Raw genomic sequence first — 60948 nt, forward strand, 5'->3', positions numbered from 1 at the left:
TATAAACGCAACATGTAAAGTGTTGGTCCCATGTTTCATGAACTGAAATAAAATATCCCCGAAATTGTCCATAGGCACAATAAGCTTATTTCTTTCAAATTTTGTGTACAAATTTGTTGAAAAATAATTTCTTCCTTGCCAAAATAATCCATCCACGTGACAGCTGTGGCATATCAGGAAGCTGAATAAACAACATGATAATTACACAGGTGCACTTTGTGCTGGGGACAATAAAATGTTTTGTCACACAACACAATGCCACAGATGTCTCAAGTTTTGAGGGAGCATGCAATTGTCATGCTGACTGCAGGAATGTCCACCAGCGCTGTTGCCAGAGAATTGAATGTTCATCTCTCTACCATAAGCTGCCTCCAATGTCGTTATAGAGAATTTGGCAGTATGTCCAACTGGCCTCACAACCGCAGACCACATGGATGGCGTCATGTGGGCGAGCGATTTGCTGATGTCAATGTTGTGAACAGAGTGCCCCATGGTGGCGGTGGGTTTATGGTATGGGCAGGCATAAGCTACCGACAACAAACACAATTAAATTGTATTGATGGCAATTTGAATGCACAGAAATACCGTGCGAGATCCTGAGATCCATTGTGAGGCCCATTTTCTTTCAAGTTTCTTTCAATATGTGACCAACAGATGCTTATCTGTATTCTCAGTCATGTGAAATCCATAGATTAGGGCTGAGGGTTGGTCTCTCAACATCCCTCAGCTCTCCCTTTTCTGCACTAACACTGACCAAAAGGGGACACCATCTTCCAGCTGATTGCAAAACTCGAGTCGCATTTCATTATTTCTGCCTCATGTACAAACTTCTGTTGTTACTCCTATGAACAGAGAAAGTGAAATATTCCTTGATATTAAAAAAGACCCAAGCCGCTAATAATAATAATAACAACAATAACAATACACTTTCCTACTCATTCCTGCTGCAGTGTTTGTTGTAGAGCCGAGTGGAAATAGGAAGAACACCCATGTTATGCCTTATAAAAGTGTTGACAGTGCTGAGAAGGAACTTCAGCATGAACACACTCATAAAAACAGCATCTCTTTGCTGTATTCGTTGACACTCTCTAGCCATGGTTATTTATACCTGATACGTTAATGCAGACACGGTCATCTAAGCCATCTGATTGGCCAGCAGTAGGCTTAGTGCACTTGATTTCCTCTCTGGGACCGCCGGGAAGCTTCAGACACATGAGGGGAACACTGCTCGCCACTCATGCAGTTTACTCTTTTATCCATTATATGGTTAATTTGATCCCAGCCAATCACAGTTTAGCTGTTCACGCATCTCACTCCTTGAAGTTTAGTTATAAAAAATCTTTGGTGAGATCGCTTACAGAGTGAGGGTGAACATCTGAAGAGTGGCTCCCAACTTTTCTACAACTGTTTTGTGTGCGTTCAGATACTAGTGAGTATTGTTTGAGGTTATATCGTAATTCTATTGAAAGCCCGAGTGTTAATTGCCATTAGTGGTGTTCATTTCACCTTTATCTTTTGAGTAATGGTAGATTGCTAGATTGCTTTGATGTTTGTATAGGCCTACTATTTGCTCACATTGTTTGCATCATGAATATTAGTTAATGGTTATTACTTAGTTATGACCTTATGTGGTTACATGCAAATGCAGCGGCATTGCTTTGTTAGTGCTACAATTAAGTGTGATATGCTACATCATGCTAGTGTGCATGCCTTTGCCTCATGGCAGTGTGGTTGTGCTTGCAGGCGCGCGCGCTATTTAGCTAATTGAAGCCTGTATGTACCAGCCTGCTTGTACCAGCCTGCTTGTTTAGCCCTGTTAATGGTACTGTTTGTGTCCACAGTGGTTATGGACATTATTATTATTTCTGTATAATCACTCATTGCAGAAGCATAGCCAGTAATTAGTTGGTGGGTGGGCCTGCAGAAATTTGGGTGGGCCAAAAAAGCTGAGAGAAAATGTTGCATTTTCAAAGCTAATTTCCTGCAATTCTACCATGAAGCAGGCAGGAATCCTTACCTTGTTTCATTACATCACTACCACTTCTGACACCAACGTAATGAAACAGGCAGGGAGAGCGGCTCGAACCCACAACCTTCTAGCCAAAAGCCCAGCGCACCATTTACTGTGCCACTAAACCATGCTTATGTGGCAGAGTCAATATCTGCGTTTATAAACCAGGGTCGCTGCATTATGTAAGTCTATTTGTAATATTGGCCTTACTGTATGTATTAGAGGTCGACCGATTATGATTTTTCAATGACGATACCGATTATTGGAGGACCAAAAAAAAGCCGATCCTGATTAATCGCCGATTTTTATATATATATGTTTCTAAAAATGACAATTACAACAATACTGAATGAACAATGAACACTTTTATTTTAACTTAATTTAGTACATAAATAAAATCAATTTAGTCTCAAATAAATAATGAAACATTTTTTGGGTTTGGTTTAAATAATGCAAAAACACAGTGTTGGATGAGAGAGTAAAAGTGCAAAATGTGCCATGGAAAAAAGCTAATGTTTGAGTTCCTTGCTCAGAACATGAGAACATATGAAAGCTGATGGTTCCTTTTAACATGAGTCTTCAATATTCCCAGTAGAGGTCGACCGATTAATCGGAATGGCCGATTAATTAGGGCCAATTTGAAGTTTTAGTAACAATCGGAAATCGGTATTTTCGGACACCGATTTGGTCGATTTTAAAAATATTTTTTACCACTTTATTTAACTAGGCAAGTCGGTTAAGAACACATTCTTATTTTCAATGACGGCCTAGGAACGGTGGGTTAACTGCGTTGTTCAGGGGCAGAACGATAGATTTTCATATTGTCAGCTCGGGGGATCCAATCTTGCAACCTTACAGTTAACTAGTCCAACACTCTAACCACCTGCCTCTCATTGCACTCCACGAGGAGCCTGCCTGTTACGCGAATGCAGTAAGAAGCCAAGGTAAGTTGCTAGTTAGCATTAAACTTATCTTATAAAAAAACAATCAATCAATCATAATCACTATCTTTTTAAACCTGCATATTTAGTTAATATTGCCTGCTAACATTAATTTATTTTAACTAGGTAAATTGTGTCACTTCTCTTGCAACAGAGTCAGGGTATATGCAGCAGTTTGGGACGCCTGGCTCGTTGCGAACTGTGTGAAGACTTTCTTCCTAACAAAGACAGCCAACTTCGCCAAACGGGGGATGATTTAACAAAAGCGCATTTGCGAAAAAAGCACAATCGTTGAACGACTGTACCTAACCATAAACATCAATGCCTTTCTTAAAATCAATACACGGAAGTATATATTTTTAAACCTGCATATTTAGCTAAAAGAAATCCAGGTTAGCAGGCAATATTAACCAGGTGAAATTGTATCACTTCTCGTGCGTTCATTGCACGAAGAGTCAGGGTATATGCAACAGTTTTGGCCGCTTGGCTCGTTGCGAACTAATTTGCCAGAATTTTACGTAATTATAACATAACATTGAAGGTTGTACAATGTAACAGCAGTATTTAGACTTAGGGATGCCACCCGTTAGATAAAATACCGATGTAACGGCGTTCTTCGTTTGTAGAAAGAGAGTCGGACCGAAATGCAGCGTGGTGGTTACTCATGTTCTTTAATGAAGAAAAAGTGACGATACATGAAATAACTTAATAAATACAAAAACAACAAACGGAACGTGAAACCTAATTACAGCCTATCTGGTGAAACTACACAGAGACAGGAACAATCACCCACGAAATACAAAGCGAACTCAGGCTACCTAAATACGGTTACCAATCAGAGGCAACGAGAAGCACCTGACTGCTGATTGAGAACCGCCTCAGGCAGCCAAGCCTACACTCGACACACCCCTAATCAACCACAATCCCAATGCCTACAAAAAAAAACAATACGACAACACAATAACCCCTGTCACACCCTGGCCTGAACAAATAATTAAAGAAAACACAAAATACTAAGACCAAGGCGTGACAACCGAACGGTTCCATATTTCACTGAAATTATAGTTTCCGGATTCAACCATATTAATAACCAGGTTCGTATTTCTGTGTGTTATTATGTTATAATTAAGCCTATGATTTGATATTTGAGCAGTCTGACTGAGTGATGGGTAGGCAGCAGCAGGCTCATAAGCATTCATTCAAACAGCACTTTCATGCGTTTTGCCAGCAGCTCTTCGCAATGCTTCAAGCATTGAGCTTTTTATGACTTCAAGCCTATCAACTCCCGAGATTATGCTGGTGTAACCGATGTGAAATGGCTAGCTAGTTAGCGGGGTGCGCGCTAATAGCGTTTCAAACGTCACTCGCTCTGAGACTTGGAGTAGTTGTTCCCCTTGCTCTGCAAGGGCCACAGATTTTGTGGAGCGATGGGTAACGATGCTTTGAGGGTGGCTGTTGTCATGTGTTCCTGGTTCGAGCCCAGGTAGGGGCGAGGAGAGGGACGGAAGCTATACTGTTGCACTGGCAATACTAAAGTGCCTATAAGAACATCCAATAGTCAAAGGTATATGAAATACAAATGGTATAGAGGGAAATAGTCCTATAAATACTACATTAACTACAACCTAAAACCTCTTACCTTGGAATATTGAAGTCGCATGATAAAAGGAACCACCAACTTTCATATGTTCTCATGTTCTGAGCAAGGAACTTAAACGTTAGCTTTCTTACATGGCACATATTACTTTCTTCTCCAATACTTTGTTTTTGCATTATTTAAACCAAATTGAACATGTTTCATTATTTATTTGAGGCTAAATTTATTTTATTGATGTTAAATTGTTAAATTGATGTTTTATTGATGTTAAGTTAAAATAAGTGTTAATTCAGTATTGTTGTAATTGTCATTATTACAAAAATAATTAAATTGTCTGATTAATCGGCATCGGGTTTTTTGGTCCTCCAATAATCGGTATCAGTATCAGCGTTGAAAAATCATAATCGGTCGACCTCTACTTTTAATGGCTTTCCATGAACCAGTTTGCCAGTCCCCGCCCATTGGGCACAGACGTCATTTCAACGTTTAGTTTTGATCAAATCTAATTGTATTTGTCACATGCGCCGAATACAGAAGGTGTAGACCTTACCATGAAATTCTTACTTAGAAGCCCTTAACCAACAATGCAGTTCAAGAAATAGAGTTAAGAAAATATTTACTAAATAAACTAAAGTTTTAAAAAATACAATAAAAAGTAACACAATAAAATAACAATAACATATACAGCGGGTACCAGTACCGAGTCAATGTGCGGGGGTACAGGTTAGTCGAGGTAATTTGTACATGTAGGTAGGGGTGAAGTGACTATGCTTAGATAATAAACAGCGTGTAAAGAGAAAGGGTGGGGTCATCAATGGCCATTTGATTAATTGTTCAACAGAAAATGTTTGGGTCCTTCCTCTGACACCGCCTAGTATATAGGTTCTGGATGGCAGGAAGCTTGGCCCCAGTGATGTATTGGACCATATGCACTATCTTCTGTAGCGCCTTATGGTCAGATGCTAAACAGTTGCCATACCAGGCGGTGATGCAACCGGTCAGGATGCTCTCGATGGTGCAGCTGTAGAGCTTTTTTAGGATCTGGGGACCCATGCCAAATCTTTTCAGTCTCCTGAGGGGGAAAAGGTGTTGTCGTTCCCGCTTCACAACTTTTCTTGGAGTGTTTGGACCATGATAGTTTGTTGGGGATGTGGACACCAAGGAACTTAAAACTCTGGACCCACTCCACTACAGCCCCGTCGATGTTAATGGGGGCCTGTTCGGCCCTCCTTTTCCTGTAGTCCACGATCAGCTCCTTTGTCTTGCTCACATATATTTGGTTGAGTTGTCAACTAATGTGAATTAAACGTGAAATCAACAAAAAATGCCGTCATTGGATTTAGGTTAAAAAAAATCAATAACTCCCTTACGTTGATGATCTTTTGCAAATCCATGATGATTCAACGTCATCACATTGCTTTTTTGCATGATGTGGAAACAATGTTGATTCAACCAGTTTTTGCCCTGTGGGCGCCTCCATGTGTAAAACCCAGTAGCGCTCCTGCAATCTGCATTGGGATTACTGAAAGCACCGCATTAGCGAAAATAACCTGCCCAGCTCCCTGTCAGTCACTAACCCGGAGGATCAGTTGTCAAGGTATAGTAAAGCTATTGTAGCTATAGTATAGTCTACCTGTTTGTGACCTATTTAACTGATATTTTATGTCTATATCTTACTGGGATAGACCTAGTTGGAACCTTGTTTAATTTTTCTTTGGGATATTTAGTTGTTTAATATCTCGGGAAACATGTTATAGGCTATTGGTAGCTCTTGTTAGGTGTCGTATAGCCTAGCCTATACTCTCTCCTATGGCGATATGTCATCTGGTGTGAATGCATTTCATTTTGGTGAGTGATTTTCTGCGTAGTTTTACCTGGAGAGGCACATGTTCCCCACTCGGGATATTATCCTATCAGTATTTTGTGAATAAACATTTAGTGCTGTGGTATTTTATTACATTTTATTTGCTCAGTGTTGTTAGGAAATGTGTTGGAACAAATCATCCACTAAGGTGATTTTGATGCGGGTGATTAGGTAGATTACCTTCTGGCAGCTGGTCAAAGACGCCACGGAGCATGACAGTTTTCAGGCTTCAAATGCGAAGGCAGAGGGGTTACCTTGCTAAGGGGGCCCAGTGTGCGCAGTGTCATTGGCCCCGTTCATGAGATTGTCCCATGATGGGAGTCGGGGGCCTCGGCACCGCGACCCCAAGCTGAATGTGCCAAATGTGCGTAACGTTTTCTTACAGTTGGTGGAATTCGCCTCTCTCTCTCTTTTCTATCCTCTCTCTCTTCCATCCCCTCAATCTCTTAACCCCCTCCTTCCCTCTCTGTCTGTCTCATATCACACTCTCCTCTGTCACTGTGTAGCCTTCTCTCTCTTCTCTCTACTCCTTATCTCCTGTCCTCGTAGCGCCATGTCGAACGAGGAGCGGACTTTCATTGCCATCAAGCCAGATGGAGTTCAGAGGAGGCTTGTTGGCGAAATCATCAAGCGATTTGAGCTAAAGGGCTTCAAAATGGTGGGGATGAAATTTGTCCAGGTACGTCATTCTACTTACTAGAATCTGTTATTTTATATGTAGGCTGTAGTCCTATGCACTTTCAGCGCATTACCAGACAAAATGGTATAGCCAATAAGTAGGACTGAATGGCAGGCCTGTATAACAGTATGTAAACAGGCTATCTGACATCTTTTTTAAATAAGCACACAAATCGTCTAAGCAATAACTGCCAATACACATTGTTTGGGCATACAATACACATTGTTTGGGCATACAGTGCAGTAGGACCTCATCTAGTCCTTGAGGTAGTTCCTAGTGAGCAGATTAGCTTCCTGGCTTTTCTTAACCACATGTATGTTTAGCATAGGTCTCCTGATCCTGTCTTCATTGGTCTGTGGCCAAAGAGCAGGCCATGTTGGAACAGCAGTGGTAGAATAGCAGAAGTAATGCAACCCTACGAAACCCTTGTTTTGTTGCAACATGACTGTTACAGGATCCTTTACTCCACAGGAGGTTGGTGGCGCCTTAATTGGGGAGGACGGGCTCATGTTAATGGCTGGAGCGGAATAGTATCAAACACATGGTTTCCAGGGGTTCGATAGCATTCCATTAGCTCCGTTCCAGCCATTTATAATGAACCGTCCTCACCTCAGCAGCCTCCACTGCTTTACTTCTGCTATTCTACCACTGCTGTTCCAACATGGCCCGCTGTATTTTTGCTGTGATCTGCCTCTTGGGCGTCTATGGTTCTGGTGGATTATTGATGGTTCTGACTACCTGTTGTGTTATGTCGTGTCTGACTAACCCAGGCCCCGGAGTCTCTGCTGAGGGAGCACTACGCTGACCTGGAGGACAGACCCTTCTTCCCAGGCCTCGTCAGCTACATGACCTCAGGACCAGTGGTTGCCATGGTAGGAGAGACTTTCCTCGTTGTGTTCATTGACGAGTGTTGCAATTGGTCTAGTTTCCCCTGCAAGAACATAGAAAAGCCTGCACACTGTAACGCTTCTAATACCATTTCACCGTGCATGCGGTCACTACCTGTACCACTGTCAGATTATAGCTTTGAGCCGCCAGGCTTGAACATATTCACATTAGTACTCGTATTTTGACATGTATTTGACCGCTGTGCATCGAAATGGAAGATCATAAAGTGTACTTGGATAGTACAGTGTTATCCATCTGTGTGTGGGTGCCAGGTGTGGGAAGGGTTCAACGTGGTGAAGACAGGCAGAGTGATGCTGGGAGAGACCAACCCTGCAGACTCCAAACCCGGCACCATCCGAGGGGACTACTGCATCCAAGTGGGCAGGTGAAAATTCATCGCGCCACACCACTGCACATGATACAACAAGAAAAGAATGCCGCGTTTAATCACACACACACACACAACAGATAACACACAAAAGCATTTACTAAGTAAACGTGTTGATATTTTAAAACCTCTGCTTTTTTGATCATTGACATCACTTGGACAAGTCCAGTACTTGCTAAACTCTATCCAGAGACACTAATTAACCCATCGTTAAGTCTCCATCTTTCTTCCCTTGTTGTTTTTAGGAACATCATCCATGGCAGTGACTCAATAGAGAGTGCCAACACAGAGATCAACCTGTGGTTCAGACCTGAGGAGCTTTGCAGCTACACTAGCTGCTCTACCAGCTGGCTCTACTGATCTAGGATCAGTTTACCATCCACAAACCCTAACCATTAGGACTAGGAGGGGGAATGTAAAACTGGCCTTAGATCAGAGACAACTTCATCCTACTCTAGCTGGCGACTGAGGACCATTTACTATGGTAAATGTGTTCGACTGCTTGTTTTGTTCAACTGAGCTTTCCAATAAAAAACTCACAACCATCTTTTTTTCTTGTTGCTAGGGGTTGACAAAATCTGATAACCTTACTGAAATTACCAGGTTTTCCAGAAATCCTGGATGGAGGATTCTGGATTTCTTGCTCATTCCTTCGTGATTCAGGGAAACTTCCAACCTACCTCACATCATGAAAACCCTTTTCTTTCAACAGCCACCCAGTGAACTGCTCTTGATCATCTGACATGGCCTACAGTAGGTTGATAGGGTTCATTGGTGCATCACCGTCCTGTGGGCCTCAGTCCTGCTGGCCACATTGACAGTTCAAACATTAGCAGGCCTGGCCAGGTCACTGCCAATATTAAGAGGGATTAGCCGGCGCATTAAACCTAGGTTGGGATTAACTGTGGATCTGCTGCCTTGCTCAGGTGAGTAAACGGTCAACCTAATGGTGGACAAGCATTTTGGGACCTGGGATGACACAAAGGAGGTATCACACACATACTGTATGCTTAGAATGGTACCTGTGTCACTGGGGAAGATTTGACCCAAGATGTCTATCAGACGTGCATGTGGTGTGGAGCACTGGAAGCACCTGAGGCTGGCAGATCTCTAGTCAGTTTCATTGCAGGACTCTGGAGACGCACTGGGTCCACTGCATGGGGAAGTGACATTGGAGTTACAATCGTTAGCAGCTGCACACAAGCCTAAGATCACCAATGCCAAGCGTGGGCTGGAGTGGTGTAAAGCTCACCGCCTCTGGAGCAGTGGAAACGCGTTCTCTGGCGTGATTAATCCCGCTTCACCATCTGGCAGTCTAACACATGAATCTGGGTTTGGCAGGCGCCAGGAGAATGCTACCTGCCCCAATGCATAGTGCCAACTGTAAAGTTTGGTGGAGGAGGAATAATGTTGTGTGGCTGTTTTTCATGGTCCGGACGAGGCCCCTTAGTTCCAGTGAAGGGAAATCTTAACTACAAAGATTGGAAAAAATCTGCATCAACAAATATAGTAATTTATAAGTATCATTTTATTCAGTGTAAAAAGTTAGTTCTTACAAAAATCACTAACAGATAGACCTTTTCACAGCCATGCGGAAACCGTTTGCAATGGTTGTAAACAAATAAACAAATAAACACAACCAATATTGTCCCCAAACATTTGATATATTTACAAATTCAAGGAATTGTCTATCAAACTTTGATCACAGCACAAAATTACCATAATGATGAAAGGAAACCTCATTTTTATAGACACTATCAAAAAATGTACAAACCCTACACTGCAACTTAATATGTATTACAAGGGCCAGTGTTAATAATTTCAACAATCTTAACCATTGTTATTTGTATCCAAAATAAATCAAAAACGCAACTTAAGCCCCTCCATTCATAATTACAATTGAGAATTATTTCCCCAATAAAATAACTAATAATCACGTTATCAAATATATGTAGCACCATGATATAATGGCTGAATATAGAGGGTTTGTCGCATACAAAAAGAGACCCGTGTTAGTATTCAATGAACAGACACCACATTCTAGATTGACTCCCTAGCCCCTACCACCACGAGAAACCATGTGAGTCTGAAAAGATTTGGATAGGTGTAAGCAATATGGCTCAAATTCCACCAAGCTTACCAAAAGGGCAAAATGGAGGTATTAGCATGTTTCTCATACCTATCAAATCTGTAGGAGATACTTTGGGTTAGGTGCTAGAGGTGAATTTAGTGGGCGGTAGCAAGACCAAAGACCATAACAGCAACAACAACAAAAAGCTCAGTACAGGACCACAGAAAGACCTCACTATTCTGCATGCACTCTAACTTGATTGATCAGTGCACCCACTCCCAAATCAGCCCCTCAGATCTACACACTTCCTGAATTGCCCCTTGTACATCTGAACAGACCGGATAGATGTGAGCTTATAATGTCATATTGCTTATACGCAACCTGTTCTTTCAGATATCTAAGAAGGATTCAGAAGTGACTAGATGGAGAGGCAAGGTGTTGACTTTGGATTGGGCTTCTAGGTGATATTGGGATATTCTTACATACATTTCTAAGAATAAAGAAAGAGGCATAGTATCACTGAAAAAGTAGAAACCTTCAAAATGCAGAAAAGGTTTGCGGTGTTTGATTGTGCGTTAGGAATCATTTGGGTTATTTGGAAAGTAGCAGCAAAGTTAGTCTATAAACAGCAGTGTCATTTTCCTTACGGTGATAATGTAATTTGGTCAGTAAATTGGTTAAGATGACCATCATCCTTTAATGCTATCTTCGTTCTCATCTAGTTAGTCAAAGTCTGCGCCAGATCGAATTTCATAAAGTGAATCACAAACAAAAAAGCAAATCCTGAACTCCAAACCTTTTACACATAAGGGTATAACGAGACAACATTTTATTGCTCTGCTGGACATTGTATATAACCTTAATTAATATGATGAAAAATTCAATCATAAATCAACAGAGAGAGGAAATGCATATTGGCAGAAACTATGAAACTATACATCCCTTGGAAAAAGAACACCACATGGAAACAACGAGGGTAACACATACCTATCTACACAAAGCACGGCGTCAAACTGAAAGCTGATCCAAGGGATCTTAATTGTTACTGTTAGAACATTAGGACATGAATGGTTTATATAAAATACCTTACCAACCAACTGAACAGTAAATCACTGAACACAAGAAACCATATCAAAAACGGGAGAAATCAACATTCAGACATGGACAAGAAGAAACAATTTGTGAGCAAGTTATTCCATTAAGACTTTTCTCTAAGTAACTTTACGCAATGTCGTTCTGTTTGATTTTAACCGTAATGTGCTTTGCTTGACCCTTGAAGACAAGAAAAAGCAAACATTTCCTGAGAAGTTAATCGTCAACCTTACTGGTAGAGAGAGATTATAGCTAATTTCACAACTGCGACGATCACTGAGCTAGACCCATTTTTCTGTACTAGTTTATTTCGACACGGAGTGTACAAAGCATTACGGACACCTGCTCTTTCTATGACAGACTGACCAGGTGAACACTATGATCCCTTATTGATGTCACTTGTTAAATCCACTTCAAATCAATGTAGATGAAGGGGAGCAGACAGGTTAAAGAAGGATTTTTAAGCCTTGAGACATGGATTGGGTACGTGTGCCATTCAGAGGGTGAATGGGCAAGACAAAATAGTGCCTTTGAACGGGGTATGGTAGTAGGTACCAGGCACATTGGTTTGTGGGGGTGGGGTGGGGGGCAAAAACTCAGTATTAGGACGGTGTCCTTAAGGTTTTGTACACTCAGTGTATACAGCGTGTGGTTCTAACAAACCTAACTATTCTATTCTGATTATAGACCATAGCTCACAGTTGTCACAGTTATGCAATAGAATTTAGGTAAACTGATGTAAGTATAATATATTTTATGTATCTTAATATCACTTTAGGGTGTTATAGTTCATGGATGTGACATAGCAAGATAATACAGAAAACATTATTGCATATTATTCCATTTCGAGGACTACCTCAAATGTGCTATGTTAGAAATATCGGTGTTTGCGGTCTAGTCTTAAAGTCAAACATATGAGGATATAATTATTTTATTTGCATATGGTATATCAAGTTGCCCAAACCTGCATTTCAAATTTGAGACCCCATTAGGAATTCACAATGAGCCCCAACCCTGTCTCTATTTGACTGCCAAGCTCACCAGGAGGTAGTACAAAGATAGAAATGAAGTCTAGATACAGATGCGTCACCACTCAGTACCAGCTACAACACACAAGCAGATTCAGGAATTCAGGAGGATCTCCTCCAACCAATCAGGAATATTATAAAAAATGTATGACCTCTAATTGGTGAATAAAGAAGCCAATGGGAAAGGTTCTCCTGCTATAGCCTACTCCAATCTGATCCCATTGGTTTTATGTACGCACAGACTATCAACAAAGCCGTGTTTAATAAAAGACATTAACACAAACAACAAAAGGTGTTATCCAGTGGCTCGGTTGAATACTTAACCAGTACGCATCAATATGGCTCTGAAATAAAGAACTACCCATACACAAGAGGAAAAACACCACTGAAATAAAATGACCGGTTTTGCATATCTCGGAAGTCATCCATGAAATGTAGCCTACATTGTTTTTCTGCCTGCTTTACAACATCATTTTAGGATTCAACTTTTCTTGATTACTAAAATCATTTCTGTCTTTTAGGGCCAGACTTACTAAGTTTACACTTGTTTTCTTCGAGGAAAATAGGTTATGACAATATGGTAGAGTAAAATAAAGAGTATATCATGGTTTAGCTTTGTTTCTGGAGTTGTATCCTGTACTTGAAAAAAACAGATGCAAACGTTAGCTAAGTCCGGTCCTTCTATTCTAAAGCTGCTGACATGGTAAAGGGTGGTTCCAACAACCCAAAGAGACTGGTTGTTTGTTCCTGTAGTGCAATCTGTGACAGTGTTTATCTAGTGTATCCCAATAGACACATTAGCACTACCTAGTACGCATAGCCAATACTAAGTAGTACGCAAGTTACCCTATTAAGACACAAACACCATCTAGGTTTGAGAGTGTCAGTCCTATCACACCAGCAAGGTTTCGGATTTATACAACATCTATTCAAAACCCACTCTCGTCAAATCACAATTCTTAATATCTATATAGTTCTATATTGAACAGTCACATCTATGAATATGTATCCTCATAATATCTACACCACTCCCGACGGTATCCCCCCCCCCCCAAAAGAGAGGTTGACAACAAATCAGCGTTGAAGTCAAAATAACAACAACCCTCCAATTTAAAGGGCAAAAAACTAACAAAAAAACCTGAAACTTTACAAATATCAACTGAAAACTTCAAGTACTATTAACAAATAAAAAGCAAGTCCACCTGGCAAAATGTTTGACAAATAATAAGAATCATCCTGCTTTATACAACTTGTTCCCTCCCTCTCAAGACCGAGTGAAATTAAATCCAGCCATGTGCGGCTTAGCCTTCTTACCTGAAAGAAATAAACCAAGGCCTGGCTCAGAAATATCTGTCACAGTTAGTCCAGGTGACTGTGTGTTTGGGCCCCAAGTTTTGAGTCAGAGATCCTGCCTAGCAGGGTGGGGGAGAGAGACTACCCAAATGAGAGGCTTCTGTTTCTGGGCATCCAGAGCTCCAATGCCCCCTAGATAGATGCATTTATGGAGGAAGAGAGAGAGAGCCACAGTCGTATCCAATCATCCAGGGAATTGGGATTTTAAATCAGATTGTCCAGGTATCATAAGAGGCCTCTTCTGGGCCAGTGGCTTTGGGAAGTGTCTAGTTACCCGTTAGCCTTGTTCATATGGTATGTCTGTCTCAGTGAATGAGTGACTATCTATCAGAGCGCCAGGGTTTGAGGCTGTAGCTGCTCAGAAGGGTACTCGCCCCTGGGTGGTTTTGGGGAGCCCCAAGTAGCTTAATTTGTGGGTGAAGGTTGGGGTTTCAGGGCATGAAGTCACTCAGTATTTTGTACCCCAGTAGCATTCTCTCCTGATTGGGGTGAAAGAAACTGGCATCTCTGGATATTTTTTTTTTTTTTTGAGCACTCCATGCTCCCTGCCCTGTTGTTCTCGTCTTGGTTTAAAGATGTCTTATCCTAGTTGGGGGGGGGGGGGGGTGTAAGAGGTTCCCCCTGGCCTCCCAGGCCTAGCCCGAGGCCCCTAGCCCGAGGCCCCTGTCCCCCGGATCATCAGGGCTCCTGTTTGATGTAGTAGCTGCCCGAGCCGTTGCTCTCCTGATCTGAGATGCCCTGGGAGAAGGTGAACTCATCTACCTCAGCCGGCTCCTCCTTCAGACGCAACAGAGACTCTGGAGAGCAGGAAAGAGAGGGGGAGAGCGTGTTAGCTAAATTGAGGGTTTGATGAATCTCAAAATCATAGGCAAAACTCTTTCCAGCATACCCAGACAAGGCATTCATTTTTCAACTCCAAGAGAACAAAAAAGCAAAACAATTTTTATTCACAAAACCCTTTGCAACACAGGAACAGCCGACTTAATACCTAGCCTTCCATTTGAGCCTGCAGTTCCAGTAATACGAACAGACATACACAGTAAATCATATTACCACTTTTGCTCACCTAATACGCATCATGAGGTGGGAGGAGAAAATTACATTTTTCACATTAACACTTCCACTTCAATAACATGACACAGAAATAGCTCAAATAGATTTTTCATTCCTGCAGTTGCATCTGACACACAGCGATCACACATGAAGGTCAGGACCTAGAGTGGATGAGGACTGGCCCCTGTTTACCGCCCTCTGTCTGTGTGGAGGTCTCAGTTGTTATTCATTGTTAGTGTGTTACCTGGTTTGTGGGTGTGGTGGTGGTGGTGGTGGATGCGGGGCCGGGGGACCATAGTGGGGCCCTGGCTGGAGTAAGGGGGCGGACTCTGCTCTTCCTCCTCCCCTGATAGGCTCCTCCTCCTGCCTGCCTGACTGAAGGGCCGTCGACCAACCGGAATCTTCCGCTCTAGACACCAAGTCAGACTCAGGTAAGCTACCAGGGGTGTTTTCAGGATGCTAGCGCTCCCAACAGTATAGATTTGAATGTTTGGTTGCACAGTGTTGCTTTATATGTATTTTGACAAATCTAGTAAATGCATTAATTTATTCATCATAGATAATATTGTGTGTATTAGGCAAAGGCCTAGACAACTCCATGCTTTAATGAGATTACATAACATGTACATATTCCAAGTCCTTTCATATAATATTTCAAAACACGAATCACCAGGCCCCAATGAATTATTTTGTTGCAAAACCTTTCAAAACGGTTCCAAGAATGATCTCTGTTCCATTATGAAACGTTCTAGAACCTTACATAATCTGAATACACCCCAGGTAAGCTACCAGGTAAGCCAGACTCAAGTAAATCAGCTAGAGTTGGTGGTGTGTGTGACCGTGTCTGCACATATCCCCGCTAAACCACTCCCTGAGGTGTAAAACAAGCTGTGTTTGGACCGTCACACCCGGTATTACAAGCACGTTCCCCACATCTTTGGCTCTTCCCCCGAGTGCCACAGTTTCCTTTCATGTGACTCATGCCAACCAATCAGAACCCAAGGAACAGACAAGAAAGAAAAAGACTAACCAATAAGAGAAAGGGTAGATAGATTGACCCCACCAGAGTGTGGACCAACGGGAGGAGGAAAAGAGGAAAGAAGTGATAACTCACTTTTCTTTTGGCCTTTGTACTGTTGGGCTTTCTTCTTCTGCTTAGGTACAGCAGGTGGGATTTCTCTGGCCACTGAAATTACATAAATTAGCAGTAAATAAACAGTTGTCTATTGTTTTACTGACACAAAGGTACATTTCTGCCTGTTAGTTTGGGACTAGGGTGTAAAACCGGTAACCGGTATCCCGAGATTTCCCAACCAAGCTCCTTCAGGTTTCCTGAGAAAGAAAATGAAAGGTACCGTGGACCAATAATATACTAATTCTATGTCTCACTAACGCAAAAATATTAAACACGTACTTCCAAATAGCTGCATGAAACAGACATACCTACTCTCTGGCTTCATTTATAAATCAAACCAGTCATCACAACCCTAGCAACCTACCATATTCACTCAACATAAAGTCCCCAATAAAAAAAAACACGTGTCTTTTAGAAATGTAATTGCTGACTATCATGTGTTGGTTACATGCGACCTCTCATTACAGTCGAAAATCTCCAGCTTACATTCACAAATCTCCAAACTAGCTGTGTGGCACTGGCAGAGGTTCAACATGTGCTAGTCTACTCACTGTTAACAAAACAGCAGCTACACTGGGTCTGAAATAGACATTTACAACATTGTTCCATGATGTTAAACTTAAAAAGCGGGAGCACATCGGGCTTCCGAGTCAAATTTGCCGGAAATTGATCAACCACTCCGCTACGTATAGTGTTGAATCTCCTATACTTGCTCATTTGTTTGTTCAGCGGCGAATCATATTTATTCCCCGTGACAAAGTCACCACAATAAGTCAGTTAGCCTTGAGTAAAAACAGCCACAACCCTCCCAAATTCCCCCTGATAGCCAAGTGGAAGGGGAGAGAAAAGGACAAACAAGCTGACATATTTCAGCCAAAGGTAACCGTATAATATTTCAACAGTCGGCCAGCAGTGCTTCATCAACGAAATAGGGCGGTGACAGAGAACTTCTGAGTTATTAAATGGCAACAAATACAGTACATCAAGACACCATTATATTCATGTGTATATATTTCTCCATTTCCAGTGTATTATCAGGTCAGATTTTTTCGCTGGTATTACATGTTCTTTTAAGCTAGAGATGTGTTTTTTTTTTTTTGCAAGAGCTGCGTCTCGATCCACCGCATCCGCCTACGGTGGCCTTCCGCATCTGCGGTGAAAGGCGGCCGAGCTACAGCTGTGTTTGTCAGATCATGAGACATCCGGGAAAAAAAATTGGTGTGGAGAGGGGAGATTCTCGTGAATGCGATGGTGTTCTCCATTTTGCTCTACGATGGGACTCGTCTGAAGGTAACCGGTACTTTTGGAAGTATGGAGTTTTGTGCCTACCCCCAGAAAAAGGGGTTAAATGTGTCAACAAAAAAAAACTCAAATATTTCCTGAGCTTTATGTCTCCTAGATATAGGACAGACACTTCAAAACCTTATGATCTATTTTTGGACTGTCTTTTTTGCCATTTATGAATGCGTTTCTGTGGGATTTGGTACTAAAGACCCCCATCCCCATAGACTCTAGAGAATAAATAGCATTTCTGGTTTGAACAGGAACACCGGGATGCCCCAGTTGTGTTTGCAATTTTCCTGGGAAGGAAAATACTAAACCCAATTTGGGACTCCAATGGAATGTATCCAATCCATCAACGAGAACCTAAGGGTAGAGGTTGGTTTATGTCTGAGCATGTTAGTGTGTTATATTTGGGTAGAACTATAGTGCTTGATCTCACTCTGTGCGGCGGGGGGCTGTAGCTGGTAGCCGGTCAGCTGACACCAGCCCACGGGGTAGAGGTCAGGTGATTGGCAGTCCACCCATTGGTCGTACTCATCCTCCCAGCCGTCAAAGTGGATGCGCAACAGGCGGTGGACGATCCGAGTCACTGTGGCAACACACACCAGCCTGGGATCCATCAGGTCCACGGCCTCCAGCTTCATGCCCTGGCGGAACCCGTGGTTTGGAACATCCTGGGCAGGGGCAACAAGATAGCGGAGGCAAGGAGGAGAGATATTCTTAGGTTAAATGCTCAATCCAGTGTTTTTTCCATTACAATTTTGAAGCACTTTCTTACAAACAAAGATGTACAGTGGGTATCGTAAGTACCCCCCTTGGATTCCTTCACATTTTATTGTGTTACAAAGACCTGGGAATTTATGCCTTTCCTATGGACTTCTCAGTATTTGGTATTCAGACTTACTTTATTCAGTCACGTAACATGCTCTGCGGGTGTGGCTACCTTGCACGCTCTGAATAAACGTCATACAACCGCTGAAAACCCTCTCACTTGCTGGCCAACAGATTTCCTCCTGGAGTTTTCATTCAAATAGGGTTTTCAGTACATTTATCTTAAGACATCCCTTTAAATACGTGTACCTTTTGTCGACAGACTAGAATATACAGAGAAAACAGGTTCAGAATATTAGGGATCAATGAAAGAAAGCCATCTAAATATATGCATATTCATCTACATTTCATTTTTAAGGTTATTTTAGATGATTTAAAGTTTAGGAAAGTATTTATGATTCTGGTTTGGAGAGACTTTACACACGAAAGAAGAAAAAAAATGAGGTTTGATTCATACAGAAAATTGAAGCATTGAGTTCTTCAACTCGTGGTAATGTTGGAATATTAGTCTACGTCACATGATAATAGGGATTATAATAGGGAGAATAGTGTACAATGTTAGGCTATACCCTCCTCGTTTAATGCCTCCTCATTTATTGCCTGCACTAACCATGGAACTGTGTGATGACACAGCCAAGTATTATGCCACACTGTTACGGCTTGGCCTGTGCTCCGATTTAATTAGCCTACATGTCTTTTTTTCTTATATTATCAACTGTTACTAATGATCCTCAGCAATAAAAATAAAAATCACACAGCCGTGACGATGTTTACAGAGGAAGCAAATGAAAGTAAACAAAACAATCTAATTAAATGAAATGATAACGTAGACTATACCAACTGAAGGGAACCCACAGTAAATTGGCAGTTGAATATATGTGGTTATTAGGCCTACTAATAGTGACTAATATTTAACATGATAGAAACAGGAAACAGAGAAAGTCGGGTAGCCTGTCATTAAGACATTCGAGAGTGCACATCCCTGGATGCCAGTTAAAAGGCTGTACAATTTAAATTCTACATAATGGCACAGTATTTCATCAATTTTACAGCGGAAAGATATGTTGATATGCTTCAGTTTGCTGCCATATGACTGGTTTCACGTGTCTCCAGCGATCATAAGGTCAAATATTTTATCCAAACTGATTACTCATTTAACCTAGCTCTTATCAATAGTTCTTATCAAGTTGTACATTACAGTGCATAGAGAACGGTATTACTTCTTTCGGAGGAAAATGAAGTAGATGTTTTTTCTCACTTGGAACCGGCAGGTTCGCTACACCTTATTCATGGTTTCCGTGTGCATAAAGGTGGTGGAAATATTGGGAAATTAAGTCAAGGTCAGAATACGGCGTATCTGTGGACACCTCCGCCACACCTTCCATTTATCTGATCTCCACCCCAAACGAATAGCGGGTGAATAGCACGCTATCCTCATGCTAAAGTTCAAGGTCAGAATACGTGGAGAGAGAAAAGTGCATGAAGGGATTTACATTCCATTTATGCTTGCTTAACTCAGGTGGAAATCCCCCCTATGAGATTTCCACACCTGGATAGTTTAATACTTGCTTATTATTCTTTTACAAATTCTTCCAAGCTCTGTCAAGGTGTTGGGACACATGACTAGACAGTGATTTTAAGTCTCGCCATAGATTCTCAAGCAGATTTAAGTCACAACTGTAACTTGGCTCCTCCTCAGGAACATTCACTGTCTTCATGGTAAGCAACTCCAGTGTAGATTTGGACTTGTGTTTTAGGTTATTGTCCTGCTGAAATGGGAATTCCTCATCCAGTGTCTGGTGTAAAGCAGACTGAAGCAGGTCTCCTCTAGGATTTTAGCTGTGCTTAGCTACATCCTGTTTCTTTTTATCCTGAAACAGTCTTTGCTGATATCAAGCATACCCATACCATGATGCAGCCACCACCATTTCAGCCAAAAAGTTGGAAGTTTTTTGTTGTTGTTGCAATATTGCTTTTTCATACTTCTTGTCTTTTTGGTCATTATTGTGGCGTCTAATTCATTTGTGAAAATGTGTAGAATGTTCTTTTCACTTTGACATTATGGAGTATTTTGTGAAGATCAATGACAGATAATCACAAATGACATAATTCAATCCCACTTTGTAATGCAACAAAATGTGGGGGAAAAAATCCAAGGGGGGTGTGAATACTTATAATACCCAATGTATGCAACCGAAAGCTATCAACATATTTTATTTTATTTGTATATTTCATGTGATCATAGAAGAACAAAACGCATGTTGGCATCGCTTTGTCATTACACAGAACTACAGGACCGGGCGAAACAACAAAACAACAAATCCACGATGTCAGGAATCAGTCCTACCTTGTTAAAGAGCTTCACAGGAGCGGCTATTGAACTCGTTTCTCTGAGGTAGTCAAACCATTTAAATGGCAGTTTAGTGTACCCTGTGGGGCAAAGTCAGTGGTAAGGCTGGGTTAACATATAACCCCCGACCAGAGAGAAGGAAAGGAAGAGGAAGGAAAACTACCTTAGTATCTCTTTGTCCCAATAGTTTTTATCTAAATGAGACTATCCTTAACTAAATAAACAATGGTTGAATGATTTTTTTAAAAATCGGAGTGAAGTAATGTTGTAGTCTGTGAAAGGAAAAGGGGCTATAGAAATGTACCTCTAGGGGGCGTGAGTTCAATGTTGTTTATTCCACAGAAGCCAGCAGGGAAGATGGAGGGAGAAGTGGAGTGGTAGCAAAACCAGTCTGAGCCATCAGCTGCCTCCGACCCGTCGATGGCAATCATGAGGTACCCGTCTGCCAACACCTGAAACACAATTAAACATCAAGATAAGATGTATACAATGGAACACCTGAGACACAATTACACATCAAGACAAGATGTATACAACGGAACACCTGAAACAGACAGCAAACATCCAGACGTATACAACTCAATACCGGAAACAGGTTACAGGGGACTGAAAACAACATGGAATCCCCAATCCAGGGGTACCAACAGTGGAGAAGTATGATTGGGCTAAATGCCCCTTGAATTTGCCCTTTATGAAAGTTTTCCATTGGTAACAATCCAAACTGTTGCCATAACTTTCTTACAGTGGCTACACATATAGCTGATGGGTGAGACAGTTACCCTTCTTACAGTGGCTACATATATAGCTGATGGGTGAGACAGTTACCCTTCTTACAGTGGCTACATATATAGCTGATGGGTGAGACAGTTACCCTTCTTACAGTGGCTACATATATAGCTGAGGGGTGAGACAGTTACCCTTCTTACAGTTGCTACATATATAGCTGATGGGTGAGACAGTTACCTTTCTTACAGTGGCTACATATATAGCTGATGGGTGAGACAGTTACCCTTCTTACAGTGGCTACATATATAGCTGATGGGTGAGACAGTTACCTTTCTTACAGTGGCTACATATATAGCTGAGGGGTGAGACAGTTACCTTTCTTACAGTGGCTACACATATAGCTGATGGGTGAGACAGTTACCCTTCTTACAGTGGCTACATATATAGCTGATGGGTGAGACAGTTACCCTTCTTATAGTGGCTACATATATAGCTGATGGGTGAGACAGTTACCCTTCTTACAGTTGCTACATATATAGCTGATGGGTGAGACAGTTACCCTTCTTACAGTGGCTACATATATAGCTGATGGGTGAGACAGTTACCCTTCTTACAGTGGCTACATATATAGCTGATGGGTGAGACAGTTACCCTTCTTACAGTGGCTACATATATAGCTGAGGGGTGAGACAGTTACCTTTCTTATAGTGGCTACACATATAGCTGAGGGGTGAGACAGTTACCTTTCTTACAGTGGCTACACATATAGCTGAGGTGTGAGACAGTTACCTTTCTTACAGTGGCTACATATATAGCTGAGGGGTGAGACAGTTACCCTTCTTACAGTTGCTACATATATAGCTGATGGGTGAGACAGTTACCCTTCTTACAGTGGCTACATATATAGCTGATGGGTGAGACAGTTACCCTTCTTACAGTGGCTACATATATAGCTGATGGGTGAGACAGTTACCCTTCTTACAGTGGCTACATATATAGCTGAGGGGTGAGACAGTTACCTTTCTTATAGTGGCTACACATATAGCTGAGGGGTGAGACAGTTACCTTTCTTACAGTGGCTACACATATAGCTGAGGTGTGAGACAGTTACCTTTCTTACAGTGGCTACATATATAGCTGATGGGTGAGACAGTTACCTTTCTTACAGTGGCTACACATATAGCTGAGGGGTGAGACAGTTACCTTTCTTATAGTGGCTACATATATAGCTGAGGGGTGAGACAGTTACCTTTCTTACAGTGGCTACATATATAGCTGAGGGGTGAGACAGTTACCTTTCTTACAGTGGCTACACATATAGCTGAGAGGTTTAGAGGGTCAATGGCCTCTAGTTTCATCCCGTCCTTGAACCATTCACCACTCTGGTCCACATCCTTCACCTGAGGAGACATCACAGACACATTCTTCATTCCGGATCCATACATAGGAAAATATCAATAGAAACCACAGAGGCACAAAGACTAGGGCCACTGTAACTCCACTTGGTGTATTACATTACCTTGGCAAACAGCGGGGCGGGGGCGTCCACCTGACCATCGATTTTCTTTGACACATCTGAAAACAATCATTGCCGTCAGAGCCAGAAAACAAGCACATTGGAGTAACCAACTAACTAACTAGGCCTAACTCACTAACAACTTAACTACCCAAACCAACTAACTTGACTGACCGGATCGTTTGAAGCGGTGTCCGATGCTCCGTGACCATCCGATGGCGTGTATGAGCGGGGAGTACATGTGACACCAGAAGTCGTCGGAGCTCTCCTCGTAGACAAGCCTCAGCCTTCCCCCGATCACCTGCTCCACCAGAGCCACCCGAGTTCGGCACAGGTGCGTCTTATCCACCACCTCCACTCGCATCAGCTTCTTAAAAGGGAACTGCATGTTCTCATGGACCTGGTTAGAGAGGGGGGAATGAAAGGTGTTTGGGAATCTTGTTATGACATGCATTACCTGAATTAGGACCACAGAATATTGCCCATCTACGGAAGAGCGGCTTCTATGGAGGAACTTTGAACGGAGTAGGTATAACACTGGACCAGAGCTAGCTAACAAGCTTGTGTGTGCAGTGCGGCACCAGAACTAAAAACACGTATTGCCTTTTTGTAGCTAATAAATCCAATGTGGAATGTGATAACTATACTATCCTTAACTAGCATGGAAAAAGTGCATCTGTTCTTCTCTAATAAACATCTCTGTCCCCTTATCTGGTGAATCACACTTGGTATGTCAGTAGGCCTTGCCTAAGCCCTCTTTTTTTTTTTTTTTGTGGGACTGGAAATACAGTGCCTTCGGAAATTATTCATTGTTCTAAAAATTCCATTGTTCTAAAATTGACTAAATAAAAATCCTCAGCAATCTACACACAATAACCCATAATGACAACGTGAAAACAGGTTTAGACATTTTTGCTAAATTTATAAAAAATGTAAAAAAGTATTCAGACGCTTTACTTATGAGATTCGAAATTGAGCCCAGGTGCATCCTGTTTCCATTGACCATCCTTGAGATGTTTCTACAAATTGATTGATTGGACATGATTTGGAAAGGCACACACCTGGCTATATAAGGTCCCACAGTTGACAGTGCACGTCAGAGCAAAAACAAAGCCATGAGGTGGAAAGAATTGTTTGTAGAGCTCCGAGACAGGATTGTGTCGAGGCACAGGTCTGGGGAAGGGTACCAAAAGAATTCTGCAGCATTAAAGGTCCCCAAGAACACAGTGGCCTCCATCAGTCTTAAATGAAAGAAGTTTGGAACCACCAAGACTCTTCCTCGAGCTGGCTGCCCAGCCAAACTGAGCAATCGGGGGAGGAGGGCCTTGGTCAGGGAGGTGACCAAGAACTTGATGGTCACTCTGACAGAGCTCTAGAGTTTCTCTGTGGAGAAAGGACAACCATCTCTGCTGCACTCCACCAATCAGGCCTTTATGGTCGTGACCAGACGGAAGCCACTCCTCAGTAAAAGGCACATGACAGCCCGCTTAGAGTTTGCCAAAAGGCACATAGACTTACAGGGGGCGAAGGTTCACCTTCCAACAGGACCACGGCACTAAGCACACAGCCAAGGCAACGCAGAAGTTTCTGAATGTCCTTGAGTGGCTCAGCCAGGGTCTGGAATTGAACCCGATCGAACATTTCTGGAGACCTGAAAATAGCTGTGCAGCAACGCTCCCCATCCAACCTGACAGAGCATGAGAGCATCTGCAGAGAACGGAAGAAACCCCCCAAATACAGGTGTGCCAAGCTCGTAGTGTCATACTCAAGAAGACTCGAGGCTGTAATCGCTGCCAATGTGCTTCAACAAAGTACCGAGTAAAGGGTCTGAATACTTACGTAAATGTGATATTTCATTATTTAATTTCTTATATTAGCAATTATATTATATAATTTCTTATATTAGCAAAACAATTTCTGAAACCTTTTTTTGCTTTGACATTATGGGGTATTGTGTGTAGATTGATGAGGGGAAAAAACAACAATCAATTTTAGAATAAGGTTGTAACCTAACAAAATGTGTAAAAAGTCAAGGGGTCTTCCCGAAAGCACTATATGTAAAAGAAGAATATTATAAACCGGTTTCGTGCTTTTAAAAAATAACGGTTTTGTACCGGAGCAGTAGAGGTCACTTTCATTCCCTGTTCCGTTTCTGTTCCTTGAAAAATGTACATTATTTTCCAGTTTTTGGTTCTGTTCCCTGAACCGGTTTCAACCCCTGGTTTAGAGTGGGAGCTTTTAGACCTCTATTTTTTTTATTTAACCTTTATTTAATCAGGTAGGTCAGTTAAGAACAACTTCTCATTTACAACTGCGACCTGGCCAAGATAAAGCAAAGCAGTGCAACAAAAAAACAACAGAGTTACACATGGGATAAACAAAAGTACAGTCAATAACACAATAGAAAAATCTACATACAGTGTGTGCAAATGGAGTAAAGAGGTAAGGCAATAAATACACCATAGTAGCGAAGTAATTACAATTTAGCAAATTAACACTGGAGTGATATATGTGCAGATGATGATGATGTGCAAGTAGAAATACTGGTGTGCTTAGGCTATCATCCTTGCCTCTGCAGCTCGTAATTATGAGATCTTACCTTAGCAGCAAAGTCTGGTGGCAGTGTCTTGGCTCCAGTGAGTCGCTTCACAAGAAAAGCTTTCCAGTTAGAGTACTTATTCTGTATCGCTGAGAGAGAACACAAAAACATATCCAGTCCATCAGTCCATCCACCTGGGTTTTCATCTTCTGTTAGTGAATGTGTGACTATTTGATCAAAGACAAGTTCAAAGCGTATTACTATGATCCTTATTAGAGTGATGTTTACATTTGGGAGGTACGAGGGGTTTCCCACTGGAGGCGCACCACCCCACGGGGTGGATCTCTGGAACGCAGAGGTTACACCAGAAGTCCCTGATGGTGTCGTTGTCAAAACCCTCGTACCGCAGCAGAGCCTTGAACCCTTGGGAAGAGAACAAAACAGAGAGAGACAACAGATAAAACAGAACGTTTCACGTGACATCGTGACAACCTCATTACCGTGCATTCTTCTAAGAGGAATACCTTATACAAGTATAGTCTGATCATAGTGACCAAAAGCCGCGTAATACTTCTATTGTACCCCAGGTACAATTTGTATAAAATCCTCCATGTGTTTAGATGTATTCTTACCTGCAAGTTTGACGATCCCTGCTATCCAGTAGACTTTAGTAGAGAGGTTAGTATCGGAGTTGAGCACCTCCACCCTCACTCCTTCAGCTAGGTCTCCCCAGCACATACCCATAGGGACCTAAGTCACAGAGAAATATTTCAATTTAACACGACTTCATATTATTTCCCACAAGGGACAATTGTTTTGATCAAAACAAGTGTCGATTTACAGATGTATAACCTTAGCATCTGTAATAGACAATTTGAATGTCTGGCTATTGTTTAAACGTACGTGCTTGAAGCAGCTGACTGGTGCTCCAACCAGGTTATTGCTACAGATGTATCTGCCCCAGTCAAAGCATTCAACAGGAACTACTGTAGGGGAGAAGGAACAAGGTCAACATCACATGTTCACTATACTGGGTCAAGAAAATACAGAGAATGTGTATTCTTTTGACTGAAATAACTTTCCATTCAAGGTCATTCTTCTCCATTACAACAATATGAGAGACTGTATGTTTGGTGTACTGTGGGACTCACCTGCTTTTGATTTAGCCAGGTTTTGTTGTTGTTGACTTGCTTGGTACTGGGCGTAAGCTGCCAACTTCGCCATGAGAGGCTGTTTCTGTAACACCTTGGCCTTTTTCGTAGGTGGTTTACCCTTCGAGTAAAAAGCACATAACAATTACAATAAAGAATGAAAATAGGTAAATATGTTCACAAATTTTACTGATGCTTTCTTGCATTTCCAAAGGAAATATAAGAAAATATTCTCATTCTACCATTTGGCTGAAACAAAATGCAGAGCATAGTTGGGCATATCATGGCTACCTGGAGTCTAGCCATTATACTGGCTTTTTTAGAGTTGGAGGAGTAACTTCTAGAGCAGGAGACGCTGCAGAAGCGTTTGGTTTTGGAGTAGAAGGCGTCTCGCACTCCAACCATCCCACACATCTCACAGGTGGCTGGGGAACAGAGGCAACACATAAACATTCCCAGGAAACTCAGAATACAGCAGGAAATTCCAATGAATTCAAAGTAATGTATTATTTTATCAGTTCTCAGTTGCAGGCCGGGATCCATGCCAATACACACTCTATAGTCTAACCTCAATTACAGGCAGCCATTTAATTCACAATCTCTTCCACAAGCCCCATCCACCAATCCCCAACCGGCTTTGTGCGATCACCCCAGAGTGACACTGACTGACCCATAGATATTCCTGACCAATTTCGATCTATATCTTCAGATTCTATATCAATATTTGTCCGTACTGACCCATGCCAGCCTTGCCGTCGGGATAGGTGTAAACCTGTCCATTGTTCTTGATGATGGGCAGGCTGGCAGGGATGGAGGGCACCTCATCCTCACTGTCTTCCGAGCTGGAGCTACTGGTGCTCTCCTCACTGCAGCTGTCGTACCCGTCAAACATACCGAACGAGTCCTGACGCTTACGCTCTGAACGCGGGGTGCGCTCAGCCTGGAAGGAGCAGAGAGAGGGAGTGAATGACACCAACTGTACAGTGAGAGGGTGTGTGAGTGAGTCTATAATGTTGTGCTAGATTTTTGTGGGGAGCTAGACTAAGAGATCTATCCTTCATTATCATGACTTTGGTTTTTCTTTCAAAAAGTAAGTAATTATAACTTTCGTAACCACATGTTTTATTGTGGCATAGTCATAATAGAATATTGTCTTGAAAACTGGTATACTTGGAAACTGGGTATGGTAAACAATGTGATTCAACAGTCGCACTGATATGTGACAGATACAGATAGTTACATGGCTATGCATATGTACATGGCTACCGGCATCAATGAGATGAGAAACAACATCCAATAGAGCTAACGTTAATAGTATGAGATAACATTTTACTGAACAATGACTGAGTCTTAGCAACATAGTTAGCATACATAATAGCAATTACCTTCCTATACAACTACAAAGCCGTCTCAGAGTTTGCATTAATTTAACACTTCCTCTTCTGCATATGACAGTAACGTTCCTGTAAAATTATTTCCCCATGATCTGTTTCGCACTACGTTACTGGCTAGCTATTTATAATGTTCTAGTTAGTACACTTAGCTGGCTAAGTAACTAACCGACTTGTGTAGAATGAATGTGAGAGCTGAGGCCTTAGCATATCTGTTAATCCAGTTCTACCATATCGTTAGTTAGCTAGCCAGACCTAGCTAGCTAACGTTGGCTAGTTACAAGACCGCTTGCAATACATTATTTCAATAAACGAGTAGACCTTTATCGTGTAAAAAAACGAATAAAGCATCCATATATTCACTTTCCAAATCAGGGCTATTGGATATCATCTAGCATGTTTGGTGATTCAATCAGCTGTTCTTACTACAATCTGATAACAACGAAGGGGGAGCGCTAGCTAGCTAACGTAGCTAGCTACACAACAAGTCGGAAGCGGACGGACCATATCGGAGAAATTAACTCACCAAATTCCTTGTGTTCTCCATCAGCCCTTCATAAAGCTAGCTATGGTATTTTATTATTGTCTAAATTGGCTATAATAGTAAAACCCCCCAAAAAAGGGGAGGTTTATTAGCTTCAGAAAGCTAAACTCGGAGCCTGAAAATATCAGGATATCAACAAAAACACAATGTATCGAAAGCGCACGCGCGAGTTTAACCCACTTTGCTGTGATTGGTCAGAGTTGAACGAGAGTTGTAGAAAACAAAACAGACCATCCCTATTGTCATGTAAATGATTTACCCTCCTTCCAGTTAAATTACCACAATCTTTGATCGTAAAAGTAAAAGGATCAAAGTAAACTGGCAAAAGGTTCAGATTCAAGATTCAATTTAAAATGACTTTGTAGTTTACTTTGAAATAAAATCAGAAAACCCTTAACCCTTAATTCTTTCTCACAACATAAACATCTGAAGCACAATATTACAGAGGCGTACATTTGCATTTCCATACAGATAGAAAATAAGTGAAAACCAAACAACACAATCCAAACATTAGCCACAATTACCTACAGTGCCTTCAGAAAGTATTCACACCCCTAGACTTTTTCTACATTTTTGTTGTGTTACAGCCTGAATTTAAAATGGATTACATTTAGATGTTGTGTCACTGGCCTACATACAAATTAATACAAAATGAAAAGCTGAAATGTCGTATTCAACCCCATTGTTATGTCAAGCCTAAATAAGTTAATGAGTAAAAAGTTCCTTAACAAGTCACATAAGTTGAATGGACTCACTCGGTGTGCAATAATAGTGGTTAACATGACTTTTGAACGACTGCGTCCTCTCTGTACCCCACAAAATACAATTATCTGTAAGGTCCCTCTGTCGAGCAGTGAATTTCAAACACAGATTCAACCACAAGGACCAGGGAGGTTTTCCAATACCTCGCAAAGAAGGGCACCTATTGATAAAACCTGGTTAATAAAATACCTGTATTTATGGTCAAGATGTTTGAAAAGAGTATTTTGATTTTAAATTATATTGTAAATTGGAATGGTAGAGTTGTCTTTCATGGAGTTAGCAGAATTGTATGGGAAGGTCTGCTCAATCCAATATTAAAACCAATTGATTACAGCATTACCCCCAAAATGGAGGAGGCAGGTGGCAGCGGGAGGAGGTACAGAAGGGAACTGGTCTGTCTGCCCAATATAAAGGATCAAAAATGGCAGAGGAATAAAAATATTCTTAAAAAGTATACCAGTTTCATTTGAGGACCAGGATGTTGACAGCTGTGCCATACCGATTGCAAAATAGATTTTTTATGTACCAATTCCATGGTACAGGGTGTATGAGTTGATATATAAAACGACGCAAGATTCAAGAATTTCAGCAAAAATGATTATATAGAATTCTTGCCACCAACAAAAAGTTGAATATTTGGGGCATTCAATCATCGAAGCTCTGCAGATAATGTTGTGAGGATGCAGAATCAATAGACCATTTATTTTGGTATTGCCCTCAGGTAGCCTGTTTCTGGTCTCAGGTTCAGGAATGGCTAAAAATGCAGAACATTGATCTAAAATTGACCCTAGAAATAGTACTGTTGGGAGATCTGGAGAGACCGGGTCAGTCAATTACTAATATACTAATACTCTTAGTGAAAGTATTTATCTTCAACTTGCAATCTGTGGATTCTATTCGATTAGATAGATTGAAATTGTATATTAAACATCACAGCATAGTTGAAAGACGTTTATGGTGCGTAGAAATCCAAAGAGGGTGGCCAGCAGAGATCGGTGGGATGGGCTAAGGGTTGGGATGTGGAATTGGAGACAACAGGGAGAGGAGTTGCTGGGTGGAGATAGAATGACTGTCAAAGATAAAAGTATCAAAAAAATTCAATAAAGTCAAAATAAAACATGACAAAAAGTATATTTGAATGAAATTGAGGGGCAGCGTTTTTACAGCTCATGCCGGTTTGCCTGAGGCTGATGCCGTGCATGTGTTTGTACACATGCATATACACACACTCTCATTCAAATGCACACGTGTGCACATACATGGACACACACACAGGTAAATAGTGCCATACATGCACTCCAACATATTCAGTTGGCCTTGCTGTTGTGACTTTTGTTGTCCTTCATGTCTTTTGTTTTTTTGGTTGTTGGTGCATTGGGTGATGGGGGCTTGGGGGGGGATGGGCGGTCTTGGGGGTGGGGTGGGGCGGGGCGGGGCGGGGAATGGAATGATTTCATTTTGGAGGGCTGGTGGCCTGGCGGTTGGGAGCTTGGCCCGGTGGCTGATAGGTCACTGGTTCGGGTCCCTGATTTTGATCTTGTGGGAGATCTGTCGACGTGCCCTTTGAGCAGGGCGTTGACCCTGGTTGCTTCTGTGTGTCGCTCTGGACGGGAGTCCGTTAGATGAGTGAATGTGATGTAGAATGTTGAGCGGCTTCACTGCAAGTAGATTGTATGATTTAATATTCCATCAAATAAAACAATAATACATTAAAGTAAGTGTGTGTGAGCGGCAGCTGGGGCACCGAGATGCTGTAGAGGTTGGTGGTTCGGTTGAGCGTGTGAAACCTCTGGCCTGGGACCTGGTGGTCTGGGGAGAGGAGGGACTTCAACATCAGCCCGCTGCAGCTCCAGAGGCCTTAAAGAACCTGAAGACAATGGGAGCAGAGATGATGTTGTGGCCAGTTCTGACACCCACTCTCCATTAGGAGGGCCTGTACTTTAATCAAGACATGTGCCCGCCAAAAGGAGTTGGTCAGACAGTGAAAGAGAGAAAACACCTGGGGACAACTGTGTTTAATATTAATGTCAAGTTCAATAAAGCATAAATGTGGAAAATGCATTGAAACCGAAAAATGAAATTAAGTGATTTCACACATTCAGGTAGAACATAATACATTCATCCATTTCAAAACATTTAGTACATTTCTTAGCTACTGAATGTGACCCTTCTCAGTGTAAACCCACCTGATAAGCTGATGAAGGACAGGCTTCCGTCACATCATCCTAACGGTACACAGACACAATTTTAAGTCATATATAGTTCAGTGTTTCTGTTAGGAAAATGTGGCGCCGGCAGCATTTTAATTTACCAGACATTTGGAAAATGTACCGGACCCATAGGCATTGTGTGTGTAACCTGATTAGTGCATCTACCCATGGTGCTCAGAATGACAGAAATCACATTTAGTTTATGGTAATTCATCTTAACAGAACATGCAAGTTGAGGATTCAACGATGTGCGGTCCTCCTTACCGAATCCTGATGCGCACTTTGAAGATGTTACGATAACTGTCCACATGGACTTTTCCTCAGCCAACAAGACGAGCAACAAAGAGCAAAATACCTTTCAATCTACTATCCCCCATAGTCCAAAAGTTGACCTATTCTAATATCGTATTCCAAACAGACTCTGGGACAGTTGTGGGACAATAAATCCCAAATTCATTCAACCAGTAAGCCTAGGTTACATTTAAAAAAAAGTTAAAAAGCAATGTCTGATGCAACTGATCAGAACTTTTAGCTTAAAAATGTTGATAAACTATACTGAACCAAAATATATACGCAACATGTAAAGCGTGTGCCATGTTTCATGAGCTGAAATAAAAGATCCCAGAAATGTTTTATACACACAAAAACCTTGTTTCTCTAAAATTTTGGGAACAAATTTGTTTATATCCCTGTTAGCGAGCATTTTTCCTTTGCCAAGACAATCCATTCACCTGACAGGTGTGGCATATCAAGAAGCTGATTAAACGGCATGAACATTACACAGGTATACCTTGTGCTGGGGACAATAAAAGGCCCTTTTAAAAGTGTAGTTTTGTCACACAACACAATTGCCACAGATGTTTCAAGTTGAAGGCGTGTGCAATTGGCATGCTGACTGCAGGCATCTTCACCTGCGGGATCGTCTGAGACCAGCCACCTGGACAGCTGATGAAACTGTGGGTTTGCACAATCGAAGAAGTTCTGTACAAACTGTCAGAAACCGTCTCAGGGAAGCTCATCTGCGTGCTCGTTGTCCTCACCAGGGTCTTGACCCGAGTGCAGTTCCTGTGTCGTAACCTACTTCAGTGGGCAAACTCCCACCTTCGATGGCCACTGGCACGCTGGAGAAGTGTGCTCTTCACAGATGAGTCCCAGGTTCAACTGTACCGGGCAGATGGCAGATAACGTGTACGGCGTCGTCGTGTGGGTGAGCGGTTTGCTGATGTCAACGCTGTGAACAGAGTGTCCCATGGGGACGGTGGGGTTACGGTATGGACAACGAACACAATTGTATTTTTTCAATGGCAATTTGAATGCACAGAGATACCGTGACGAGATTCTGAGGCCCATTGTCGTGCCATTCATCCGCCACTATCACCTCATGTTTCAGCAGGATAATGCACGACCCCATGTTGAAGGATCTGTACACAATTCCTGGAAGAGGAAAATATCCCAATTATTGGCCTGCAATCTCACCAGACATGTCACCCACTGAGCATGTTTGGGATGTTCTGGATCGACGTGTAAGACAGCGTGTTCCCGCCAAAATCCAGCAACTTCGCACAGCCATTGAAGAGGAGTGGGACAACATTCCACAGGCCGCAATCAACAGCCTGATCAACACTATGCAAAGGAGATGTGTCGCGCTGCATGAGGCAAATGGTGGTCGCAAATGGTGGTCGCACCAGATAGTGACTGGTTTTCCTTATATGAACTGTAACTCATAAAAATAGTAGAAATAGTTGCATGTTGTGTTTATATTCTTGTTCAGTGAAATATTTCATGACATTATAAGGGCAGCAACGAGAACAATAATTCAATTAGCAGGAAAATACCACTTTCAAAAGCACACCCGTTCATGTGAGCGGTTTAATGTGACGGATATTATGTGACCAAGATGAAAATATCCTTTCAGAAATTAGAAAGAGGGGAGACCTAATATTCAATAACTAGCATGGGTTGCTAATATGACTAGGATTGTGAGTTTGGCTACTGGAAAATGAAAGAAAGTTGATATAAAATAATTGCCTCCACGGATATGGTCTGATTTTGGCGCAGATTGAGATGGCTGCCGTTTTACGATCCTGTAACCAATTGTGCTATTGTGTTTTTTGTTATTATGTTTTTTCGCGTTATCTGCAACTTATTTAGTACATAGTGTGAATATCATTAATGTGATGACGATTATTATAAATCAATTAACTATGTTTAATTAATACGATGGTTAAATTAATCATGTAACAATGAACTCATGAGCAATTTTGGGGCACCACAGAAAAAGTTTGTTTAATGAGTTACCGTTTCCCAAAATAAACTCAAGAATATCAGAACATATCGTTATCGTATTAGTCATCCATTAATTATTATTACCTCATATCAGTCTCATTCTGAACGTCGTAATATTGTATAAATCTGCACAAACCTAATTTTATTTATAGTTTTTTTCAACAAACAAAATATATAATTCAAAAGCCGTCTATTACCAGCTAACAGAAACCCTGATATAGTTACATCCTTTGCAGTTGTATCTCTAAATCGCTCTAATTTATTTTCCCTCTCTTCTGCCTTGTGCTCTTACCAACATCCTCTGTGGTGATCCGGGGTCGTCCCTGTCGCCCCTACCGTTCCAATTATCCTGGCTAGGCACAGCATGGCCAAGACTCTCCACCTCCTCTCCTAGATCCACAATCTGACAGGGAGAGAACGAGAGACCAGTCACACACAAAGGGGGAGATCACGGTAAGAGACAAATGACAAGGCATCTTCCAGAGAGAGAGAGATAGGCGAGACATACAGTGCCATTTCCCACCCCAGTCCAGGTTAGTACTGATCTTGCCCTCTGCGTTGTCGTAGAGCTGTACAGTACACTGAGCCAGAGTGGGTGTAGCTGCACAGTTTGGCCAGCAGGGGTCTCCACTAAGCAACATATGTCAGGCGGTCAAAGTCATCCAGGACTTCTTCTCTCCACACCTGCCTGCTGGGTTGACTCCAGCTAAGCTGCACTCGATGACCTGGAATGGTAGGCTGAGGAAGTCACTCCTAAAAGGGGCATGAGAGAAGAAAAGACAAACCATTAGCCAAATAGCTAACAGCTATTATGAGTAACAGCTTTCATCTATTATTTATTACGTTTGCAATACAACGAGGAGTGCTGGAATGTATTATCCAGCTCTTTCTTGGAAACAAAATGATTTATTTCAGAGCCCTAACCTCATAACCCTGACCTCATACTTTGTAGACTGTCCCTGGGTTGTTCAATATTGTCTCCAAAGTCGACATAGTGGAGGTCCACCAAGCCAGAGCCCATCACCCCCAGGAGCCTCGCCCTGTTCCAGGTGCTATAGTCCGGGTACGGAGCAGCCGCAATGTCCCCCACCGTGAAGATCTCCACTCGCTGCTCCTGGAGCCGTCACACATAGGGCTCAACACTAAAGTTCAACACTATAGAAACATTGTGTTTCTCTGTGAGGAGAATAAAATAATAGAGTCAGCTCTAGACACCATTCTATTTCAGTGGTTCATTGTAGATGGAATCTAGAAAGTCATGTTCATGAGGGCACACAACCGAAAACATTTAGCAAAATAAAACATTTAGCAACACACAACATGTAGCAACAGAAAATATTTAGCAACAAAAAAAACTAAAATGAGCACATTTATAGGAAGATACCAAATAGTTCCTCCCTGTTTCAATCCATTTGTCTGTTTGGTGTCTATAGAACACAAGCAAGGTATGACTGACCTGCCGGGTTCCTTTGCTGTAGAAGCGGCTCATCTCGGCAATAAGTTTGTCCAGCCACAGAATCTGGATCCAGAAGTGGTGGGGGTTCTCTGAAGTTGACACATGCACTTCCAGGTGCTCATCTGGCTGGAAGCTCAGGTCTGGACTGGGAACTGGACAGGACAAGAGAAAGGGAGATATATTTGAGCGAAAATATCAACATGCACACCATTGCATTGTGGTGCAGAGAAAAGGAAAACTCATTCCGTAGTCAATGATTTTTGACAAAATGTTTAGTATCAATGACAGCGCACCTGTATTAATCTCAGTATTGTACAGCCAATTTCAAATGGGTACAACTTTTCAAAAAGCCACATTTTCAGAACTTCTAAACCTACTTTAGAATTTGAAAACCTCTGATAGGGAGCCAGGTGAGATGATTTCATCCTCCTCCATCTCCTCCTCTCGTGCCTCCCTATCCAGCTGTAACTCCTCTCCTGCTGCCATTAGCCTGGAACAGCCCCTCTTCCTTCACCCTGAAAGATCATGGCGCCTCCTCCGGCTTCAGCTCCTGTGTAGGTTTTTTATTTCAGTTACCTCTGAACTTTGTAGTAACAGAGTAGGCTCCACACACCCAGATGCTCTTATACATACAGTGGGTTCCTACAATATTGACACCATTGGTGAATTATAACAATAATGACTGTATACAATCTAATACTAAGCTACAGTATATTGTAAGCAAAAAAAGGGGAAATTATATGATTTTATACTAGTACAATTGCTCAGAAAAAGAGATTGTTTTAAGTATTTTTTTTATAGGGGTGATTTATGATTGACACACCTAAAGATTCTTATAAATAAAGCAGTCAAAAATGTCGATTTGGTTCCATATACTTAGTATGTAATGACTCCAAATTTACGGATAATCCTGAATGAATCGTGAATAATGATAAATGAGAAAGTTATAGAGGGTTGAGAGAGCAAATCAGCAAGATTATGTTATAATACTTTTATTGCATCAAATGGTTGTTTCATGCAACAGAACAGAGTATTCTGTTAACTATTGTGTGTGTGTTCTACTGAGGATGGGCCTCTGGAAGGTAACACTGACAGAGGAGATTTACGATGTCTTTTGGGTGATTAAACCTAAAGAGCATTACAGAGCATGAGTTAATGTTTCTGTTCGATATGGTACCAGGGAGAGATGGTTCCAGTTTGGAGTCAGAGGGACAGATACTGGTACAATGAAAACTGTTGACACAGCAGATACAGTCTGCTATGTATTATAGGTATCGTTCATCCAGATCTAAACCTTGTGACCCGTTCTATATATCTGTTGTTGGTCATGTAGGTTGAAAGGGGTGCATCTTGGCTATAAAAGACCCTTCTACTTTTGTCTCGGGGCTCTCAATGATTCATCTGAGCGTGAATTGTCGACCAACCATGACCAGTCATTATTATCGTAGAGCACTCAATTGATTCACTTTATATGTGTGCATTGTATTGACCTGCTCCCTTGTTAATAAGTGATTAAATATTTAGTTTAAGTATAACTCTGACTTGTGCAATAAGTTTGTCTCTCCTCATTTGATAGTAAAGAAATTAACCACCACAGGGTCAATGATCATACCCCCAAGACATGCTAACCTCTCCTGTTATTGGTAATGGTGAGAGGTTAGCATGTCTTGGGGGTATGATCTTTTCAAAATGTCTCTAAACCCACGTGTGTTCTGACTCTGGCCCAACCAATCGGTTTCTGGGACCAATCAGATGGTCTAGAATGTATTTCCGTTCTAGAAATCGTAGGGGAGGTACTCAGAACAAGACTCATTAGACTCAGAACCAGACTCATCGTAGGGGAGGTACTCAGAACCAGACTCATTAGACTCAGAGCCAGGCTCATCGTAGGGGAGGTACTCAGAACCAGACTCATCGTAGGGGAGGTACTCAGAACCAGACTCATCGTAGGGGAGGTACTCAGAACCAGACTCATTAGACTCAGATCCAGACTCATCGTAGGGGAGGTACTCAGAACCAGACTCGTTAGAAGAAACTAACGTCCGTGGCTTAGCGTTTGGCCGGAGCAAGGAGTTTGGGTAGCCAGGCATTTCTATTGGGCACAAAATAATCTTAAAAACAGCCAAGAAACTTCTAAAACACATCTAAACTTTGGACTACTTTATTTATACGAATATTTGGGGTTGTCAATAATTTTGAGTTTAGTTTGAGTTTATTTATTTTATTTTTACAGGGACAGTGCACATTAATCAACGTTTCAGTAAAAGTGCTGGTTTTAGCCAGCCGGCTAATTTTCAACCGCAGTCCCTGGGCAGGTTATTAAAAACAATTACAATACAGACAATCGTTGAGCAGGAGCACATGCAGAGCAACATAGGGCAAGCAAGACATAGCATACAGAGTGCCACTCACTGACCATAGATTGCTTTGTATGTTTCTATTTTTGTTTGGTCAGGGTGTGATTTGGGTGGGCATTCTATGTTTGTATGTCTAGGTTTTTGTATTTCTATGTTTCGGCCGGGTATGGTTCTCAATCAGGGACAGCTGTCTTTCGTTGTCTCTGATTGGGAATCATACTTAGGCAGCCTGTTTTCCCACTATGGTTTGTGGGTAGTTGTTTTGTGTTGAGAGTTTGTATCACCTGTCAGAACTGTTTCGGTTATTCCTTTTGTTATTTTGTATTTAGTGTTCAGTTTCAAATAAATAATATGAACACGTAGCACTCTGCACCTTGGTCCTCACCTTCTTCCTATGAATGCCGTTACAGAACTACCCACCACCAAAAGAACCAAGCAGCATGGAGAAGAGGACTGGACATGGGAACAGGCGGAGGCAGCAGGAGAAGGGAACTGGAGATACGAGGGAACACGGCTGGCAAGGAAGCCCGAGAGGCAGCCCCAATAATTGTTTTGGGGGGGGGGCACACGGGGAGTGTGGCATAGTCAGGTTGGAGACCTGAGCCCACTCCCTGTGCTTACCGTGGCGATCATGGGACTGGTCAGGCCCCGGGCTATGGGGGGAAATTGGAGGTGAGCAAAGGAAGCGAAGCCGAGACTGTGAAGGAGATGATGGGGAGATTGGAGGAGAGAATCGCCCTTCACTCCGGAGCGGCCAGAGTCGCCCTTCACTCCGGAGCGGCCAGAGTCGCCCTTCACTCCGGAGCGGCCAGAGTCGCCCTTCACTCCGGAGCGGCCAGAGTCGCAGCCCCACAGTCCAGAGGCGCCCCTCAGTCGGCGGTGAGGGTCCCAGCTCTAGAGGCATCACCTAAGTGGGCTGAGCCAAAGGTGGAGCGGGGTCCACGTCTCTCACTGGAGCCTCCACCGCTGAGTAATGCCCACCCAGACCCTCACCTATAGGTTCAGAGTCCGCACCTTTGGGGGGGGGGGGGGGGGGGGGGTACTGTCACGCCCTGACTGTAGATTGCTTTGTATGTTTCTATTTTTGTTTGGTCAGGGTGTGATTTGGGTCTTGACCTGACTGCTCTTCACGGATTAATCCCAGTTTCAACTGTACCGGGCAGAAGTCAGACTGTTATGGCGTTGAGTGGGCGAGCTGTTTGCTGATGTCAACGTTGTGAACAGAGTGCCCCATGATGGTTATGGTATGGGCAGGCATAAGCTACGGAAAACAAACACAATTGCATTTTATAGATGACACTTTGAATGCAGAGATACCGTGGCGAGATCCTTAGGCCCACTGTCGTGCCATTCATCCGCCACAATGTTTCAGCATGATAATGCAAGCCCCCATTCCTGGAATGTGAAAATGTCCCAGTTGTCACCCATTGATAATGTTAGGGATGCTCTGGATCGACAGGTAGGTCAGCGTGTTCCAGTTCCCACCAATATCCGGCAACTTCGCACAGCCATTGAAGAGGAGTGGGACAACATTCCAGAAACAACAGCCTGATCAACTCTGAGAAGATGTTGCGTGGCATGAGGCAAATGGTGGTCACACCAGATACCGACTGGTTTTCCAATCCATGCCTTTTTTAATGCATCTGTGACCAACAGATGCATATGTATTCCCAGTCATGTGAAATCCATAGATAAAGGCCTATTGAATGCATTTCAATTTACTGATTTCCTTATGATCTGTAACTCCGTAAGATCTTTGAAATTGTTGCATATTGCGTCGATATTTTTGTTTAGTGTACATTCCATAACAAGTGAAATCAAAGGGAGTCTGGTTAAAACTCAAATCATATTTTAATTGATGTACTAGGTGAAAGTACAGTATCAGTATGTAAACAGTTACAATACATTTCATTGTTTAATGCAATGTCCTTCCAAGTTGCTCACTGCCATAACCTTTTTACATAAATCTAATAAAATAGCTTAATGCCTTGTTCATTGATGGCTAGTAATTGAGTTCTGTTTATGTAACAGTATCAGTGTAATAAAAGTGAATTACTCTACCAAAGCATTTTGCTATACTTTTACATAATGCTATCACAATACACACTCATTACAAAACAAAGGATTGTCAGTATTATCAATAAAAATGACATACAACCCATTGCTGAAATAACATTTATTCAAACTGCATTCATTTTGTTGGTTATAAAGTGAAACCATAATTCTTTGACACTGAAGCAGAAAATGAAACAAAACCATAACCAATTAAAACTATATAAAATGTGAAGCAAACATGTCTGAATTCAATTTCCCTCCACCCAGACCAAGCCTCTATAATAAATCTGTCCTGCAGCGTGTGCCGTCCTTCGGTCTGACATGCGTGTTTGGAAACATGCGAGTGCAAGACCAAGTCAAGCTTCAGCGGTTGATTAAGATGGCGGGAAGGATGATTTGTATGGATCAAGAATCAGCCACCAACCTATACACAACTAAAACGTGAAAGCATTTTACAGCACAGTACACATCCCCTTCACTCAAAACTCAGTCGCAGCAGCAGCCGGACAAGGGGAAAGAGACTTCTTCAAAAGAAAATCAAAACAGATAGATATGGGGACTCTTACTCCAACAGTCATTAGGCTGTATAAGTGTCCGTTGGTCCCTCGAGTCTTCAGCATATTGCACTTTCATTTTAAATGTGTAGCTATAGCACTTTGAATGAATTATATTGTGTCATTTCTCGGTTTTCATGTACAGTCTTCAGCACATGACCAAATTAATTTCCCCGATGGGATAATAAAGTGGATCTAAATGCAGTTTTCCCTGCATAGTCTACAGTAGGGCACAAATGAAAGATAAATATGGTTATTTTAAAACAAAATGACTTTCATATTACTATTTTTTCACCCATTAGCAACTTCATTCATTTTTGCAGATGACCAGATATTCAGGTAGGGCCTGGTGACCATTGAAGATGACATAGGTGTCCACACCCCCTTTCACACTGTCATAAAGAGTGATGGGGTCTCCACTGGGCATCACCGGTGGCACAATAAGATCTGGTGAGCCATGTGTGGACTTCCCTGTCAGCACTTGCGCCTCAACGAAGTACAGGTATGCCTCGTCTGCCAAGCCTTTCCACTGCTTCTTTGCCCCATCCACGCTGCCACTGAAGTAGATCCCCTCTCCATAGACTGGCACTACGGATGAAAGTAACACAATAATGAAATTAAAGATGCACTATCCAGAAATCGCTCCATTTCCTGGTTGCTCAAATTTGAATAGTTGGCCTAATTTCAGTTTGTGACAAAACAAGCAAGTATAGTGTAGAGAATCATTGTAACATCTAAACACACTGAAATATATTCTCCACAACCAAAAATATTGTATTTTCAGCTGTTCAAAGCTGGTATTCAAAACCTAAACTTAAGAACAGGAAGCACAGAAATAGAACAGATCTACACTTCTTAGACTTGCTTTCAATGAGTGACAGATCTATAAAACACATTTTTATGTGAATTTGGTTGGGTCTAGAATATTCAAAAGGTGGAAACTTTGTGGGAATTACCATGTTAAATGGAGATGTTTTTTTTACATTGGATATAAACTCAGCAAAAAAGAAACATCCTCACACTGTCAACTGCTTTTGTCTTCAGCATATTTAACGAGTAAATATTTGTATGAACATAAAAATCAACAGACATACTGAACAAGTACCACAGACACGTGACTGACAGAAATTGAATAATGTGTCCCTGAACAAAGGGTGTGTGGCCACAAGCTGCCACAAGCTGCATTAAGTACTGTGGTGCATCTCCTCCTCATGGACTGCACCAGTTGTCAGTTCTTGCTGTGAGATGTTACCCCACTCTTCCACCAAGGCACCTGCAAGTTCCCGGACATTTCTGGGGGGGAATGGCCCTATCCCTCACCCTCCAATCCAACATGTCCCAGACGTGCTCAATGGGATTGAGATCCGGGCTCTTCGCTGGCCATGGCAGAACACTGACATTCCTGTCTTGCAGGAAATCACGCATAGAACGAGCAGCATGGCTGGTGGCATTGTCATGCTGGAGGGTCATGTCAGGATGAGCCTGCAGGAAGGGTACCACATGAGGGAGGAAGAGGTCTTCCCTGTAACGCACAGCATTGAGTTTGCCTGGAATGACAACAAGCTCAGTCCGATGATGCTGTGACACACCGCCCCAGAACCTGACGGACACTCCACCTCCAAATCGATCCCGCTCCAGAGTACAGGCCTCTGTGTAACACTCATTCCTTCAACGATAAACGAGAATCCGACCATCACCCCTGGTAAGATAAAACCGTGACTCGTCGTCAAAGAGCACTTTTGCCAGTCTTGTCTGGTCCAGCGACGGTGGGTTTGTGCCCATAGGCAACATTGTTGCCGGTGATGTCTGGTGAGGACCTGCCTTACAACAGGCCTACAATCCCTAAGTCCAGCCTCTCTCAGCCTATTGCAGACAATCTGAGCACTGATGGAGGGATAGTGCGTTCCTGGTGTAACTCGGGCAGTTGTTGCCATCCTGTACCTGTCCTGCAGGTGTGATGTTCGGATGTACCGATCCTGTGCAGGTGTTACACGTGGGCTGCCACTGCGAGGACGATCAGCTGTCTGCCCTGTAGCGCTGTCTTAGGCATCTCATAGAACGGACAATGCAATTTATTGCCTTGGCCACATCTGCAGTCCTCATGCCTCCTTGAAGCATGCCTAAGGCACTTTCACACAGATGAGCAGGGACCCTGGGCATCTTTCTTTTGGTGTTTTTCAGTCAGTAAAAAGGGCCCCTTTAGTGTCCTCCGTTTTCAGAACTGTGACCTTAATTGCCTACCGTCTATAAGCTGTTAGTGTCTTAACAACCGTTCCACAGGTGCATGTTCATTAATTGTTTATGGTTCATTGAACAAGCATGGGAAACAGTGTTTAAACCCTTTACAATGAAGATCTGTGAAGTTTAGATTTTTACGAATTATCTTTGAAAGACAGGGTCCTGGAAAATGTCAGTTTCTTTTTTTGTTGAGTTTATTTACCATATGGAGACAGAAACAAACATTTGACCTTATCGTAAGTAGACAATTGCAAATGATTAAATCCTTCCAATAGAAAAAAAACTAAAAACAATTGAGTTACAAATTGAACTTTAATTCATTGAGTTTACTCTTCACATGGGATGATTTCCCTGAACAAAATAAATAAATATTGAATGATCCCCAATGCTCAATTACATCTCCCAAAAATGTTTTCAACATACATCTGTAAAATGATAGGCTAGAAACTAAAGCTTTGGTTGTCTTCCTCTCAGGCTTCAATGTCTTCTCCTTGGACCTCCTCAATGTCCACCTTTTGAACATCAGATTCTGTGGCCGCAACTTCACTGTCACTTTCCAACCTTGTTGAGGATGGCTCGTTGTCAGGCTCAAAAAGCCTCAAATTTGCCCGGATAGCCACCAATTTTTCAACCCTTGTATTGGTCAACCTGTTGCATGCTTTGGTGTGTGTTCCAAAACAAGAACCAGTTGCGCTCTGAGGCGACTGATGTTGGTGGGTTTTGGAGGATGATGGAGGCAAAAGGGGAAAGAGCCTCAGATCCACAAAGGTCCTTCCACCAGGTGGCTGATGAGATCCGTTGGCACAACTAGCATATTGCATCTCCATCCCAAAGTCCTTGCTTGGAAGTGTACTTCACCAGACTGCCAAGAAACTTGCCCTCATCCAGGCCAAGGTGGCGAGACACAGTAGTGATGACACCATAGGCCTTGTTGATCTCTGCACCAGACAGGATGCTCTTGCCAGGATACTTGGAGTCCAACATGTATGCTGCGGCATCTATGGGCATCAGGCTCAAGTCTTCACACTTTTTGATGTATTTCAGAACAGCAGTTTCCTCTGCTTGGAGCAACAGTGAAGTGGGCAGGGCAGTACGGATTTATCTTACATCTGCAAGCAGAGTCTGAACATCAGACAGGATGGCATTGTCTCCCTCAAGCCGTGCAATGGCTTGTACTGCTATAGGTTTCAGGAGTTTCAGGCTGCTTACCACTCTCTCCCAAAATACATCATCCAGGAGGATCCTCTTGATGGGGCTGTCCATATCGGCAGACTGTGATATGGCCATTTCTTGGAAAGACTCCTTCCCCTCCAGGAGACTGTCAAACATGATTACAACACCACCCCAACGTGTGTTGCTGGGCAGCATCAATGTGGTTGGCTCTCTTGTAGAGTGTATCCATTGTTTTCAGTGTCATGATATCCTTGAGGAGCAGATTCAATGCATGAGCAGCAAAGTCAATGGGTGTGATGGGAGGGTAGGACACCACTTTAGACCAAGCAGTCTTCATGTTCGCAGCATTGTCTGTCAACAGTTCAAATGCCTTCTGTGGTCCAAGGTCATTGATGACTGCCTTCAGCTCATCTGCAATGTAGAGACCGGTACATCTTGCCCCTTGTGTCTGTGCTCTTGTAGAATACTGGTTGAGGGGTGGAAATGTAGTTAATTATTCCTTGACCACGAACATTCGACCACCCATCAGAGATGACTGCAATACAGTCTGCTTTCTCTATGATTTGCTTGACCTTCACTTGAACTCTGCAAACAGTAAATTAGTAGATTAAGCATCTGGTTGGAGGGGTGTATGCTGGGCAAAGAAAATTCAGAAATATCTTCCAATACACATTGCCTGTGAGCAGAGGTGAACCAGTTGCATACACAGCTTAAGCAAGACATTCATCAGCATTTCTTTGACTACATTCCTCCATTGAGTCAAAAAACCTTCTGATTCCAGGAGGACCATGAGCTGTTGCTATCGATAAGGTGTCATTCATCATTTTCACCTCAAATAGAAGTATAGGGACTTTTGTCAGAGGTTGCTTGCTGTGAGCACTGAGGGAACTTTATGCACTTGGCCAGATGATTCTGCATCTTTGTTGCATTCTTCATATATGATTTGACACAGTATTTGCAAATGTACACAGCTTCTCCTTCTACATTTACTGCAGTGAAAGGTCTCCACACATCAGATGGTGCCCGTGCAATTTTCCTGTAGAGATAAGCAGGGGCAAAAATGAGTACAAAAAAAACATACAATTCCATGTACAGATAAATTGTTAAGCAGTTAGATTAAACTCCTCTTTTGTAAGATATACGTTTTAAAATGATGCATGTATGGAAACAGGTGAATTCACACTCCTCAGCAGGCTCAAATAAGCTAAAACCCACATGGTAGCAAATACCAACTAGCAGAAATTGTTAACAAGTTAGAAATGATTTAAACACACTTTGTTGTAGGCTACTATTTACTAGTTAACAAAAAATCATATGTAATATAAAATATATTCACCCCACCCAGTATTTTAATCAAGACTTACCAGAAAGCATGTAGTCCTTGGCTCAGACAGTGTAGAAGTGTGGGCTCAATAGCATCTCATTAGTGTGCAAGATCTTGAGAATCTGCACATGTGATGGAAGAATGCACTGTGCATGCAGAGGGTAAGCAAAATTCCCCAAAATCCCAGGCTTAAGTTCCCATGAAAAATGTCATGAAAAATTCCGGAAAGTTTCCGACCCTTTGCAACCCTAGTTGGGTCACCCAGAAGGTTACATATTGCAGTAATATATTAAATTAATTGCTTCACAACAATTATTTCAGAGATATTCTTCAAACACAGTGCTGGTTCCATAAAAATAGAACACAAAGAATGTCATTAGAATGAATAGAATTTGTTTTTATTCAAGGGTTGCACCTCTGTCAATCGGTTGCCTCATGCAATTGTTATCAAAGTTCTACAGACGCCTCAGCCATAGTTGCGCCCAAAAGTCGAGTCGTGACCAGTCATTCTGAACAGGGGCTAGTGACTGTTTGGTCTAAATTACACTGTAGCTGCCAGGTAATACGATGACATTGCTAAAGTAGGCAAATTAGTCAGAAACAACTTTGCCATCATTATGATGTCGTCAAATTTACTTTAGACAGCAATGTTGCCTTTAGTGGGCAAAGTTCATCAGCTCCAATTGAGAATGCATTAAGCAGAATATGCAGTTGGGCAGTTGCAATATTGTGACGCAATGTACATCTCATGAATAGGTGGCTTCTCTCTTACCTTCAGGTGGTGCAAACTCCCTCTGGAAGCCCACTCTGGTGAGCAGATGACAATATTGCGCTGGCAGGCGCTGGTACATTCGCTGAGAGGTAGACACGTCCAACTGCTTCTTTTTAAGCTCAAAGACCTGCTTCAGGGCACGGTTCTCCACTTTCTCAACCTGTAACACATTTGCCATAACCATATGTGATTGGTTATCAAGCAGTTAATATCACAGATTGCACCTTTAATGTTAAATCTGTTGTTTCTTGTGTGGACACTCACCCTGACAATATTAAGCCCGGAAAAATACCGCTGTCTTTGTCTATAGTCAGAACTGCTCTCGTCGACAGGCTTCCTTGCAGAACTAGTGGAAGTGTTCAGGCCCATGTCAGTCTCCTCTTCTTTTGCGAAATCCTCTTGGACTTTGCAGCACATGGCTTCCACCTCGAATACAGCAGCTGTGACATCTCTAAAAGCACCATGGATGTTCACGCCGGCACAACAATCTTTGAAGAACATCTCAATGGAAACTTTGAACTTGGTCTGAAAGGTCAGCAGCTTTCCAAACTCATGTTCACCAAAGTGCTGGATGAAATTGTTGCGAATGGTGAAGAAATTCTTGGAGACAGGGTAGAAAACAGAACACAACCAGGACCTGGCCTCTCTCAATGTCTCATCAAAGGCACTGCTGAGCTCGATATATGGTTGTGTGCTTTCCCTTGGATCTCTGGAGTCAAAATGGCCAGTTGTGGGCTCAAATACTTGCAGAAGAGACACAAAAAGTTATAAACTCATCCAAAATACTGCATGCATAGTGCAAAAACCGTTGTATCAAGAGTTCTGTTAACACACAAATGATAATAACATACCACTTCTACTTCTTTTGACTGGGATCTCACCTTGAGCGGAGGCACTGTTGAAGGAGCTAGAATATTGTGTTGCGCCTTGAAGAGATTTCAGTTTGTCTTCAAAAGCCTGTGGAAAAGAGCAGAAATATGTGATGACTGGTAACTAGGCTATATCAACTCTGGTGTCCATAAGAAGACAGCAAAGAAATTAAGTATTTTGGTTTAGAAATGTATCATATTCACAGCTCTTCAGTTCAAAAACGGCTAAGGCATTTAATTTCAAAAGAGTGAAATCGTCAAAGAGCTGTGGGACGATTACCAGGCCACGAAGGATTAGTATAAAAATGACTGATAATACTTTGATCGTAATAATAATAATTCTTTTACCCTATATGTCTCAGTGTCCTCTGGATATATAACATAATGGATATCCATGCTCGTGCCATTGTTTTGCTTGGCAAATGTCACTGCTGTGTCCATCATAATCTGGGCAACCTCTTGCTTGTTGAAGCCCAACACACCAGTACCAATGGCTGGGAAGGAGATTGATGACAGCTGTTTTTTTTGGGCCATGCCCAGACACTTTGAGATTATGTCACCAAGAATCTGTCATGACAAGAATACAGAAAGCTTACAAATTACTTGTCCAGTTTCTAATTCTATATGTTGTACTTATGGACTAGAGACATAGTAAAATATAGTTAGATCTTTGAAAAACTACCCTTAACATATTGCTAGGAACAGTAAGGTAGGATAACAATTGTTTGATATCAACAGTACATTTTAGTGTAGTTGAATACCTTAAAGCCTTATTTGTATTTACCTTTTGAGACACAATACTTCGGTATTGATTTTTGGAAGGACATATCGTGTGATACACATAAGTGCATAACAGGTTGTGTCCTTTGGTCTCTATAACGTCGCCATTACTTTTGGAGTTGCCGTTTCTAGATATCTCCTTCTGGATGCCTTTTCCAGCCTCTTGACAAATTGCTTTGGATATTGCCCCGGATGACAAATTAAGCTCGCCAGAAATTGTGTTCACAATGGCGCCCGTCTGTCAATAGAAGATGAGCAAGCTAGAATATCAGTTCATCACAGTTAAGCTTTTCATAGGTTTGAAAATATACACTACCGTTCAAAAGTTTAGGGTCACTTAGAAATGTCCTTGTTTTTGAAAGAGAAGCTCATTTTTTTGTCCATTAAAATATCAAAATTGATCAGAAATACAGTGTAGACATTAACAATGTCGTAAATGACTGGAAATGGCAGATTTTTAATTTAATATCTACATAGGCGTACAGAGGTCCATTATCAACAAACATCACTCCTGTGTTCCAATGGCACGTTGTGTTAGCTAATCCAAGTTCATCATTTAAAAAAGGCTAATTGATCATTAGAAAACACTTTTGCAATTATGTTAGCACAGCTGAAAACTGTTCTGATTAAATAAGCAATAAAACGGGCCTTCTTTAGTTGACTAGTTGAGTATCTGGAGCATCAGCATTTGTGGGTTAGATTACAGGCTCAAAATTGCCAGAAACAAAGACCTTCCTTCTGAAACTCGTCAGTCTATTCTTGTTCTAAGAAATGAAGGCTATTCCATGCGAGAAGTTGTCAAGAAACTGAAGATCTTGTACAACGCTGTGTACTTCTCCCTTCACAGTACAGTGCAAACTGTCTCTAACCAGAATAGAAAGAGGAGTGCGAGGCCCCGGTGCACAACTGAGCAAGAGGACAAGTAAATTAGTGTCCAGTTTGAAAAACAGATGCCTCACAAGTCCTCAACTGGCAGCTTCATTAAATAGTACCCTCAAAACACCAGTCTCAACGTCAACAGTGAAGAGGCGACTCCGGGATGCTGGCCTTCTAGGTAGAGTTGCAAAGAAAAAGCCATATCTCAGACTGGCCAATGAAAAGATTAAGATGAGCAAAAGGTCACTGGACAGAGGAACTGCCGAGATCTTCACGAGATCTTCAGTTTCTTGGCAATTTCTGGCAGGGAATAGATATATCTGCCGTTTCCAGCTACAATAGTCATTCACACCATTAACAATGTCTACACTGTATTTCTGATCAATTTTATGTTATTTTTGTTTTCTTTCAAAAACAAGGAAACGTCTTACTGATCATAAAACTTTAAAAAATGGTAGTGTATGTTCCAAATGCTGAAAAGGAGCCAAATATCCACACACATTCCTCCATCAAATCATGTCTACTATTCAATTCTGATTACTTATAATTATTTTACCTGCTGCTTCTGAATGTGTCCTTTCTTGAGATTCAGAGTGACATTGTTGATTTTCATTGAAGTTAAGCCTTTTCCGTGACTCACAATTTCACTGTATGAAACTTTAGGTGGCAGCCACTGAGCCGCCGCTGTTTGACTGTGTGAAACCGATGACCCCAGTACTTCATGGCATGCTCTCTCCATTTCCCTGACCGATGGGTCATCGTGATTGACCAGGCGAACCTCTAAAGGAGCTCCGTTGTAATTGTGATCATGGTAGTATTTCAGGGTTTTAACAATGACGTCTGCACAGAGTGGCAGGGGAAAGTTGAACAGGCCAGAACTTATGGCAGGAATGGCGACAGACTTCAGATGATTTTTTATCGTTATATCCAGAACGTTTTTAATTGCCGCTCTGAGTTTTGGTGTGGCATTATCAACATCATATTTTTTGCAGTTGTATGGTAGGCTTGGACCAACGGCATGAATGATCTTCTTGTATGGAAGGTTTCCAGGTTGGGCAACGATGGCATCTCCCGTTAACAACTTTCCGTTGGCCTTTGTGTACCGGTCACTCTCTCGCTGGATATCTGGGCCACCGGCATCGCTAAGCGCCTTGGCGAGACCTCCCCCATGACTGAGGTGTTCATTGGCCGCGTTGACCACAGCCTCTACGCCACGGTGAGTGGTAAGGTCGTCCCTCCATACAGACACCCTGAGGCCCTTGGACAGCAGGGTAGAAAACCTCATCTCAGGCTTCATGGACTGTCCTGCACCTGCACTGGCAACATCCACACCATGGAGCACGGCAGTGCATCCAAACTTGCTTTGCAGGGCGTAAGTCAGAGCTGGTGCACATTGGCCCAGGATGCTCACTATCTCCTCCTCCAGAGGGAAATTATCTGAATTGGCCATGGCTCACACAATACAGGGTATCCAATGTTGTTCTGAGGACTGAGGAAAACATTTGAGCGTAAGAGGTCATATGCAATCAAGGCATACATTACACAAGTCAAATGAGCATCTTATGAACATGACAACCTTTCATTCAGGTTGTTTTTTTTGTAATAGTCTACATTATGTAATTCCGATTAGATTTTTTTAATGCACATGGCCTAGCTTACATTACCAACAAACTATCAAGGTGCATGTTGTTCTAATAACTAAATATGATTGTATCACCTATTCATTTGATCATTATGAAAACAACACTTTATTCACATCAGAGGAACTCTATAGGCTGGGACATCAGATCAAGCTGTTTTGCTGGGACATCAGATCAAGCTGTTTTGCTGGGACATCAGATCAAGCTGTTTTGCTGGGACAGCAGATCAAGCTGTTTTGCTGGGACAACACTGACCTTGAGGACTAGGCTATAATCAAAACTGAAAGTAAACTTACTTGACTGATCTGGATAAATAAGTACATTTTAAAAAATGAAGACAATAGTCAATAATATCTCACAAGCTCAACAATGAATTTAATATTACATTCGAGCATAAATATAGCAGGGTGTAAATTAGGGTTGAATGGCAGGAACCCGATTACCGAGATTTACCGCACAAAACCACTCTATTTTCCCAGGATAAATAATTGCAAGAAAATGGTAAATGATTTCTATGAACAGCATGGCATGAAATGGAACTGTTAAATGATATGCGATGTTTTAACATGGCTTCTCTACTGCCTCTGCATGATTAAATCAATGCTCAAGGTGGGGACATGGTAACGGTTTTTGTTTGTGACAGGTAGGCCTACATTTGCTGCAGCATAGCCTATGCTACAGTGATATAAAGACTGAATGCGCGTCTAATTTACCCATCTGAATCTGGCTTTCGGGGGGGGGGGGGGGGGGGGGGGTAAAGATGTGCATTTACTTATTGCAGTTGCAGAGTAAAAAAAAAAACAGCCTAGCGGTTGAATATCGTTGCTTTAAAAATCAGTGCGCGCGTGAGCACTCTTTCTATCAACTCCATTCAAATTGCATCAAAAATAGATCATGTTTAAGGTATATCCATGTCCTAGCCTACCTCTTTCAGGTAATGCATTCAATGTAGTGTCGGCCATATATTTAGCTAATTAATGATGGGTTATAGTTACTAAGCTTCTAACTTTAAACCTCAGTCTCTTGCGCAAAATGCAAGTACATGAGCTCTGCTGGCCTCAACAACAACAAGAACACTCCTTAGCTCTTGGAGATCTATGCAGGAAAAGCATTTGTTATACCAATACACTATTGGAAGACTATGTTTGCTGAATGTTAGATACAGCAGCCGATAGAACTCACGGGTGGATTGAAAGAAGAGCGAACGCGTGATTTATTCAGATCTGTAACCATTAAAGCGTCGCCTTCTGCATCTAATTCTAGTCCTATATTATTCAAGGATGTCATTAGAAAGACGAAGATAAAGACAACTAAACCCGTTTCATTTCTGTTGAAAGCGAATAAGGAATGAAGCAACAGTGAGAGAAAGAGTCAGCCTACTAATTATACAAAAAGGCCACATTATATTTTAAAATCAAATTTGCTAGCCTATACTTGCAACTTTGTAGGCTGCAACAGAATGGTGGTTTGAACTGTGTGTGTAATTCCAATACAATAACACTGTTCACACTCAAATTAGCCTACTGGAGCTAGTTTCACTTAATTACTCGAGACAGCATATACAGTGCATTCGGAAATAAAGTATTTAGACCACTTGACTATTTTCACATTTGTATGTTACAGCCGTATTCTAAAATGGATTAAAGGAATAAGACCTCCCCCCAATCTACACACAATCCCCCATAATGACAAAACCTCTTTTTGCTTTTAGAAATGTTTGCAAAAAAACATTTGGGGTGTTCCTCCCATTCTTCTCTACAGATCCTCACAAGCTGTGTCAGGTTGGATGGGGTGTGTCGCTGCGCAGCTAATCGCAGGTTTATCTAGAGATGTTAGATCAGGTTCAAGTCTGGGCTCTGGCTGGGCCACTCAAGGACATTCAGAGACTTGTCCTGAAGCCACTTCTGTGTTGTCTTGGCTTTGTGCTTAGGGTCATTGTCCTGTTGGAAGGTGAACCTTTGCCCCAGTCTGAGGTCCTGAGTGCTCTGGAGCAGGTTTTCAGCAAGGATCTCTGTACTTCGCTCCATTCAATCTTTCTCTTGATCCTGAGTAGTCTCCCAGTCCCTGCCGCTGAAAAAAAAAATACCCACAGCATGATGCTGCCACAACCATACTTCACCGTAAGGATGGTGCCAGGTTTCCTCCAGATGTGATACTTGGCATTTCATCAGACCAGAGAATATTGTTTCCTCATGGTCTGAGAGTCTTTACGTGCCTTTTGGCAAACACCAAGCAGGCTGTCATGTGCATTTTACTGAGGAGTGGCTTCCGTCTAGCCATTCTACCATAAAGGGCTGATTGGTGGAGTGCTGCAGAGATGATTGTTCCACCTGCACAGAGGAACTCTGAAGCTCTGTCAGTGACCATCGGGTTCTTGGTCACCTCCCTGACCAAGGCCATTCTCCCCCATTTGCGCAGTTTAGCCAGGCAGCCAGCCTAGGAAGTGTCTTGGTGGTTCCAAACTTCTTCCATTTAAGAATGATGGAGGCCACTGTGTTCTTGGGGACCTTCAATACTGAAGAAATGTTTTGTTACCCTTCCCCAGATCTGTGCCTCGACACAATCCTGTCTTGGAGCTCTACGGAGAATTCCTTCGACCTCGTGGCTTGGTTTTTCCTCTGACCATGCACTGTCAACTGTGGGACCTTACATAGACAGGTGTGTGCCTTGCCAAATCATGTCCAATCAACATAATTTTCCACAGGTGGACTCCAATCAAGTCGTAGAAACAGGATGCACCGGAGCTCAATTTCGAGTCTCACAAGTTCAGGCCCTTTGCTGTAAGTAATGTATTTCAGTTTTTTTAATGGGCTATTGTGTGTAGATTGATTGGGGGAAAAACATTTGATCCATTTCAGAATAAGGCCGTAAAGTAACAAAATGTGGAAAAAGTCAAGGAGTCGATACATTCTGAAGGCACTGTACACTACCAGTTTATAGCTGCTGGTGCAATAAGTAGGGGGGATATAATGTCTCCAGTTGTATCCATTAGCTACGGACTGTTCCAACTTTTGAAGCAGAGTAGGTCGAACTAGACATTTGAGTATTTCAGACAGATTATATTTGTTTACAGACAGATTATTTCACTTATTCACTGTATCACAATTCCAGTGGGTCAGAAGTTTACATACACCAAGTTGACTGTGCCTTTAAAACAGCTTGAAAATTCCAGAACATTATGTCATGGCTTTAGAAGCTTTTGATAGGCTAATTGACATCATTTGAGTCAATTGGAGGTGTACCTGTGGATATATTTCAAGGCCTACCTTCAAACTCAGTGCCTCTTTGCTTGACATCATGTGAAAATTAAAAGAAATCAGCAAAGACCTCCAAAACAAATTGTAGACCTCCACAAATCTGGTTCATCCTTGGGAGCAATTTCCAAATGCCTGGGGGTACCATGTTCATCTGTTCAAACAACAGTACGCAAGTATAAACACATCGGGATCACGCAGCCGTCATACCGCTCAGGAAGGAGACGCGTTCTGTCTCCTAGAGATGACTTTAGTGCAAAAAGTGCAAATCAATCCCAAAACAACAGCAAAAGGACCTTGAAGATGCTGGAGGAAGCCGGTACAAAATGATCTATTTCCACAGTAAAATGAGTCCTATAATCGACATTACCTGAAAGGCCGCTCAGCAAGGAAGAAGCCACTGTTCCAAAACCATCATAAAAAAAAGCCAGACTGCGGTTTTCAACTGCACATGGGGACTAAGATCGTACTTTTTGGAGAAATGTCCTCTGGTCTAATGAAACAAAAATAGAACTGTTTGGCCATAATGACCATCGTTATGTTTGGAGGAAAAAGGGGGAGGGTTGCAAGCCGAAGAACACCATCCCAACTGTGAAGCCCGGTGGTGGCAGCATCATGTTGTGGGGGTGCTTTGCTGCAGGAGGGACTGGTTCCATTCACAAAATAGATGGCACCATGAGGAGGTAAATTATGTGGATATATTGAAGCAACATCAAGACATTAGTAAGTTAAAGCTTGGTCGCAAATGGGTCTTCCAAATGGACAATGACTCCAAGCATACTTCAAAAGTTGTTGCAAATGGCTTAACCTTTTTGGGATAGGGGGCAGCATTTTCACTTTTGGATGAATCGTGTGCTCAGAGTGAACTGCCTCCTACTCTGTCCCAGATACTAATATATGCATATTATTATTAGTATTGGATAGAAAACACTCTGAAGTTTCTAAAACTGTTTGAATGATGTCTGAGTATAACAGAACTCATATGGCAGGCAAAAACTGAGAAAAATCCAACCAGGAAGTGGGAGGTTCTGTAGGTTCTGAGGTTTGTAGTTTTTCAAAGCTTGGCCTACCAAATGCACATTGAGATATGGATGTGGTTGCACTTCCTAGGGCTTCCACTAGATGTCAACCGTCTTTAGAAACTGGTTTGAGGATTCTACTATAAAGGAGGGGCTCATAAGACCTCGGAGTCAGTGGTCTGGCAGAGAGCCTTGGTCTCATGACACACGCTCCCGACAGAGTTACTTCTCGTTCCAGAGCTTTTCTGAAGACAAAAGGAATTCTCCAGTTAGAACATTGATGTTTTATGTTAAACATCCTAACGATTGCTTAAATACATCGTTTGACATGTTTCTAAAAGGACTGTTACGGAACTTTGAGTTTGTCTGGATGAAGTGCCTGTGCCTCATGAAGATGGATTACTGGGCTGAACACGCTAACAACAAGTGGCTATGGACATAAATGATGGAACAAATCAGTTATTTATTGTCGAACTGGGATTCCTGGGAGTGCCTTCTGATGAAGATCAAAGGTAAGCTAATATTTATGGTGCTGTTTCTAACTTTGTTGATTCCAAAATGACCGATATTCCTCTGGCTGTTTTGGGTTCTGAGCGCCGTTCTCAGATTATGCTTTTTCCGTAAAGTTTTTTTGAAATCTGACACAGCGGTTGCATTAAGGAGAAGTCGTTCTTTAATTCTGTGAATAACACTAGTATCTTTTATCAATGTTTATTATGAGTATTTCTGCAAAATCACTGGATGTTTTGGAATCAAAACATTACTGCACGTAAGGCCGCAATGTAAACAGATTTTTGGATATAAATATGCACATTATTGAACAAAACATACATGTATTGTGTAACACTATGTCCTAGGAGTGTCATCTGATGAAGATCAAAGGTTAGTGATTCATTTTATCTATATTTCTGCTTTTTGTGACTCCTATCTTTGACTGGACAAATGGCTGTGTGTTTTTTAGACTTGGCGGTGATCTAACAATCATATGTTGTGCTTTAGCTGTAAAACATTGTTGAAATGGGACACGATGGGTAGATAAACATCTTGTTAATCTTTTATTTGCTGTATTGGACTTGTTAATGTGTGAAGGTTACATATTTCAAAAAAATATTTTTGAATTTCGCGCGCTGCCTTTTCTGCGGAATGTTGTCAAGCCTGCGCTAGAAAGGTTAAGGACAACAAAGTCAAGGCATTGGAGTGGCAAAGCCCTGACCTTAATCCTCTAGAAAATGTGTAGATAGAACTATATAGCTACTGAAACAGATTGTGTTATTTGACATGTATCTTTATTGACACGCAAAGACCCAAACGGCATTCCATAGAAATCCTGGTTGAGAATGAAACAACGAAACAGCACAGCAAGTAAGTGAAAGAAGGGACATACGTAAATGCCAACAAAATATTTTTTTGTTAAGTGTGGTATGTGTGTAACCTTTATTTAACTAGGCAAGTCTTAAGAACAAATTGTTATTTACAATGATGGCCCTGACTACGCTGGGCCAATTATGCGCCACCCTATGGGACTCCCAGTCACGACCGGATGCGATACAGCCTGGATTCGAACCAGGGACTGTAGCGACACCTCTTGCACTGAGATGCAGTGCCTTAGACCGCAGCATCCATGTGTGTGTGTGTGTTAACTATTTAACTGTACCAGAATGCTTAAAAGGTGGCTCTAATTATAAATATCGGTACCAGTTTTTTGGGGGGCAAGGAACATATCCGATATCAGCCTACAATGTCATATCGGTGCATCACTAATTACCGGTGTTGGTGAAACTCGTCGTTTGGTGCGACGCAGACAGGGTGGCGTGAGTGGTGAAACAGAGTCGTCTGTTCTTTTGAGTTTTGATGAGTCTTTGCTTGACAAAGTGATATTTGGATATACATTATCCTGTACAAGCTTTTGTGCCAAATACATTACATTGTTACAAGTGTTAAGCTTATGGGCATGTGGCAGCAGTGTGTTGGAGGGAGGTTCCTAGGTGTGAGAAGTGTGCAATCACAAATTGCAATAAAATAAATAATTTACCTTCCTCTGTTTGAAATCCCATGGCTCACTGTTACACAATGAATGGTCTTTTGTTTGACAAAATACATTTTTATACCCTAACACAAAACATTTTGTGAACCGCTTGTCGTGAATTACATCTCATTCAACTTTCGACTAAACAGTCGATGTAAATACACACACTAAACATGCGTTTATCCAGTCATGTTTGGTTTCATTGCAATCAACTGGCTGTGTAACACAACCAGACATGGTTCTTTTCGCGGGACGTATTGACCGAAAGAAACCGATTTGAAGACAACAAGTAATGACCTCATTGTGCACCAATTATATGAACGCTGGTTCATTGATTGACCTCCTCCCTATAGGCTGTCTCGTCGTTGTCAGTGATCAGGCCTACCACGGTTGTGTCTGCAAACTTAATGGTGTTGGAGTCGTGCTTGGCCGTGCAGTCATGAGTGAACAGGGAGTACAGGAGGGGACTGAGGACACCCCCCTGAGAGGCCCCTGTGTTGAGGAGAAGCGTGGCAGATGTTTTGTTACCTACCCTTACTACCTGGTGGCGGCCCATCAGGAAGTCCAGGATCCAGTTGCAGAGGGAGGTGTTTAGTCCCAGGGTCCTTAGCTTAGTGATGAGCTTTGAGGGCAATATGGTGTTGAACGCTGAGAATAGCATTCTCATGTAAGTGTTCCTTTTGCCCAGGTGGGAAAGGGCAGTGTGGAGTGCAATAGAGATTGCATCATCTGTGGATCTGTTTGAGCTGTATCCAAATTGGTGTGGGTCTAGGGTTTCTGGGATATGGTGGTCTGCTTCAAACATGTTGGTATTACAGACTCAGATTGGGAGAGGTTGAAAATGTCAGTGAATACATTTGCCAGTTGGTCAGCACATGCTCGAAGTAGACATCCTGGTAATCCGTCTGTCCCTGCGGCCTTGTGAATGTTGACCTGCTTAAAAGGTCTTACTCACATCGGCTGCGGAGAGCGTGATCACAGTCTTCTGGAGCAGCTGGTGCTCTCATGCATGTTTCTGTGTTATTTGCCTCGAAGCGAGCATAGAAGTAGTTTAGCTTGTCTGGTAGGCTCCTGAGAGGAGTGGTGTGAGTAGTAAATCTGTACCAGTACAGAGGGATAGGCCAACAAGTGATATGTTTCAGTAAGATTGTATTTTTAGCAATGTTTATCAACTGTACTGCAGGGATGGAACGTAAGTCGCAGAAAATGTAGGTTGTGGCGGCAGCTACAGAGATATTTGGGTGTGCGAGACTTGACATCAGAATACTTAACACAATTGTTTTCTTAACTTAAAGCATTGTTGGATAGGGGCTTGTAAGTAAGCATCCCATGTGACAAATCAAATTTGATTTGAAAAGTTACTGGGTGTGTTAAGTGGTAGTGTCCCGTCCGTTCAGGCTGTTGGCCTGAGGTAGGGAAAATAGATTTAAAATGTGGAGTAGGGCAGTGGGTTAAAAAATATATATTAATAATTTATTGAGTGTATGGTTAGATGGTAGGGTATTTGTTCATTGTATTTCATTTTATTGAGCAAAGTATACGGGACTTATACGCCAGTCTAGTAGGTGGCAGTAATGCAACATTTATTGGATGCCAAACGCCGTTAAACCATCGTAGAAGATGTTCCAAATTTACCACAGTGCCAGTTTACTTTTTATATCGTCAGAAAGTGAGCACTCAAGCGTTTCAATCGCAGGTGTGTATGCAATGCTCTGTCATGGTTGCTAAAGTTATACACTGTTCGCTCAATTTCTGTTTGTGAGAGAACAAGCACTAACTGGTGCTGCTGGGAATCATCTAAATCGCAGTGTAATATTTTCAATAAGCAAAAATATTTTGTTTTATAGTTGTTTGAAGCTGGTGGACCAAAACCGAAAGAGACTCAAGCGCGAGTCTTTGCCAAGTTACAGGAAATAAGATACAGGGGAGGGGAGATTGGTTTGGAATGCAGTTCTGTTTCAATTCACCTAGCTTCTTCACAGGGGTAAAATCCTGATAAATTCTATGGGTATGTTCGTAAATTTACTCTGGAATGTTTGAGTGCGCTCTAAGCGTTCGTAAATACATATCGCTCTCTGAGCGTTCAAAGCGCACACTGGAAGCTCTGGCCGAGGAGTAGTGTTGATCCATCATACACTAATTGACAGAACACCGAAATCTGACCATTCTTCTCGCCCTAGCATAGCCGGTTGGGCTGTTTGTTATCTAGAGCGTTGGTGATTGGTCCTGTGCTGCAGGCAATTTAATTACGTTTACTGACATGGTCATAGTCAACGGGTGTTGCCAGTTCGTAAATTCTTCAGTACTTCTGCGCTCTAGCACTTGAGAGCACTTGACTCGGAGTAGATAGCCAGAGTGAATTTACCAACGCACAATGTGAAGCAGCTTTAAACACTTTCCAAATGTCGGTCTTGTTAGACACACTTCCTCTCTGCTTACCTCATGTCAAAATAAAAATCCTGCATGTGCGCCATAAATGGACAACAAATAGCCTACTATCCATGCATCCAAAACACACTCACTCGCAAAATACAGAAACGGGCTCTCTTTAAAACGAGCTTAATCTAACAATCCGTTTCCAGATGACAATATCCCTCCCATTGTCACAACGTACTTGCTGTACTTTTACATCAATCGAACCAACCAGCAAAGTTGCAAAGAAATAGTGAAGCTGCGTAGTCTACTCACCTGATGGCAGCTAATGTTTATAGCAAAGGCAACTGACGAGTCGACTGGATATTCAAAAATATGGAATTCAATGCGTCGAGTAGTCGTCGACAAAAGCTCAAACTGAAAGAAATGATCAGTAAACTGAAATTTAAACACGCCCCCCTCTTGGAAGCGAAACATGATTAGGCTACCGTTCTCCTTAGCAGCAGGATATTATGCTGGCAACACGATCGCGGATTTGTTTTTTTCTTCAAAATAAGAGTCCCCCTGCAAAGACATGCTAAACTTTGGTAGTATCGATTTTTTTGGGCGGTCTAGGGTGACCACATGTTCCGTATTGTGCGGGATAGTCCCGAATTTTGGCCCTTTGTCCTGTGTCTCGCAATCATGTCCGCATTTTATCATCAAATTCAAACATCGTATTCCTGTCAGACATTCCAACCTGTCTCTTGCAGTCACGTTATGGACAGAAACACCATACGGATGTGGTACTGGCAGTGGCGACCTGTCATCCATCATTCAGAGCCCCACTTGTTTTGAGCCCCACATTTTTTGCAAAACAATATATATATATACATTGGGGGCTTGCCTGTTTTGATGTTATTTTGGCATTAATACTTGTCACATATCAGTTTGTTTGCAATAAATAAATAAAAAATACAATTGAGTTAATAAAGCCTAAAACAAACAGGTAGCTCCAAAATGCAGGTGTTCAACCTAGCTCAGTGCTTTCTGTGGTGGTGGTGCTGGCCAGCAGAAAATAGGAGCATTGCATCGTGATTGGCTCAGTGTTCTGTCACTCATGGGGACACTCGGTCACCCGCCCTTAGTCGACATCAAAAATGTAAGCCCTTTGTGTCCTGCCATAGACTTACATTAGAAGTGCCCTTCCAAGAAGGCTCAAGGTCATTGCCCACAGATACAATTACATCAAATCACTTTATAGCTACAGTAGCTTTGATTGGATTTTTATTTTTATTTATTTTATTTATTTTACCTTTATTTAACCAGGTAGGCAAGTTGAGAACAAGTTCTCATTTACAATTGTGACCTGGCCAAGATAAAGCAAAGCAGTTCGACAGATAAAACGACACAGAGTTACACATGGAGTAAAAACAAACATACAGTCAATAATGCAGTATAAACAAGTCTATATACAATGTGAGCAAATGAGGTGAGAAGGGAGGTAAAGGCAAAAAAGGCCATGATGGCAAAGTAAATACAATATAGCAAGTAAAATACTGGAATGGTAGTTTTGCAATGGAAGAATGTGCAAAGTAGAAATTTTAAAATTGATCATGTCAACGTCTTACTTTCAAAATCTTAGCTAGCAGTCATCATCATGAATCAAGTAGACAATATACTGCCAAATCCTTTTTAATCCTTGTCATATGAAGAGAATTTATAGATAACATGTATCGGTGCTCATCGGACATAAACATTACACAATAAGTTGGAAATCGCAAATTCAACAATGATTGGTTAGGAAGGAATCGGTGACAGTGACTAATTGCAAGCACTGCAACTTGGAAGTCGGGAATAAGCTCAAAATACATTTTGAACAGTCCTCCATCTTGGAATTGTAAATCCTTTCTCTTTTGTTGATGACAACATTTTCCCACGAAGGACCACATTCCTGTTCAAGTGAGCACATGACAACATCGAGAATCCAAAAATGTCTTATATGCTGCTGCAGAAATGATGTAATATGCCAGGGAGATATGTATACTGTAGCTAAGAAAGTAACACTAACAACGGCCCACGTTCTGAAGTCTGTTGCTGTATATTCCAATAGTGCTGAACAAGTAGTTATATTGACTAGTCCGTTCTGGCTCGGGCATTAATGTCTTAGTCGAAATTACGGATTGCCTCTTATCCGCTTGTCGTCCACTAATAAAATAGTTTGCACATCTCAATTGTCAGTAGAAAGCACATTTGTTTAAGCATGTCAGCCATACCAGCTGTTTTTTTTAAAGGCAGTTAATGAGGCTGAATGAACTGTTTCGCTGCCAGACAAGGCTACACTGTTAGCCAGGTGTAGCAGTGGTAAGATGTTGGGAGAGCTGCTGTTGAGAAAGCTTTGTGTAGGCCCTAACAGTTTGTGGGCACCTGTTTGTCACTGTTAGAGCGCAATTAATGTAATGTATTGTTTAGTGTTGTGTTGTGGCTTTGCTGGCATGCATCACACATGTTTT

The 60948-nt window shown here is 42.0% G+C and overlaps 3 protein-coding genes across 6 annotated transcripts; 1 reads left to right on the top strand and 2 right to left on the bottom strand.

Moving 5' to 3' along the window:
- The first annotated feature begins 1232 nt into the window (after window positions 1-1232).
- LOC109870374 (nucleoside diphosphate kinase A-like) lies at window positions 1233-14351 on the top strand. Of its 2 annotated transcripts, none has more exons than XM_020460861.2 (5): window positions 1233-1429; window positions 6920-7092; window positions 7863-7964; window positions 8253-8365; window positions 8614-14351. In XM_020460861.2, the coding sequence occupies exons 2-5, from the start codon at window positions 6967-6969 to the stop codon at window positions 8726-8728; spliced, it is 456 nt and encodes a 151-aa protein (XP_020316450.1). In that variant the 5' UTR covers window positions 1233-1429; window positions 6920-6966; the 3' UTR covers window positions 8729-14351. The 2 variants fall into 2 exon arrangements, with proteins under 2 accessions (XP_020316450.1, XP_031660697.1); XM_031804837.1 differs by lacking the exon at window positions 1233-1429 and adding an exon at window positions 6035-6146.
- On the bottom strand, window positions 9878-28619 carry LOC109870313 (MBT domain-containing protein 1). Of its 2 annotated transcripts, XM_020460771.2 has the most exons (17): window positions 28415-28619; window positions 27236-27437; window positions 26789-26922; window positions 26498-26618; window positions 26250-26332; window positions 25979-26096; window positions 25635-25769; window positions 25407-25495; window positions 22982-23207; window positions 22811-22866; window positions 22587-22691; window positions 20870-21017; window positions 20563-20645; window positions 17824-18058; window positions 16080-16151; window positions 15210-15374; window positions 9878-14709 (listed from the first exon to the last, which is right to left on the bottom strand). In XM_020460771.2, the coding sequence occupies exons 1-17, from the start codon at window positions 28433-28435 to the stop codon at window positions 14591-14593; spliced, it is 2112 nt and encodes a 703-aa protein (XP_020316360.1). In that variant the 5' UTR covers window positions 28436-28619; the 3' UTR covers window positions 9878-14590. The 2 variants fall into 2 exon arrangements, with proteins under 2 accessions (XP_020316360.1, XP_020316361.1); XM_020460772.2 differs by lacking the exon at window positions 15210-15374 and having other exon boundaries at window positions 28415-28593.
- A 10716-nt stretch (window positions 28620-39335) lies between these two features.
- LOC109870066 (protein mono-ADP-ribosyltransferase PARP9) lies at window positions 39336-58955 on the bottom strand. 2 transcript variants are annotated; one of them, XM_020460387.2, is made up of 8 exons: window positions 58772-58933; window positions 48701-49633; window positions 47273-47506; window positions 46837-47055; window positions 46471-46576; window positions 45884-46362; window positions 45620-45779; window positions 39336-40700 (listed from the first exon to the last, which is right to left on the bottom strand). In XM_020460387.2, exons 2-8 carry the CDS (start codon window positions 49592-49594, stop codon window positions 40420-40422), a joined length of 2373 nt encoding a protein of 790 aa, XP_020315976.1. In that variant the 5' UTR covers window positions 49595-49633; window positions 58772-58933; the 3' UTR covers window positions 39336-40419. The 2 variants fall into 2 exon arrangements, with proteins under 2 accessions (XP_020315976.1, XP_020315977.1); XM_020460388.2 differs by having other exon boundaries at window positions 39480-40700; window positions 46501-46576; window positions 58772-58955.
- Window positions 58956-60948: the final 1993 nt, after the last annotated feature.

The sequence above is a fragment of the Oncorhynchus kisutch genome, linkage group LG25 (genome assembly GCF_002021735.2).
Source record: "Oncorhynchus kisutch isolate 150728-3 linkage group LG25, Okis_V2, whole genome shotgun sequence".
Taxonomy (NCBI): domain Eukaryota; kingdom Metazoa; phylum Chordata; class Actinopteri; order Salmoniformes; family Salmonidae; genus Oncorhynchus; species Oncorhynchus kisutch.

Bases quoted from the DNA above. Each gene is read 5' to 3' on its own strand.
- LOC109870374 (XM_020460861.2), top strand. From the start codon at position 6,967: ATGTCGAACGAGGAGCGGACTTTCATTGCCATCAAGCCAGATGGAGTT. The intron at 7,093-7,862 runs GTACGTCATTCT...TGACTAACCCAG, and splicing joins TGGGGATGAAATTTGTCCAG to GCCCCGGAGTCTCTGCTGAG. The intron at 7,965-8,252 runs GTAGGAGAGACT...TGTGGGTGCCAG, and splicing joins CAGGACCAGTGGTTGCCATG to GTGTGGGAAGGGTTCAACGT.
- LOC109870313 (XM_020460771.2), bottom strand. From the start codon at position 28,435: ATGGAGAACACAAGGAATTTG. The intron at 26,923-27,235 runs GTCAGTACGGAC...TCTGTTCCCCAG, and splicing joins CGACGGCAAGGCTGGCATGG to CCACCTGTGAGATGTGTGGG. The intron at 18,059-20,562 runs GTAGGACTGATT...GCCCCTGCCCAG, and splicing joins CTGTGAAGCTCTTTAACAAG to GATGTTCCAAACCACGGGTT.
- LOC109870066 (XM_020460387.2), bottom strand. From the start codon at position 49,594: ATGGCCAATTCAGATAATTTCCCTCTGGAGGAGGAGATAGTGAGCATC. The intron at 47,056-47,272 runs GTAAATACAAAT...TTGTCATGACAG, and splicing joins GAAGTATTGTGTCTCAAAAG to ATTCTTGGTGACATAATCTC. The intron at 45,780-45,883 runs GTGAGTGTCCAC...AATGTGTTACAG, and splicing joins CCGGGCTTAATATTGTCAGG to GTTGAGAAAGTGGAGAACCG.